At 31.6% G+C, this 72,089-nt stretch overlaps 5 protein-coding genes across 6 annotated transcripts; 3 read left to right on the top strand and 2 right to left on the bottom strand.

Annotated features, from left to right (window-relative positions):
- Nucleotides 1–21,370: 21,370 nt before the first annotated feature.
- On the top strand, nt 21,371–27,877 carry LOC106757605 (ABC transporter B family member 1). The gene is made up of 10 exons (XM_014640307.2): nt 21,371–22,252; nt 22,371–22,425; nt 22,514–22,689; nt 22,800–23,000; nt 23,098–23,357; nt 23,453–23,769; nt 23,845–24,068; nt 25,068–25,441; nt 25,554–26,268; nt 26,352–27,877. Exons 1-10 carry the CDS (start codon nt 21,815–21,817, stop codon nt 27,633–27,635), a joined length of 4,044 nt encoding a protein of 1,347 aa, XP_014495793.1. The 5' UTR covers nt 21,371–21,814; the 3' UTR covers nt 27,636–27,877.
- A 3,641-nt stretch (nt 27,878–31,518) lies between these two features.
- On the bottom strand, nt 31,519–43,195 carry LOC106757932 (histidine--tRNA ligase, chloroplastic/mitochondrial). 2 transcript variants are annotated; one of them, XM_014640787.2, is made up of 11 exons: nt 42,764–43,189; nt 42,560–42,655; nt 40,484–40,572; nt 40,201–40,330; nt 39,627–39,719; nt 38,812–38,886; nt 35,967–36,084; nt 35,304–35,446; nt 34,796–34,924; nt 31,945–32,108; nt 31,519–31,840 (listed from the first exon to the last, which is right to left on the bottom strand). In XM_014640787.2, the coding sequence occupies exons 1-11, from the start codon at nt 43,091–43,093 to the stop codon at nt 31,702–31,704; spliced, it is 1,506 nt and encodes a 501-aa protein (XP_014496273.1). In that variant the 5' UTR covers nt 43,094–43,189; the 3' UTR covers nt 31,519–31,701. The 2 variants fall into 2 exon arrangements, with proteins under 2 accessions (XP_014496273.1, XP_022634956.1); XM_022779235.1 differs by lacking the exons at nt 31,519–31,840; nt 31,945–32,108 and adding an exon at nt 32,166–32,367 and having other exon boundaries at nt 42,764–43,195.
- A 7,688-nt stretch (nt 43,196–50,883) lies between these two features.
- On the top strand, nt 50,884–52,693 carry LOC106757348 (heavy metal-associated isoprenylated plant protein 6). The gene is made up of 5 exons (XM_014639999.2): nt 50,884–50,990; nt 51,079–51,226; nt 51,341–51,582; nt 51,770–51,848; nt 52,039–52,693. Exons 1-5 carry the CDS (start codon nt 50,982–50,984, stop codon nt 52,593–52,595), a joined length of 1,035 nt encoding a protein of 344 aa, XP_014495485.1. The 5' UTR covers nt 50,884–50,981; the 3' UTR covers nt 52,596–52,693.
- Nucleotides 52,694–63,377: 10,684 nt separating this feature from the next.
- Nucleotides 63,378–63,737, top strand: LOC106756918 (auxin-responsive protein SAUR71-like). Its single transcript, XM_014639516.2, has one exon. It carries the CDS (start codon nt 63,378–63,380, stop codon nt 63,735–63,737), a length of 360 nt encoding a protein of 119 aa, XP_014495002.2.
- Nucleotides 63,738–65,300: 1,563 nt separating this feature from the next.
- Nucleotides 65,301–66,368, bottom strand: LOC106756917 (uncharacterized mitochondrial protein AtMg00810-like). Its single transcript, XM_014639515.1, has 3 exons — nt 66,218–66,368; nt 66,019–66,135; nt 65,301–65,905 (listed from the first exon to the last, which is right to left on the bottom strand). The coding sequence occupies exons 1-3, from the start codon at nt 66,366–66,368 to the stop codon at nt 65,301–65,303; spliced, it is 873 nt and encodes a 290-aa protein (XP_014495001.1).
- Between the last annotated feature and the right edge of the window lie 5,721 nt (nt 66,369–72,089).

Here is a 72,089-nt window from a genome sequence, read left to right as displayed (position 1 = left end):
GGGTATTTTTGTCTACTATAATCCGGTACACATTGTTAAAACGTACCAACTGAAACGCGTGTTAACAAACCCCTATATATATATATATATATATATATATATATATATATATATATATATATATATATATATATATTTTGGGTTTGCTAATTTACGTAAGGAGGTTTTTCAGTTGATACAATTTAGGAAAGTGTATCAGGTTTTAGGTTACAAAGATGTCTCCTGTTAAAAAAGAAAACTAACTTTAAATTCAAGAGTATTTTAATAATTTTAAAATTTAATTTAAAATAAAAAAAACAAAAAGTAGTTATTAAAAATCCTGATTGGTCAGAAGTTATTATTTTTTATTTTATTTTTAATTTTAAAAAACAACTACCTTTTATTTTATTTTTTATTTTAAAAAACAACTACCTTTTAAAAAATATAATAGTTTAGAATTTAGGGTTTATAAAACCCATAGAACCTATCTGGGTTTATAAAACCCATCTGGGTTAAAAAAACAACTACTTTTTATTTTATTTTTTATTTTAAAAAACAATTGCCTTTTAGGATTTATAGAACCGTCTATGTTTATAGAACTTGTCAGGGTTAAAAAAACAACTAACTTTTGTTTTATTTTTTATTTTAAAAAATAACTACCTTTTAAAAAATATATAATAAAAGTTAATAATTTCCTTCGTACGTGGACCAATCAGGATTTTTAATAACTATCTTTTATTTTTTTATTTGAAATTAAATTTTAAAATTATTAAAATACCCTTGGATTTAAAGTTTTTTTTTAATAGGGACATTTTTGTAACCTAAAACTTGATACACTATACTAAAATATACCAACTGAAAAACTCTCTTAGATAAATTAGCAAACCTATATATATATATATTAAAGATCAACATTTTAAAAGTAGGAATATAAACCAAAATTATTAAAAAGTTGAAAGACTACAAATAGCAATATGTTAACCCGTTTTTATATTATTATATTTCTTATGATAATAAATTTCAATTTACAACGGAAAAAGTTATATTTTTTTCTTTTAAGTTTAGTTTAGGTTTCCATATTTGGCCATCTATTTTTTTTTTGTCAAATTTATCTTCTAACCTTTTAATCCAGTTCAATTTTCTGACTTTTGATGTTTATATTTTTCTCTAAAATTTACTTTTGTCTAAAGTTAAGTTAGACAATTCTTACAAGCACTAACAACAGTTTTAATAGGTTGTGAGAAAATACGATGTGAACACATCCTCGTCCTTGTTTTTCTTTTTCTTTTCAAACACCTAACAATCGTAGGAAAGTCAGTAGTATTGACCAAATCTTACATCTGTCATTAATAATCATATTTATCATCACAGCAAAAGGTAAATGAAATAAAGTTAAAGCAAAACTTGGTAATGAAAAATAAATAATAATAATCCTTTAACAATGACTCTATGTCAAGATTCGATAGGATAAACAATGTAAGGGTAGACTATGTCTTCGATAGGATAAACTAGAGCCGTCAAAATGGGGTCATAACCTGCGGGTCAACTCGACCTGTCACGGGTTCGGGCCGGGTTGGACTTGAAAAATACAATCCACTTATATGTGGGTCAGATTTCAACCCGGCTCATTTAGACCCGGCTCATGCGAGTTGAATCTGTGGTGAGTCGGATTGACCCACCAACCCACCTACTTAATTTTATTTTTTTAATTTATTATTTTATTTATGAAACCCTAAAAAATAAAATACTTTTTTTACTCACTGTGTATACCAACAAAATAACCGCTACTCTCACAAATCACTCTCACGGTACTTGCTCTTGCTTTTATTTGACGATGTTGTCACCCTCATTTCACTGAAATTCTTTAAGGAGCAGGTAAAACACCCTTCCTTTTTTCTTCTCTTTTCTCCACATTTTTGTTTTTTCACTTCTCTTTCTTTTCTTTTTTCAAAAACCCTATAATGACAAAAATAGGGGTTTGCGAATTTGTTGTTTGTTCTGGGGGATTTGAAGACATGGAATGATTTTTTTCATGTTCTGACATGCTTGTATCAGATTTTGTTCATTTTATTTAAACAATTTGAGTATATATTATTTGAACAAGCTTTTTTTGATATCTTTGAATTTGAGAAAATATGTTATAGATTAAACTATTAATTTTTTGTTAATGTTATTGAGTACTGGTTCTCTTTATTAGGAAAATCTTTATTAGTGAATTTGGAGACAACAAGAACAAGGGTCAAGGGTTACAACAAGTGATCAACTACATTAAGGTAGGTTTGACATTCAAGATGATTCAAGAGAGTAGATTATTGTGGATTTATCTATTCAAGATTCTAATATCGTAAATGGATAAGGAACAAAAAATGATGAAGATAAGAAACTTATTTGTATGTTTTTTGTGTTTGTTTTTGGATGACATTTGGATTATATTGTACTTTTTATTATTATTTTGAATTGTCTTTAACAATTTTTTTGGGAGTGAAATTTGTTTAAATTTAAATTACAGAAAATTTGTATTTTTTCTTTATTTTAAAAAAAATATAATTAAATGACTAGTGAGTCAACCCGTGGTGGGTCGAGTCGGATTCAAGTTTTTCTGGCCCGCTAATAAATGAGCCAAGTTGGGTTGACTCACTAAGTGACAAACCCGTGGTGGGCCGGGCCAGGTTGAGTCGGATTACCCGTTTTGATAACTTTAAGATAAACAATGTAAGGGTAGTCACCATATGTTATAGTTTATTACTCTTTTCTCTATGTAGCATGTGTTATAGTTTATAACAAAAGAAATAGTAGGCAAAAAGCAATTAAAATATCTAATTAGGTCAAAAATAATTTAAAAAAGATTATTTAAATAGGACGTGAAATGGAATTTGTATAATAATTTTGAAAACAAAAAAAATGTTTTAATTTATTTTATAGTAATTTTAAACATATGAAAATGCTTAAAATACAACAAAAAAAACATTAAATATCTTCTTTTATATTATCTTTTAGACATAAATATCACTTTGATTCCGGTTTTCAAGTTTTTTTTATTTAATCAAGTTTGAATTTTAGTTAATTTTATTAAATTTGATATTTTTACTATCTGTGTTTAAATTATTAACGTGAACAATTATATGTCAGTATTTTTTTTTTGTTTTTTTTTAATTTATTAACTTTTTAAAATTTTATTTTTTTTATTTAAAAAAATGTTCACGTGATCGTCAAGTGTAAATAACATTGATATGAATTAGTATTAGTGTTTTATATTAAATTCAATTTTTATATTTATTATTTTAATTCAATTTAGTTTTAGCTTTGTTTAAAATGGAATAATTTTGTATCTCTTCATATTAAGTTCAATTTTAATTTTTACGTAAATGTTATATTCACATTTTTATTAAATATTTTTAAATTATTTTTAAATCAATTCTAACTATATTATTATAACAATTAGATTTATGTTTGATCTTTATTATCTTATTTAGATCGAATCTAAAATAGGATTAGACTTACTTAAAATGATAGAATTTGATTTTTGACAAATGTTAAAAATAGAATTAAAGTATAAAAATGAGAAGAATTTTCTTTCTAATTTTAAACTAACTTTAACTTTATTTAATAATAGAATTAGAGTTCATTTAGAAGTAATTTAAAAAACATTTAACAAAATTCAAATTTTAATAAAATTATTAATACAATATTTATATAAAAATTAAATTTAGTCTAAATTTAAAAAGAGACAAAATTGTTTTATTTAAAAAAATTGAGACTAAATTAAATTAAAATAAAAAATATAAATATTGAATTGAATATAAGAGATAATGATATATGACACACTTACACATGATACGTTTTTCTTTAAAAAGTTAAATAAATCATATATTAATACACGGCATACACTACACAATGTTAAAACATATTTACAAAAAAATAAATCAAACTGAAAGAAATTAACAAAAATTGAAATTTGATTAAAAAAAACAAGAATCAAAATAGTATGTAAGTATAATTTTGGGTTAAATATGTTTTTGTTCCTAAACTATTATGTGATTTCAGTTTTCATTCTTTTTTGAAATTTTGATTCATTTTCATGCACCGAATAAAGATGTTAGTCTTTTTTTGGCTAACGTGAGCCATAATAACATGTGGTTGCCACGTCATCATTTTTTCCACCTGAAATCCTAACACCATGAACCACTGTCAGCCACCACTCATTGACGTGAGTGACTACTTTGCAAACCACTATGATTCGTCAACCATGACGAATCATGGCCACAACCCACTTACACTAGAGACACACTCAATCTTCGCACAAACCTCACCTCCTTCATTGTTCAATAATCTCTACTGTGAGCAACCAGTATGCAAGCATCCACTTGAGTCTCGCTAGAACAACAATAAATGAAAACCCTAAATCGTGACAACAAGCATAGTCATTAAACCCTAAGGGCAAAACAAAACACCTGTAGCAAACTACTTTGTGACAACTCTACGCCACCACCATAACCATCAATCCAGTCAATCACAATGTCCACCATATAATTGTACCATTGTTCATCCACGTGCAAAAACCTAACACATAATCCAAACCTATTTGTCCACCACAATGTCATCTTAGACAATCCTTAAATCGAAACCCTTTTTGTGAATGATTATTTCATGCCTCCATCATCTTCAACATCTCACTAATTGTAAACCAAGTCACGTCACCCAAATCGAAAATCATGCAATCAGAACAAACTTGCAAATCAAATCAGAACCCACACAAAAACGAAAACCCTAAATCTCTTCTCAGATCTATAACATAATCACAAAGCGCCACCAACCATTGTCACCACAAACCACAGTCGCCAATGTTGGACCACTCCTAACCAGTCTCCTCTATAAACATGGAAACCCTAATCTTGGATGAATGAGAAAAATTGCAATGTAGTAATCCCTGGTTGGGCAATCCTCACCTCATCAAAAATTAATTTTAATTAAAACAATAAAATTAAATATGTGATAATTAGATATTATTATTTCCAACAAGTTATATGACACATTGTTAGTCACGTCACAAAAAGACCAACGTTGATGATTATAAAAGACTACATCTCATATTTTTTAAAAGAAGATGGTTGAAAATAATTCAAAATTTCGAAGTGAAACAAAAACTAAAATCACGTACAAAAACATGCTTAACCTTATAATTTATATATCTCAGCCAGTTCATCCGCTTTCATGTCACATTCGATCTTTAAAAATAATGCACCATGTGTTTAATAATGTTAATTAATTAGATATAAATAATGCACCATGTGTCTAACCAAAACACTAGTTAAAGGTAAACTGTTTTATGAATATTAGAAGTAGGTAATAAAACGTGTAATATAAAAGTGATAAAAAAAGAGACAGAAACTGTCAGATAAATCTGAAGGAAAGTTTTGCTGCAGGGAATGCTTCGGGGATTTGGTGTTTTTTGTTTGGTTGTAAACAATGCAAGTTTTCTAAATGGGCTCACATAAAATTCAGTTCTCATAATATTTTTATCGGCCTTTTTTGTTTTATTGGTGTATCCGCATTGGACTTTATTCGGCACAATCTTGTACCAGACTCAATAATAGACTACTTGTTATTTGGAAATTGATCAAATTGAAAAATGGTATATTTTTCAACAGCAGCGTTTATATGTTTATAACAGTATATAGTTTCTACACTTCTTTTTCGAAACACCTAAAATTCAGAACTTTTAATTTAACTGTAAAATTAAGCGTATATAAATACAATTTACTATTATTTTTTTTATGCTTTCGTGGAATCTCGTACTTTGCTCGATTAAATTTTGCTTTATTGGGCTTTCTTTGTTATTTTACATTCAAGAACATTGTCAAACATGCTTGCCACTTACAATGATTTGAACTCTTCACGCCTAAATAGTCTCATGTTTCTTTCAATTTTGGAACCATGTTGGAACATCTTCAGCCAAATTTGTTTCCACTAACATCTTTATTTCATCTTTACAAATTGAATATTTTTTTTTTTTGAAAAAATGATGTTGTTTGCCGACAAAAAGGTAAAAAGAGCAGAAATTGTTGGGAATATATTGTGCGTGTTGTTGATGATGTAAAAGGAAACAACATTCCTTGATTGACGACAAAAGAAAGTAAAAAAAAAGGTGTTTGAAATAGGTTTTCTTTACCACCCACCATTCTCTGACAACTTCTTGCTTCAGCTCACAGACTCTCCATTATAGAACATTCTCCCTGTCTTCACCAATCCTCCATGCAACACTAACAAATGGGCTTCACCGAAATTGCACCTCCTTCTCCAAGCCCAGATTCAAACAAGAAAAAAAAAAGTTTAAGCTGGGAATGACTCTGTTTTGTTGAGAAATGTAGGACCAGCGAATGTGATATTTAAGTTGACTAGAAGAAAAGATGTAATGGATCTTTTGACATGTGACCTATTTTATAAAATCGGCTTATTTACTATCGTCAAGACATAAGTTTGATAATTGTTAGGATACACATCAAATAAAATAAGAAAAGAGTATGAATTTATACAGACATAAAATAGTTTAATTGATAAGAGACTTTTTAAAGTAATATCAAAAACAAATATGTAAAATTTACATTTATTTACATATAATTATTAAAAAGTAAACTTTAAATCTAATTCAGTTTACAGAATCAATTTATAAAATAAGATTTACATCATTTAATTGATGCGAGATTTTGAATATAAGATTTTGATTTTGATTGTTGTTGTTCGAAAATGGATAAGTTAGGAGTTAGATGTAGTTGATTTATAAAGGTAGTAGTGAGGTGAGAAGTGGTGTAAAATGATTGTGGCACTTTTCCCCACCCACCTTGAAGATTTAGACATTCCTGTGGTTCAATAATTGAGTTGAGCACATGGCACCTTCTTTTATTTCTCCTTTTTTTTCTTTGTTTACCCAATTGGCATACATAGTCGAAGCCATGACCCTTAACTTTTCAGCTTTTCAACTCTTGGCCCCGCCAATTAATTCTCAATCCCATCCCACTTTATAACTAACTTGTTCCAATTCACATCTCTGCCTCACACCACCAAATTTCAGACACATTTCCGAATAAATACGTTTTATGCTCTCTTTTTTATGGCAGCAATTTCATACACAAAATACCCAAATGCTGCTTTTATCATTTTCTTATTTCAGAACAAGAAACAATCTATTGTTTCTGCAGTTACTGACAAAGAAAGATCAAAAACAAAACTTTCTTATCTTATCCCTTCATGCAGTAACTCCTTATCTACTCTACACCAGAAAAATGCCTAACTTCTTTCGTCTCTGACCAACCAAACATGCTATATTTTATGATTGTTTTGGGTCAAAGCACAGTTCTCCATTTTTCACTTCCTCCATCTCACATGGTTTGAATCTGTTATGGTTGATTTCAGTTGCCATCAGAAAGTGACTCCGAAACCCAAGTGTGGAGACAAGGGTTTGTGCATCATAAGGATCCTGCAAGACCGCAACCTTATCAAAAATTTCCTGGTTCTAATAAACACAAAGTACTAGAGTTGTCCATTTCATGATGATATATATGTTGAAGGCTGAATTTGATCCTGAGAGATGTGAATCTTAACCAAATCATGGGTGGCACATGTCTACTACCACATTGAAGGGCCACCTTTTGTTTTCTTCATTGAATGATGTAGATAGGTGGCTGGCTAGCTAGTAATGTTACATCTTCCTACCTTTATGTGACCATCTACACTCTTGCTTAAATGCCACAAGCCAAGCAAACTTATCAATCTCATCGTCATTTTCAAGCTACTATGCTATTCTTTATTATGAATCATGCATAAAGTCATTCTATTCAAGTGTATGATCACGACATCACTTCTAAAACAGATGGAGAATACATTATATATAGGCAACACATTCAAAAGGAACTTCAAACAACATCATATGCTTTCAAACACTATTTTTTCTAAGTTCATTTCCTCGGAGCTAAACTTTTTCACTAATAAATACTAATAATTAACTCCATAAAATATCAAAAAATAAGGACAATTTTTTCTGCCTTTATTTTATTCAACCTTTTTCAAACTTATGGCCTTCACATATTAAGGATTGTGCCTCTAAATATCTCCAATGCGTTATCCCACTCTATAAATTATAAAAATATACAATCAATAATATTTAAAGACACACATATTTAGTGGAATAAAATATTAATTAAAATGTAGAAAATACAATAAATTTAAAATTATAAAAATTATTTTAGGTAACGGAACATTATTTTATGGCTCGCACACTCACACACAATATATTATATATGCATAGATATTTGTTGTAATGTCCAAATCTAATAGTCAACTATTATTTAAACTGATATTGTTTGTGATTTTCAATTTTTAATTTTCATTTTATAATTGTCCATTGTTTTGTGGTAGAAGATCAAGATGAATGGTCTAAGGTATTGGTAAATCTTATAAAGTTGGAAAGTTGTTTTAAAGTACAAGTTTTTCGTCTCACGTTTCTCCAAACAGTCTAGAATATATTTGTACAAAATTCTAAGGTTAAAGTCAGTTTAACGTTAACACTTAAAAAATTAATAATACAATAAATATAAAATCACTTATATTTATAATTTTCAAGATAAACTTTTAATTAGTCTAATCATAACCTAATTGTGGATAATAATATTTTATTTTTAAATTAATCAATATTAAGAATAATCGATCTGTTTCATGGATGATCAGTTTTTTTCTTAATCAATCTGTCTTTTTAAATAACTCATTATATGATCTAAATTAAAGTTAACCGTTTAGTATATGACTGACTGCAAAGTCATCAGTACATCCGTTCTAACACATGATCATATCTTAGAATTCATATTCATATTCGAATTTCTTTTTAAATAAGTTTTATGTTCTAGTTTTGGAACTATATGTTAAAATTATTTCAAACAATAAGTTCAAGAACACAAGAGTTCATGAATCGGTAAGTTACATTCCTAAAACTAGTCAAAAACACAAAATTCTATCTCAACCTAACTACATCAACAAAAATTCTCATTATAAAAAGCATAACTTTTATTCGTTCCATTAATGGTAATTCATAGAAAGCATTAAAATAATCATTCGAACTTAAGAATAAACTCTCATTCGATAGAAAATAATCTCATAATTATCATTAATGATTGGATATTGCTTCAAAGAACTCCATTCATGGTTGGATATTGCTTCAAACATCTTTAATGTTGAGACCAACTTTAACAAGTTTTATTTATTTATTTCTAAAAATTAAATAAATTGAAGCAAACATATTGTTTCAGGAATGCAGACACAATGATTAACCCTTCACAATATCTGGTTCCTATAAGCGTCCTCCTGTCCTGTCGTCCGGTTCCGATAAGTATCCTCCAATGTCGAAATCCAAAGCCCGCCGGTACCTATTAAAAAGGCTCGACGCTCAAGTCAAGTCTTAGATCCACAGTTTAGATAGAGAGAGAAAACAGTAGTCTGGAGTAAATGCGCAATCAATGTTACATACCTGGTCTTACCTTTGACTTCTATTTATAGTTTTCCTGGTGGGCCTGTGATTAGCCTTCTCCTAACTACGGCCCAACCTTGGCCCAAATGTCCCTAATCCTGTTTATTCTCTTAATCTTCGTGTAGTTACTGACCTTGTATTAACCGGCCGGATAGTTACTGGTTACCTACTCTGATCACAATGCTTTCATGTCTTAATCGACCAAGGTTTAATTATGGGACCGTCTGGCCGCTTTGGTCGATCTTGGTTGAATGGGCGTCCCTGGAGGTCCTTTTTCCGATTCGATCAGATTCTTTCGACCGGTCGTCCCTGGTATCGATCTTGGTCCGTCCGTTCACGTTCGTCCGCCTCTATTGTACACATATAATTTATAAAAATCTAAGATGTGAAGAAACTTTATACAAATTATTGTATATTTTCCCCAAAGTTTCAATTAATAGATTATTTTTCATTTATTTTCGTTTTTTCCTCATACACATACTCAAAAAATAATATTTTACCAATAAAATAAGTTGTTACATTTTAATATGCTTTCATGACTTCCCTGATCCTGATCATGATTTTGTTTTTCTTTTTAATGTTAAATGTCTCCCTCTAACCATATACTATGGCCTAAGTTAAATTTGTCTTTGAAAATTTTCAATTGGTCTACATGGTTAAATAAATACAGGTGTAAAAATAGTTGATGAGAACCATTTCTGTAACATTAATTGACATATCATTAATAATATAAAGAAGAATTTTTCAACTACAATTCTAAAGGTAGTGTTGTAGAATGTGTATTTTTTTTAGGATAATTATACTAATAATAGTTAGTATCGATACATATATATAAATAGAATTTTTCTTTTGTGTTACCGTTATATTTAAATTAAATAAAGAAAATTTAATATACTAAATAAATAAAAATAATCTAAAAAATAAATAACAATTATGTATAAATTATAAAAATCATTTTTATTTAGTTTTATAATTATAATTTTATTATATTTTTAGAAATAAAAAATAAAAACATATGCACGTATGACATATGTATTTTCACTGGTGTATATACACGAACAATTAAATTTTAAACCGTTATTATATGTATTTACGATGCCAGTTTTTTTTTTTTTAATAAACATCATTCTATGTCTTTTTTATACAACTTTTGTCGTTTTATTCTCTTCACATTCTTCTTATGGTATATTTATTTTTTCTTCTTTTTTTTCCTCTTTATTCTCATTATATATTATCTTATTTACTTTCATATGGGTCATCTGTTGTAGTTTTGCTCTTTAAGCCATCTTTTATTGTTTATCTCGATCACCAGTGTATTTTTGTGTAGATATATAATGCATTTGGTTAATTGTAATGTGTTTGTTTAATTTAAAAAATTTAGGTATTAGAATCTTGAATGAGAAAAACTACTAATAGAGTATAAGAAAAAAATAATGACTCTTTTTTTTTTTGCCTAAAATAAAAATAGGATTAGACAAAAGAATACAGACAAAATTGTCAATGAGTACTAACTAGAAAAAGAATTAGTAATGATAGAGTAGAAGAAAAAATAAATAAATTCTTGCCAAAAATAAAAATGGGATTGAAATAAATAATATAAGCAAAATTATCATTGATCACCAATGACAACGATTGTAAGGATGATTATCATTTATTTAACATATGATTGATAATTGTACTTATTATTAAAATAATTTGACTTTATTATGTCCAATTTTGAATCATCTTTAAAAAGGAATTTCAAGTGATATATATAATTTTTTTAATTGATATATATTTGAATAATTTTAATATATAATTTAAAATGAAAAATAAATAAAAGGTAATTATTTATCATTTATAACTTTATACTAATTTGATGTTATTTAGAATTGAAATCTGTTCATGTTAGTAAAACCACTGTTACATTCATGAGGTAAGAAATAAAATATTTTGTATTTTGACGAAATATTTTATATTAATAATTAATTTGAATTAAGTATTTATGATATTTTTGAAGCATGTAATAACAATATTAACTATTTTATTTGAAGTGCATACAACCAAATGGACACATGAACACCAAAACCAAGTGGCAGCATGAAACAAATAGTTTTTGATGATTAAAAGGAACAACAACAAGACCACATTCACTATGCTGCCATCTTGGATCACACCCAACTCTTTTCCCTACCTTTTCTCATCTTCAAATTATTTTGTCCCTTTGCCCTCGCTTCATCAAACAATGCCACCAATTATATATATACTTTTTTATCAATCACAGAATAATACGTAGCGTAGATAATATTTAAATGTTATAAAAAAATATTATCTTAATATCATTATTCTATTTTTTAACCTTCTTCACTTTATCTCAATAACTTTTTTTTTTTCAACTCCTACTAACCACCCCTTACAAGAGAAGATTCTCCTTCCCTCAACCTTTTATTTATTTCAAATCAACTCTTTAATTAATTATATTTCCATGGATACATATACTAACTTAATCTGGGTTTTATTTGAGTCAACGTCTTAAACATCAAAACTTTATTCACGTGTTCGCTATTCAAATTAATTAATCACATAAATTTACTTTTTTCCATGTTGACAGATAACCGTGAAACTTGCATCTAGCAAAATACCTACAAATCGAAATTAATTATCATAGCATAACTATTCTTTGAAATTAGACAACCTTAAATTAGAAGGACAGACATGTGCAGCAATAAAGCAATTTAAATTTTAAACATCCCTTAAAATGAAACACCTGTACTTGCAGGCAGGAATTAAATAAGATACCTGAGGAGCCATGTGATGAGAAAAAAAAAAAACACATAAACTGATGGGTAGACCACTTTAGGAAGAATGAAATATCTTAGGTAGGATTTTTCTCAATATGAGGATACCTGTTACACAAAAAGGAAGACCTTTGTTTGATTCTTAACAATAGGAATCCACAAAAGGGTTTCTGAATTATTTGAAAAACAGATGAAAAAAACCTAATGGGAAGCAAATGATAGAGTTAGCATATGAGGGTATCATAAGAAAGCTGGAAAAATATGCAATGCTGACAAATGGAAGGAATGAGTTGGTAATAATGTTTTTGTAATCAAATTTTCTTTTATCATTCTATCTGCTTTATTGTGTTTTTGGCAGCTCTAAGGAATATGTTAGTCAGATGAAGATCTTCAGTTTAAAAATCACTCCTTTTTTCAGTGACCCTTTGGTGGATTTATATCTCTTGAGGCAGCTCAGAACAAGCTGGAATATTCCTCTGCTTCTTTCATTAATTAATTAATTAATTAATTAATTGTTTCTTGCTTGTGATAGTGAAACCAACTTAGTTGCATTACTTTCTTCTTTTTAATACCAAGATTAAATTATATATTCATTATTGGTAAAAAGTACCTCATTCACCAATGAGTTACTACCCTTTCTCTTTTTCATCAATATCTACCTTATCCAATTCGACTAGTTTATGATTTCTGACAGTTCTACTTTTCTATTGTTCGTTTTTTACAATAATATCTTTACGTTTTTTTCAAAGATTTCTTTTTATTTAATTATAAATATTTATTTAAATGTAATCTTTGAAGTCAACGCAATATTAATTATTGATCTATATTCACTTACTTTTTACCTAATTTTTAATTCATTTAGGAATATTCAATTATTATGATATAGAAATTTAAAAAAAATATATTATATGTCTTTCTTTCTAAAATGAACCTTAATCGATACTTAAAAAAAATAAAGAGAATCCATAATTTCTTTGATTTGGATGAAAAAGCCTATAATAAAAGATGAAGTATAAGTAGTACTTAAACGATGAGTTGTTTCGCTTTCAAGTAAAAAATGTAAATAAAATATTTATTTTCAAATTAATTAATAATTCTGTTAAATTTTATGTGAAAAAACTATATTTTGTAAAAAAGATAAAATTGATCATATTCATTGAAAATAATGCTCAAATTTGGATAACTTAAAATTTTCTTAGAAGGTATTTCACTTTTGTAAGAAATTTAAAGTGTTTAAAGATATTTAAATTCTCTAGTGTCTCGCATCTATATACCTTATATATTTAAAATTAATATATAGAGTAGAAATTAAATTACCCTATCCAAATTAAGGCTTTAAAATTTAAACAATTAAATGAATTAATCTAGATATTTGAAATCAATATTTAGTAAATAAAGAAAATGACAAGATGCTTAAAATCTTAGGGAAAAATAAGAAAGAAAGAAAGATTTTAAAGTTTTTATTGATATTCAGCTTTAAAATGACCACTCAAGCACTAAGTAAGTGGGCAGAGATTTCTTTAGACAAAGATGTGGACAACCTAGAAGCACTCGTCGAAAGAGAGACTCAAATGTCACCATATCTCGATTATTTCACCTTCTTAAACACACCAACGTTATATTCTAAGAACATGGTATTCTTTAGAAAAGTGTGATCATTTATATCCATACAAGTTTTAAAAATTATAAAGAGAATATTCCTAGTTGTAACATGACCTCAGTTTCCTACTTGTGTAGCTAGGGAATATATGTACATCTTTTTTACAATTATATATAATATAAAATATTACTAGTGTATATTTATTAATATCATTAATTTATATAATAAAATTAAGAACAACTAAGATATCAGCTTGTCACAAGGATGTCCATGCATGTCTGTTGGTGGAAATTTTGGCTACAAAATCCAAGTGTTGATGACAAGATTTGGCACTGATAATTGCTGGGATTTTGACATTATTTGCCATTATTAGGTATCGCTTTAATCAAAGAAAAGGTTGAAAAGGAATTTTAAAGGCAAAAGTTGCTTCTGATCTGAGAGAACATATAAATTAGTGAGTAAGTTATCAAAAAGAGGGGTTTGGAAAGTCATGCATGGTTGTTGAGAGTTTGGACAATTCTGCAGTGAGATGGGATTTTCAAACACCTCTATGCTTGTCAACTCTTGACAAAATCTTTCAATTCGAACAACAACATGAGAGAGGACAGCACAAAAAATATTACACCACAAACGAGGTTATTGTCTGCTCTCACTTCAAAATCATAAACAATCGTCTATGGTGGGAACAAATTCTTATTAAACACAAATTATCAACCCTCTGTAACCAAATTCGCATTCCTAGGCAGAGAAAAAAATATCAGAATTTGGACGATAATCAAAAGCAAATATGTATGTACATATCAGAATTTTGACTTAGTTGCCTAAGTCTAGACTCGAATTATATATTAAAATATGGCTATTATGGGATGAGTTTTACAATATCTCAGACCTTATAATTTATACGTTTTCATAATTTAAATTATAAGATATTTATGTATTTGTATCATTTAAAGAATATAATAAATTATAACTTTTATTTTAGTTATGATAAATAAAAAAGTTTAACTGACCAGTTCACTAGTTGGGAAAACCCACCTTGCCATCCATATGTTGATACTTTGTTATAAGGAATTGCCAAATTTTATCAAGAAACTTTATTGAAAGAAATGTAACCTCCAAAATACTGGTTGATAAATATGTTTTCATTGAATATAAATGTTAAATTTGTAATTTTAAGAGACTCTTTTTGGAAAGACATAGTTGTTAAACGGGTATATATTTTATTTTCCTTTTAGTTGTAACTTCAATGGAGCTGTTACTAAGAAAAAAAATATATAACATTCCTTTCAACTGGAATTTCAATGGAGTAGTTACGAAAAAAAGAATAAGGCTCTTACCATTTTCCAACAGTAAACTTATATAAATGTATTGCCTTTTTCTTAATTGAGAGAGTAGATAAAATGAAACAGAAATCACATTTATTTTAAATTAGTAGAAATAATTTTCATTTCACTATAATATTTAATTGATTAAGCAGTTTCTTATGACTATTTATTATAAATATTTATTATAACTTATGACTATTTGGTTAGTCATATATCAAACGGTCAACCGTTAATTAGACACTTTTACCAATTATTCTTGTCATCAGAATATCATGGAATTGGACACAAGTTAATTGACAGAGATTAACTCTAATACTACAAAATTTAAGATAAAGTGTGATTATTATTAATTAAGTCGTAATTAAGTTATTGTTGATCAAATGTTCATTCTGAAATCTATAAATATAGTATTGATAAGTGATTGTATTTATTATGTCATTAATATTTGAATTGTCAAAAATTGAACTGACTTTGTCATTCCAATACATTAGGCTGGCGTTCACGGGACAATGTTAGATGAACGGCTATAAATAACTTCTTTGAACTATTATCTAGATATTGAACATTGATCTTGATCTTATATTTCGAAACACTGATTCATGAAGAAAGAGAAATGAGAAGCACTCAAACACGATAGTTCTCTAATTTTAATGGTAAATATAAGTATTAAACTTATAAATTATATTTTATCTTTATTTTTTTAAAGTCAATAAATAAAAAATATCAATTAAACTCGTTAATACATACAAGTTCAGTATTCTAACGAAGTTAATACGATTAAATTAATCATATGAATTTTTATAGTATCGATTCTTGATGTCCATCATATGAGTTACCTTTCTTATAACTTTTCTATCTATTATTTTATTTGTTCCATTGTCATCGTAATTGTAAAATTAGACATTATATAGTTTATTTTTAAAATTGTTCGTTAAATCTCGGTATCAAAGCATATAACTTTTCTAAATCAAACTATATTTTTTTTTTTGAGGATTTTCACCAACTTAACATCAATATCCAATCCAATTAGAAATATTTTATCCTCAATCTTTCATTTTATTTTTAATATCACTTCATATTATTACTATTTTTCATAACTATAATTTGTCATGATAACCAATAAATGACCTCTGATTCATGACAAATACTTATAAATGATCACTTCCATCATAAAATGTTTTTGACAAAGCATTTTATCACTAGTGTAAAATGGACCAATTATGTCCCATGATTTATGTTCAACTATAAAAAGTTATATACTAAAATATGTAGTGATATTTTTATAAATAAAAACAACTATTTTACATATTACTTTTTGTGATTAAACATAAAAAGTTTCCCTTACGTTGGGATCTGACATAAGTAAGTCTTTTTAAGTCTAATTACAAAAAATATGAGGTAAACCATTTTTTAAAATATTGTGTGCAATTAGTTTCCCTCATTTCTTCTTTCATGCAGTTTCTCTCTTTTTGGACAAGAACCCTGAATCAGGTGGTGGTGCAATTATGGTTGGAGGTGATGAATAATGTAAGAATGAATAAGGTGTTAAGATGGTGATGGTGGGTCGAAGAAGAAAGGGGATCAAGAAAAAAACCTCAATTTCATTCACCTCTGTATCACTTGTCAAATAATTATGTCTAATCATATATATAAAAACAAGATACCAATTGATTATCTTAAAATTTTGAATTAAAAATATACCAATATCATATATATAAATAAATAGTTATTAAAAAGAAATAAATGGTATGTATGATGAAATATATAGAAGCATTATGGAAATGTTGATAAGTCATCCCTAAGCTGACAAAACATATAATTGCAAACACATATTATCCCTTTTCAGACATTATGTTAATTTAGTGATTGATGAGATTCAACGCACAATCAAGACTTCAACTCTGCTTTGCACTGCTCAAGAAATGGAAAAGGCTCTGCTAAAGTTGTTGCCTTCTGCTATACTAGTCTTGTTTTTCAACTTGGATGTAATTCATATACTATTCGTCAAATAAATAATACATATGACGCTTGCAATCATAATTCCTGTAATTCATGGTATTGAATAGTAGACTGCTAAGTTGAAAATTGAATAAAAAGTTGTGGAAGAAAATGGTGAGAGAAGTTGTGTATGGAAGGCATGAAATGAACATAACTTAATAATTAAGATCACATGATCTCTTTTTGATGGTTTAAATATACAGAATTTGTGCACTGCCAGCCACAAGAAAGACAATGGAATGACATAATTAGTGTCACAAAACACCACTTTTGAGAGAAGTATTTGAGTGGATACTTGAGTATTTGTTGTATTTGGGTTAACTTTAATGGTCTAATATATGGCACAAGTATGCAAAAATCAATTATGGATATCATCACCCTTACTTGGGTCATTATGAGAGAATAAAATATGATTAGTTTACTTTTTTTATGGAAGTTTGATCACCGACCCCTTTTTCTTTTCACCTAATCTTTTAACAAACAATGTGGAAATTTATTTGACTTTTTTTCCCTTTATTTTATTTCATACCTCTATCATCAAACCCTATTTTATTTCTTATGTAACGCTCAAGACAAGGAATTGATTGATCAAATTGTTCTCAAAGTGGAATTCTTCACCATACTATATTAATATGTTTTCCCCTTTCTTTTCTGTGTCTACAAATCCTACCTCTTTAGAATCTTCATCCTCTCTATTAGTGGGGCCAAATCACATAATCCTCAATTTAAACTTCCAACACCTTATATAATTTGTTTATGTGCAAGATAAAAATGATAGACTCGCGTATAAGAAAGAAAGAAAGAAGATCTCCTACACTATAAATTCTAAAAAATTTGCATGAAGATTAAATACTATACTTACATTTAATTTTAATGCATAGTGTTATCATTCTCTCTCACTTAAAGCCATTTGTACTAACTTTCATTCTTCTTTATGATTAGCATAATTCATAGTCAAAACAGAGAAGCACCTATAAAAATGTACTAACTTTCATTCTTCTTTATTTAAAAACATTGAAGTGTCTGTTTGAAAATTTTCAATCTCATGATTGAGTAAAAAATGGAATTGATTATTTGTTATGATTTACCAACTCTCTTCCATTCATGAAAGTGAGTATACCATCCAATTATTAAATTCATGAATTAAAATTAAAAGAGAAAATTGAAGTAATTTTAAAGTATTAGTTTAAAAGAGGAAGTAAATAAGTTGTAGCAGATACAGGGTTTATGCATGGAGTGCATGGCGTTGGGAAGAAGTTAAAGAGAAAAAAAAGCAAAGCAGAAACTCACTTTTTCAGCTTGCATTTTACGACTTTCCACGTTCCATTTATATACACATAAGCTGTTACATCTACATCTCTCTCTACGTATTCCTACTCACATTCATTGCCATCACATTATTTTTTCTTTTTCATGTTAAGTTTTTCTTAAACTGTTAAAACTTCTACGCCAATTAATTATACAGTCAGTTTAAAATATATAAATAAATATAAATTTCATCTTATAAATTAAGTTTTAAAATTAAATTAAATTTAAAACTATTTTTTAACATAATATCAAAATATGAGTTAGAATATATTTTAATTTAAAATTCAATTAACAGATAGATTTATTAAATAGATTTAATATTTCAATTCATACAAAAATGATATCCAAAATAATAAATTTATTAGTGTTTTATTTTATAAAATATTCAACTGTTTTATTATATCTAACATAGAAGTTCACCAACACTTAAATTTTCTCAAGTCTAGTAACATTACATATATGCATGTGAATAGATTTAATTATCCATTTAAGAGGTTAAATATAGTGTATGACTTTTTATAACAATTATTACAAAAGTGAATAAATTTAGTATATTTAATTATCCATTTATGACTTTTTAAATATCGAATCATAATGTAACACTTACAATTTGAGTGGGAACTAGTTTTCTCACTACCTTTTTTTTTTTTCAATTCTTTATATTTTAGTCTTTGATTATAAGATTTTTCTCGTACATTAACATAAACTTTAAGTGTGGGAACTTAATTTTATGAATATTTTATTACCGAATAATAGTGTATAATTTTCAATATTAATTATTAATAATATCTAAACTAAAGGCTTACCTTTTTTTTTCCTTATTGTTTATTATATTAAATTAAATTTTGTCACGATATTAAGCATCAAAGTAATTTAATCTCTGATTATTTTTTTTAAATCAACTTCATTTTATATTTTCTGTGTAGTGTAAATTGACATAGCAATGTTACTATCTATGACAACGTTATCGGTTACAACTTTTTTGGTGAATTTTAAAAGTGTTGGTAATTAACTTCCCCGATTTAAATAAATCTTAACACAAAATAAATAAGATATATTTTAAAATGAGACAGAATTGAACTATTTATTAAAATTTGTCCGAAATCGAATAAAATGAATAGTAAAAAGACAATAAAGTGTGAAATAAATGTTATTGTTTTATTTCATTACGAAATCTGAATTAAATAAGTGAGAAGCTTTTCATTAGTACAACCAAAATTAATATCATAATGCATTAACTACAGAATTGCAGATAGCATAGTAAATATGCAAACAAAAGAGAAAAGGAATTACCATTAATATTTTGTAGAAGGAACTGCAATGGTGAGATGATGCTCTTTTTCTGGTTCCACCACAAACAACACTGTACGGTAAGCGTGAAAAAGAAGAAAACAGAGAAATCAAACATACCCCTTTCTATTTTTTCCTCTTTTCTTTACAATAATACCAATATGTTCAGCCATTCTTCCTTACTGGTTTGGTTTCCTTCGGTTTCACGTCAATCTTAAAAAAAAAAATAGAAAAGAAAATCTGTTATTGTGTATATTAATATTATATTGGTATAATTATTGCCTTGCCAAAATGTCATGTCACTAATTGCAATTGGGAAAAAAAAGGAAAAGAGTCTCAAAAGCTAAAAGGAATTTAACAGTGTCAGAAGTTCAGACACGTTATTGTTTTTAAGCTAAAAAGAGGAGCTGACCCTGCTGTTGCTGTTGTTGCTGATCTTAATCAAACTCAGAGCGTGATGTAATTGTAAGATGCTGCTTTACTTTATAGTCTCTGATGGAGTAGACGTTAATTTTGCTATTTGAAGATTCAAAATGTCAAAAATAATAATAATAATAATCCTAAATTCCTAATATTTTAATTAAACTCTACTACAAGATATAGTTCCCACTTAAAAAATCATTATTTGCTGTCTTTTTCACTATACAATTCTGAAAAATTGGAGGAATCCCCAGATACGTTGAGGATTGCCTGACAAATGTGGTGCAAGTACATGGCTTTCTTCATCTTCAGTACATAAGATTCCTAAAATGTTTCATGGTTTTAATGTTACTGCAAATATTTAGGTTTGCAGCCTAAGAACAAACACGTTTCTGGGTTAACCATTTTTATTTTTTTTTTCCACATAGATTTTAAAACCGAATACCCTTTTAAAATTATTTATCTGGGTAGAAAGCATAAAAATAATTGGTGGTAGATCATGTGCATAAATGCTTTATTCTTGAAAAAAAAAAATGGCTGTTCTTTTATGTGACGTGCTTTCTTTTCTTCCTTTTTTTAGGTTTTGTGGGTTGGAGTAGAGAAAAGTGGCGCACAAAGAGGAGGAGATGTGACAAAGGTGCAAAGCAGACTCCTTGGTTCTGATTGGGACAAGTAGCTATAAATTTCTTGTGCAATTTTTTTAGTTTTTATTTTTGTAAATTATTAACTTCAAGAATAAACTGCTAATTATTTTTTTGACCAAGAAATTATTCCATTAAAAAAGGAACCACTTTTAAATTAAAAGAAGGGTAACATGAAAAGGGATAAAAGTGGAATTTGACAAACATGAACTACAGAACATAAGTCATTAAATTTGCAAAAAGATAATGGTTGAATATTGGAGTTAAACTGTAATGCAGTTTAAAATCGTTAAAAATTAATTGTGGCATCAGAAAATATAAAAGATGATAACATTTTAAATTTACAGATCTAATAAAAAGATTTAAACGGTGAGGGACTTTAACGTGTGAAAGCTATTGTTGTTATTCTAAAAGTGAAAATGTGAAAAATACGTACATGAATAATACTATAATCCTGTTCTGTATTGCATATGATAGAGTCAAAAATTGATCTCGAAGTTTAGTGAGAACAGTGTTGATTGTCGGGTGGAAATTCAAAACTCTCTCTCTCTCTATCTCTCTATCTCATTATCTCAATGAATGTCTCGAAACTTTTCTCTGTCTAGGTTCTCACCATGTGTCACTTTCGGTATTTTTTACAGGAAAACTCCACGTTAACCCACTTAACTTAACACTCACTAAACTGGACTCAACTCAAGAAGAAGATAATCTAGGAAGGAAGGAAGGAATGTGCCCATAACTCCCTGGGACGAACAACGAGAAGAATGAAGAATAAAAGGAGTGAAATTAAGAAGCTTTAGCCAGATCAAAATAGTTCCACCAATAATAATAAATAATAGAGAAAGAGAGATTACGAGAGACCAGAAGAGTTGGTTAGCAGTACTAGCATGAGTTAGGAGTGGTAGAGTGAGACAATAAAGTAGAGAGGGGAGGGTGGGAAGTGTGCATAAACAATTCTTCAAATGTCAAAAGATTCTGAGGAGATAAAAACCATAGAGCAGTGGAAATGGTCAGAAATGCAAGGCCTTGAGCTTGTTCCTGATGCTGCAACTTCACAACTACAACAACAACAAGACCAAGTTCCAAGGGAAATGGAGACTGCTCGTGAACAACCCAACAAAGATGCTGCTGCTTCTGCTGCTTCTGCTGCTTCTGCTGCGGTTACTATGAACGGTGGTTCCATTGGTGGGGAGAAGGCAGAGAGTGTTCCCTCTGTTGGGTTCGGAGAGCTTTTCAGATTCGCTGATGGGTTGGATTATGTTCTCATGGGAATTGGAACGGTTGGAGCAGTTGTGCACGGCTGTTCACTGCCTATCTTTCTTCGCTTCTTTGCGGATCTTGTCAATTCCTTTGGCTCCAATGCTAATGATGTGGACAAGATGACTCAGGAAGTGGTTAAGGTAACAATTAAACATAACAACCATCACAAACGAAACTCGGGAGTATTGTTAGAGTTGGGTGTTTTTTGTTGTTGTTGGAGTTTATGTGAATGAGTTGTTTTGTGTGATATTTTTGCAGTATGCATTTTACTTCCTGGTGGTGGGGGCTGCAATATGGGCATCATCCTGGGCAGGTGAGTGAGTTGAATTGAATTGCGTCTCTATGCTTTGTTTCTGGTTTTTGGCTTTGAATTTTCATTGATGGGTTTTGAGTTGTTGCAGAGATTTCGTGTTGGATGTGGAGTGGGGAGCGTCAATCCACCAAGATGAGAATCAAGTATCTGGAGACTGCGTTGAACCAGGACATTCAGTTCTTCGACACTGATGTGCGGACTTCCGATGTTGTTTTCGCCATCAACAGCGATGCTGTCATGGTCCAGGATGCCATTAGTGAGAAGGTGTAGTAGCAAGTTGAAGAATTCTTTACTTTGTTTGGCTTTGCTATTAGATTTGAACTAGTTTTTTTATTTTTATTTTCTTTTTTTGATGGTTGGTGGTTGATGTGCAGTTGGGGAATTTCATTCACTACATGGCTACGTTTGTTTCTGGCTTTGTTGTGGGTTTTACTGCTGTGTGGCAATTGGCTCTTGTCACTCTTGCTGTTGTACCTATGATAGCTGTGATTGGAGGCATTCACACCACCACCTTGGCCAAGCTCTCTGGCAAGAGCCAAGAAGCTCTCGCTCAAGCTGGCAACATAGTGGAACAGGTAAGACTTAAGAGTATGACAAAGTTGAGAAACTTTGTTTATTGAATTTGATTCGAATCAGCATCACATTACTTCTCTCATTGTTTTTGCATTGTAGACGGTTGCACAAATCCGAGTGGTGCTGGCCTTCGTTGGGGAGTCCAGAGCATTACAGGCCTATTCATCAGCCTTGAGGGTTGCACAGAAGCTTGGTTACAAAACTGGGTTTGCAAAGGGAATGGGATTGGGGGCCACCTACTTTGTTGTTTTCTGCTGTTATGCACTTCTGCTGTGGTATGGAGGTTATCTTGTTAGGCACCATGCCACCAATGGAGGACTTGCAATTGCAACCATGTTTGCTGTTATGATCGGTGGATTGTGAGTCCTAGTACTCCTGTGCATTTTTGTGTTATGGCCATTGAACAACCATTCATTTAGTAACATGTTTAAGGATTTGATTGTTGTACACACAGGGGTTTGGGGCAATCTGCACCAAGCATGGCTGCATTTACGAAGGCCAGAGTAGCTGCTGCAAAGATTTTCCGTATAATTGATCACAAGCCGAGTATTGATCGAAATAGCGAATCTGGCATTGAACTAGAGACTGTTACTGGACTTGTGGAACTGAAAAATGTAGACTTTTCTTACCCATCTAGGCCAGAGGTTCGGATCCTCAATGATTTCTCCTTGAATGTGCCTGCTGGCAAAACCATAGCTCTCGTGGGTAGCAGCGGCTCTGGTAAGAGCACTGTTGTCTCCCTCATTGAGAGATTCTACGACCCAACTTCAGGTAAACTTTCAAAATTAGAGTTTGACTAGTTTGTTTGGACTTTTTGAGATTGAGAAAAAAAAAAAATGTGTGCAGGACAAGTTGTATTAGATGGGCATGACATTAAAACTTTGAAGCTTAGATGGTTGAGGCAGCAGATAGGATTAGTGAGCCAAGAGCCAGCTTTGTTTGCAACCACAATACGAGAAAATATACTGTTGGGTAGGCCTGATGCAAACCAGGTTGAGATTGAAGAAGCTGCTAGGGTTGCTAATGCGCATTCCTTCATCATTAAACTTCCTGAAGGCTATGAAACCCAGGTTAGCCATCTATGTTTTATGAAAATGGCTTCAGTAATTGCGTGTGCAATGATCATTGGATTTTTGAATCTTTGGTGTGGAACTACAGAAAGCATTTGATTGTTTCCACGGTTCTCACTTATCAGTCACTTTTTATTATAAATTGTATAAAATAAAATATAAGTTCCAAAATAGAAAAAGTGGATAATAAAATGTAAATGTATTGTTACCAATAGAGTATTGTCTGGACTATTTACATTTATTTGGTCAAAAAACAGACCTCGTCTTCATTTAAAAAAATAAAAATAAGATTTGTTCAGAAGTCAAAGCCAGGAAGTGCATGTTCATGCCTTGCATCTCAAAAAGGCAAAGAGGGTAACATGCTTCTGTCAACGTGCATGTTCATTCTTAAATAAGGACGTGACAACCGACCAACCGATATAACAAAAAATGAAGACCATGAAAATTCTTCTCAATTAGACTCCACACCAGTATGTATAACTTATGGATAGGACTCTTAATAAACTAATTATCGTTGACTGAAAGATGATGAAACAGTAAGAGGTAGTATATTCACAATTTTAGTCCTGGACTTCTTCATTGAGAGTAACCTTATTCCCCACCAAGGAACAAGAGTCTTCACCTCTGTTTGGAAATAAAATGATGAGTGGAGTAGGATGAAAGTTTAACTGAATTGAATGGAAATACAATTCAATTGCTTGATTATTTTATGATAGATAGATATATAGATCCAGGTAAAGTTTTCCTTCACTTGTTCTGGAAGTGGATGAATGAAATGGTAAGAGAATAATGGAGTTGTTGTTTCCGTCCAATGGCTGGGAATTTGTGGAAGAAATATGAAGAGATATTGTATGAAATGAATTAGAATACATTTTAGTAGATTTCATTCCATTTCATCTGTCTTAAACATGCCAAACATTGTCAATCTAAACATAGGCTTTGAAAATGAAAAATTGTTAGACTGATGTCTGATGAAGTTAAAATGTATTGTGTTGGCAGGTCGGAGAAAGGGGGCTGCAACTTTCTGGAGGGCAAAAACAGAGGATAGCAATAGCAAGGGCAATGCTGAAAAACCCTGCAATTCTTCTCCTAGATGAAGCAACAAGTGCATTGGACTCAGAGTCAGAAAAACTGGTGCAAGAAGCCCTTGACCGGTTCATGATTGGCAGAACAACTCTTGTCATTGCCCATCGCCTCTCCACAATTCGCAAAGCTGATCTTGTTGCTGTTCTTCAGCAAGGAAGTGTTTCTGAAATTGGAACTCATGATGAGCTGTTCTCAAAAGGTGAAAATGGAGTCTATGCCAAGCTTATAAAGATGCAGGAGATGGCTCATGAAACTGCAATGAGTAATGCCAGAAAGAGCAGTGCAAGGTAGCTTTCACTAATATTCAGCATTGGCATTCTTTGAAAAAACTGATTGAAGTTTATTTTCGTAGTTTATGAAAGATTATTCATCATTTGGCCACTAAATTTTCATTTGCAGGCCTTCAAGTGCCAGAAACTCTGTCAGCTCACCAATAATTGCTAGGAATTCTTCTTACGGACGGTCACCATACTCGCGTAGGCTGTCTGATTTCTCTACATCTGATTTTAGTCTGTCCCTAGATGCATCACATTCAAATTACAGGCTTGAAAAGCTGGCTTTCAAGGAGCAAGCTAGTTCCTTCTGGAGACTTGCAAAAATGAACTCTCCTGAATGGCTTTATGCTTTAATTGGCTCTATAGGATCTGTTATTTGTGGATCTCTCAGTGCCTTCTTTGCTTATGTTCTTAGTGCTGTCCTCAGTGTGTACTACAATCCAGACCACAGATACATGATCCGTGAAATAGAAAAGTACTGTTACTTGTTGATTGGACTTTCATCAACCGCACTTCTCTTCAACACGCTGCAACATTTCTTCTGGGACATTGTTGGGGAAAATCTTACCAAACGTGTGAGGGAGAAAATGCTTACGGCGGTGCTCAAAAATGAAATGGCGTGGTTTGATCAGGAGGAGAATGAGAGTGCCAGGATTGCCGCAAGGCTGGCTCTTGATGCCAACAATGTCAGATCAGCCATTGGAGATCGAATTTCAGTAATTGTGCAGAACACTGCACTTATGCTAGTTGCCTGTACTGCAGGCTTTGTGTTGCAGTGGCGCCTTGCCCTTGTCCTCATAGCTGTCTTCCCTATTGTTGTTGCAGCCACTGTATTGCAGGTTTTTTTTTTTGTTCATTTCTTTGTTGACACTCTTTGTGATTCAATTCTGTGTTTTCATTTGTATTCTTGTGTGTTGTACAGAAAATGTTCATGACTGGTTTCTCTGGTGACCTGGAAGCTGCTCATGCAAAGGCTACACAACTTGCAGGAGAAGCTATAGCCAATGTAAGGACTGTTGCAGCCTTCAATTCAGAAAGAAAAATTGTGGGTCTTTTCACCTCGAATCTCCAGGCTCCACTAAAGCGTTGCTTTTGGAAGGGACAAATTTCAGGAAGTGGATATGGTGTAGCTCAGTTTGCACTTTATGCTTCCTATGCACTTGGTCTTTGGTATGCTTCTTGGCTAGTGAAGCATGGCATTTCTGACTTCTCTAAAACAATCCGAGTTTTTATGGTCCTAATGGTTTCTGCAAACGGTGCTGCTGAAACTTTAACACTGGCTCCTGACTTTATCAAAGGAGGCCGAGCCATGAGGTCAGTCTTTGAACTCCTTGACCGTAGGACTGAAATTGAACCCGATGATCAAGACGCCACTCCTTTTCCTGATCGTCTCCGTGGTGAAGTTGAACTTAAGCATGTAGATTTCTTCTATCCAACTCGCCCTGACATGCCAGTTTTTCGAGACCTCAGTCTTCGTGCAAGGGCCGGCAAAACTCTTGCTCTTGTAGGACCTAGTGGCTGTGGTAAGAGCTCAGTTATTGCACTTATACAGAGATTCTATGATCCAACATCTGGTCGGGTCATGATTGATGGCAAGGACATAAGGAAATACAATCTGAAGTCCTTAAGAAGGCACATTTCAGTGGTACCTCAGGAGCCATGCTTGTTTGCTACTACAATTTATGAAAACATTGCTTATGGGCATGAGTCAGCCAGTGAAGCTGAGATAATTGAAGCTGCAACTCTTGCCAATGCACACAAGTTCATATCTGCTTTGCCTGATGGATACAAAACATTTGTTGGGGAGAGAGGTGTTCAGCTATCTGGAGGACAAAAGCAAAGAATAGCAGTTGCTCGAGCTTTTGTGAGGAAAGCTGAGCTTATGCTTCTTGATGAGGCCACAAGTGCACTTGATGCTGAATCTGAGAGGTCGGTTCAGGATGCTCTAGACCGTGCCTCCTCTGGAAAAACAACCATCATTGTTGCACACAGGCTATCAACTATAAGGAATGCCAATCTGATTGCTGTGATTGATGATGGAAAAGTGGCTGAGCAAGGCTCCCATTCACAGTTGTTGAAAAATCACCCCGATGGGATTTATGCGCGAATGATTCAGTTGCAAAGGTTCACACACACCCAAGTCATTGGAATGGCCTCAGGTTCAAGTTCTTCAACAAGACCAAAAGATGATGAAAGAGAAGGCTAGCCATTCAAATGATATATTACCAGCTACAGGATTATTAGCCATATACCCATTATAATTATTGGCATTTTTGCTTTGACCATAGTATAGTTTGTGTATCATCCCTACCCCCTCTTTCCTTTCCAATTCAAGAATATATCTTCTTGTCTTTATGAATGTTACTAAGTAAAATGACAGAGACAAATACAGGAACGATATTGAAATGGATGAACCTATGCTCATCCTTTTTAATTTATTGAAGCCAACTTTTCCTCCAAAGAATCAACAAAAATGAATGTCAATGCTCACACCTCCTTACGTAGCAGTAGATTTAAGCAACTACCAAAAATAAAAAATAAAAAAACATTGCTATCAGGCTGAAACTGAACCTCTTTGAATCAAGATGTATTGCCTTGATGTAGTAAACAAGAGTTAGCTTTACTCAAGCACTTTTCTAGGTGCAAAATGGGATATTATTAACAATAAAAAAAAAAAAAAAGGTTTTTTTGAGGGCAACAAATGGTCCTGTTAAAATTCTATCACTTTCCAACACTGATAGCACAGCGGTGGCGGTGGCATGAATCTTGTAGCACTTTAACCTCTTTGACCATCTGAGACATATCACAATCAGGCACTGAACAAGATGCAGCATCCCTTTCATGGAAATCCTAAATATTGATTGGTTATGATCCCAATGGTGGAATGGCAAAGGCATATGAAGGGGACAAACATTATTGAGCTAAGATCACATGATGGTTGCACAAACGTGCATGGCATTGAAGTAGACAGCAGGTGAGAATCGGAGAAGGATCTAAATGTGGGATGAGTTTGTGGACAAGTGAGGCACAAAAATCAAGTACAGCACAGGAAAATGACAGAAAAGAGGAGTGTGCATGGTGCTCAAGTGCTTGCTATCCGTAATGGGGACCAAACCTTGGTCCCTTTAATTTGTTAAAACTATAAAGTAAGAAATGTGAGTGTAGCAGCATAATGGGTTGGATTCAAAATGGCTTTGTCAAGATGACATATTCCATGGTACGTTAACAACGCTCATGATAGTGAGTTGGGTAAGCATTTTACTTAACGACAAATTTTCAGACAACAACACATGCTGTGACTCATATGGTTTCATAATCATCATATTATATGTTCCATTCACCCAACAATCTTGACAACTTGTTATCACCCCAATCAAACCTTTCATTATACAATATCTACTTCTAAGATTTCCTACATCACTTGCTACTGACATTAGCCACGTTCCAAGCCTTCTTCAGGATGTTTAAGGTCCCTTACGTCCCAACTCACATTTTCAAAACTTCAATCAGATTACGTCTTCTGTAATGTATTGTTCAAATTTTCCCTTCTCTTATTTTCAATCAGTCTTCAGAAGAAGTAAAGTATATCAGTTAAAAAGTAATTCGTCTACTGATAGATATCTTTCTACTCCCACTGTGCACCAAACCTTGTAATCTGTTTAAAAGATTCCATACATTAACTGCTCAAACTCATTCACCTTGTTAGTTCATTTCAACGTGACATGTTGTTCGCCTTCAAAAGCAAAAGAACATGGCATGGCATGATTTTTTTGTATTTTCTAAAGTTTTTGTCTTTTTAAACAATTGGCATGTTTCTGCACGAATATTTATTAGCATTGAAATGCTGATAAAAAAATTAAACTAGACATGTTACAAAAAGCAACCTTAAACGTAGCTTGGATGTCTAGTTTATAATTTTTTTATATTAATGAAATTTTATTGAATTATTATTTAATTATACAATTTTAGTATTTAATAAACATTTAAATACTATATGATTGTCTACTTATTAAAAGTATGTGTCTAACATTCATCATCTGCAATTTAAAGAAACGAATGATTTAAAAATTGTTAATTTGAATTTACCATCTTTGGACGAACGTTTTTAAGTCATTGTCAACTTAGTTTAATTAATAATCAATTGAATACACAAGTTTGATTAAATATTTAAATAATAACATTCAAATAGTTCATAAACAACTGAATTCATTTACATCTCCAGTAACAATTTTCCAAGTACACGTTCAATTTGGAACTACTAAGACATCGACCATGTTGTACATGTTTAAAAACCTTTGTCCAGATTTATCACTTGCATGATCTCTTTACTCTTTGCACCACCCGTTATTTTTCTTAACCCAAATATCATTCACTTAAACTCCTTTGTTTGGGTTTAACATTAGGCTGCACCCTATCGATTTTCTTTCTGCACTCTATCAAAACTTTCGGGAAATTTTATCCAGAATAGGAATGGGTGAGTATCTTCCAAAAGAAATGGATGAGTATTTTCCAGAAAAATGTTTCTAGAATTGATTTAGTGCATTTCAAAAAATAAAATCCGAAATGACGCACGAATAAACAACCTTAATATTATACAACTCATCTCCAGCCTCTTTTTGATATTTTGAAAACGTATTTTAGAATGTAAAAAAGGGGTGTAGCGTAAGTTTTTTTAGGATGTATGAAGAAATTATCAACTTGCTGGGAAGGGCATTAAAACCAGATTCTAATGCAAATAAAATTCAGATAAACCAAATGATCACGTGTTGCAGAAGAAATAAATTATATCCGAGTTAGACAAGAAATATCATTTCAAATAGATGATTTTTCCATGTGGTCTTTTCTTACCATGAGCAACTTCATATAATTTGAGAGTAAATTTAGGTAAAATCATATACAACAAGACTATAATTACTCCAAGAACTTTGTTTATTTGATTTTATGATTGATTTTTCAGAAAAAGATTTATGAAGAAAGCTAAGGATTTTGTAGTGAACCACATAAAGTACTTAAAATCTTTCCCCGACATTTTCCGTACAAATTAATCACTTAAAATTAAGAAAAGAAGTTTAGATGACTTAACAAGCTCCTGCTAAAAAAATAACAATAGTGACCTGTTTAAAAAACTCGAGAGTGAAAACTAATTAAAAAAAAAAAAAACTATAGTTCCGCTTAGTAAAATCACCTAAAAATAAGTTGAAAAGGTAGCTAAACATATAATGTTAAAAAAATTAAGACAACAAAGCTAAAAAATTAGGCTAAATGTGTTTAGTAAAGTAAAATTCTTAATAATAAATAAGGACATGATTAATTATTGGATCAAATTTTAATATTAGATAATTGCAAGTTCACAAAAAATAATTTAAATTTTAATTAATTTAAAAAATTTATAATCAATTTTTTTATATAAATTAAATTTCAAATAGTATTTACATAAAAAAAGGGTGATGTTAAATCAATAATCCAAATCACATGAACTTCCATAGAAATGTATTAGCATACCCGAAATAGAAAGACACAACTATGTAAATTAAACAAAACAAATAGTTCCATTTGAAATTTAAAGTGAAAATTCCAGATAGATTATGGGAAAAGGTTTTTTAATATAAAATGGAACAAGAATAAAGTACTGTATTTATCATTACTATGAAACATATATATGCACATATATATATTCCTTTTCTTACAATAAAAAAACTAAATATTAATTTTATTACAATGATTAAAATAAAATATTTTTAAAATATATATTTATAAAAATTAATTATAAAATAAACATTTTTTGTAATTTTATTACATGTTATTTTTATTGAAGAAAGCTAATTGAGTTTATAAAATATTAACAAAACTTAAAAAATGAAATATATAAATAAAAGGTAAAATCGGAAAAGGATTGTATAACTAAAACAGTTGTTATACTGTTATTAAAATGAATCCTCGTTATTAATAGTTATTGGCCGATACCATAACAATAAAGTGACTCTTGTGTATTTCAGCGCCCGTTATAACCAAATCAGTCTTCTGTTTCCATTTCAACAGTCCAGAAATCGGTCATGTCCTTGCAGGTGCACACACACAGCTTAATTGGATGAATAATGTAAACAGAACAGACACTTTTGGTCATGAATAATCAATCACATATCCATATACAGATGTAGGTGAGTAATCACACACATGTAAAACAAGTATTCAAGGGCTGTGTAAATAAATAAAGGTAAATTAAATACCAATAATAAAGAGAAAATACATAAACCAGAAAAAAAAAATCTGATTTATTTGAGATCATCAAGTTTAACCTCGTACTGTTCAGCAGTAGAGAGAATTTTGACACCAACCACGCCTCTTTGCCATTCTGAATTCCCCACTAATACAAGTCGCTCCGCATTTACTCGGGCTGCTCGTTTAAAAACCCTAGAAGAGAATAAACATTATGGTTTATGTACACCATATCAGAAAACCTACAATTCAAGTATGCTTTAAAAAAAGGAACTAAAATAATGAAAAAAGAACCATACCATTTTAGTTGTTTGCTTTCCAAAACCAACTCAACACTATGCCCCTTTTCTCGGAGAATGTTAGCAACCATAGCAGCACGTCCTTGAAGATCTTCATCCAATGCGCACACGATGTCATCTACGTTCAAGTTAAGCTCCGGTAACAAACCCTTCTCTTTGAGCAACTGCCACAAAAAACAGACATAAAGCACAATTGACAAGGTTGGAGAAATACTGGTCTAAGCGAAAGTGCTCCGGAGCATAATTATCATAATAGAGATTTACGAAGTAGACATTCCTTTCTATATGAGTAACCGTTACAAGAAAAGAAAGACATCAAGCAAAATCGGCAAAGGAGAAGAAACACGAGCCTAAGCAAAAGTGCTGTGGAGCATAACTGTAATAATAGAGATTTACAAGAAACAGACCTTTCTCTTTGAGCAACTGTTATAAAAAAAAAAAAAAAACAGCATAAGAAGCAACGGACTGAATACTGTTAGTCTGAGTACACGGGTATGATGATGAGTTATACATATAGATTCATTACATTTATTATGTATGAATAGAAAATATTTTGCCTGACTAAATGCTACGGTGAACCACTCTTGTGGTTGGTTTACGGTGCACCATATTTATACACAGTAGGACTAATCTAGTCTTCGCCATGATATCATACATCTACCACACTAGTTTCCCATCTCTAATTGAAACCCTAACCTCAAAATCTGACATCAAAAGTGACCTTCTCTCATATGGAACCTTAGTAAATAACTCTTGAAATGTTTGTGTTGACTTTTAGTTTTAGTTTATGGATATGCTTTCATGTAGGGGGATGGAATTGCACTACAGTCTTCAAAATAGATTATTGGCAGCGGTGCAGTGAAATTAATAGCAGCTTCACATGATTGGGTGTTGTCGAGAATGTTGTTGACTCCAATTAGTCCCCTCTCTTCTCTTTCTTTATCTACTGTTATAAGAAGCAGATGCCAAATGTGAGTCTCAGTGACCTTTACAATATCCGAGCCTCAAGCATGCTTCACCACAGATTTCCTTCTTACTATACATGCTCAATCGGGACATTTTGGTTTTCCTAAACTTTAGAAAAAACATTGTGTTGTGTTTTCTTGGGCAAGGCTCCTTTCCATCATCTAAGAACTAAGTCATGTAACTGATTTTTCAAGGAAGCCAATCTATAAATTACACTTTGTCTTTGGTCTGGCCAAAGCATTTACAATAGGTTTGTTGAGGGTGACTCCCAGCACAAGCTCACTTACAACCCCCACGACCTCGTACTCAACAATATGCAAAAATTAGAAACAAAAACAAAAGATTCTAGACAAATTTGAGATACATTAACCCTGAACAGTCAAAGGTATGGAGGTGTACAAGGTGAGTGATGAGGCTCTGTCGAAGGAATATCAATAGCAGATGACAAAACATGGCAGAAGACCCAAATTCTGCCATACAAACAAATCATCGTGGCCTATCACGCTAACATAAAAGGTCTCCCTGCACACATTGCCTATGACAAAGATGTAAATATTGCCGTGTTATGGAACTATGATAGTGCTAGAACGGTCGAATAATGACAATGGACTACAAACAGACTTATAACTCTAGTAACGGCAATGAAGGACACCGGTCATGTGGCGGCCATTTCTCAAGCTCCTTTCTGTGGAACCAAACCCGAATTCTATGTCACTCGTCGTCACCACTACAGTAAATTCCTAATTTATTCCTTATTGATTCCCCAATAATTTCTCTATAATATTACCTGCTAATTTACTAGTTTTACTTCATTAATTGACAATTTTGAATGGCTGTAAATTAGTCATGTATTAGGCAGAGTTTCCTTGTATAACATTAAATATCTTATTAAAGGGAATTCTCTCATGATGAGAGTCATTCAGTTAAATTTGATAAGGTATCAGAGCTTCAGCTCTAAAACCCTAAGTCTCTCGTTATGCTCTAGGAGCACTTGCATCTTGTTTGCACATTCGAATCCAAATTTTTCTTGGGTTCTTCGTGTTCAAATTCTTGAAATCTTGTTTGGTAGGAATGTGCTCCTCTCTGTTATGTCTAGATAAAATTCTATTGTTTTGATTCAATGGGAAAAATGATTTCAATTCAAAACATTTGTGAAAGGGAAGGAATTAAGGGTCATGTTGATGGGACTAGTCCAACTTCCAAAGCCAACCAGGAACTTCGAACATGGGATGCTGAAGATGCACGTATCCTATCTTGGATATTAGGTTCGATTGAACCACATACGGTGGGCAATCTAGGGTCATTCTCTAAAGAAAAAGAAATATGGAAATTTTTGAAACTGATATATAATGACAACAGTGTACGTCATTTCCAATTGGAATTGGAGGTAGGAAATTTCATCCAAGGAAATTTGTCATTGAGCACTACTATTCAGGTTTCCGGATTTTGTGGACTGAATATTCTGATATTAACAATGCAAAAGTACCCAAGGGGGCACTGCCAAACAGTTCAAGAGGAGAACAAACGTGATTAGTTCCTGATTACTTAGACCAGAATTCTAAACTTGCATAGATTGGACTTTTAAATCGAAATCCAACCCCTTCTGTGGATATTTGTGTTGATATGTTGCTGTGAGACAAAACAGTACTGCTGTCAAGGCACAAAAAGACAATCTTTCTAACAAACTATTGGTATAGCTAAGCAACAACAGTATTGAATTCAATATTTTTTCACATTCTGCTTCACTGTATATACTGCCTAGTCCTAAAACTTAAGAGACGTAATTGATTAAGGCAGAAAGAAGTTACGAGAATGCACAAAAATGATTTAATATAGATAACATTGTGGCTTTCAATTTCTCTTGCTACTGAAGCTATAGACTTACTTCCACTATAACTGCATCACCAAACCCAAAACCACATGCAGCAATATCATCAGCACCAAAAGTTGAGAATAAATGATCATATCGACCACCGCCACAAATTGCTCGCAGCTTTCCTTCTCGGTCAAAACCCTACTGAAACATTTTAATCAGTTGAAAGAAAGCAATACAACACCAAATATATACAATTGAAACATGTTAAAACAAATGGAAAGCAAACTTGGACACACTAAAATATAGCCAGTAAAACTTTGATATATTCTCTCTCTGTAAGCCTTAGTAGTTTAGTTACCTATAAAGTGCATGCTCTTTCTTTTTCCTTGATCGTGTAAAAGAATTAATCAAGAAAAACCTTTATACGCTTGTCATAGAATAAGTTCAACTAGAGAAGTATATAATTATGCAACACAGGCAATCCACAAGCCAGATTTTAGTCAAAATCGGCCCTAACTGGTTATTTTAATTGACATAAACTATAACATCTACTTGGTATTAACCATGAAATTCTAACCTCAAATACAATACCAGTGTAGTAAGCAAGACCTCGAACAACTGACGCATCAAATTGAAGCCATTTTGAGAAACCAATTTTTTCAGCAAGAGAGAATAGCTGTTTCAGATCAGCAATTGCTTCCCCACTGCTCCCAAGTCTCTCTGAATACAACCAAATTTATACTTTTTGTAAGTTGTATGACTTGATTTTACAAACTAATAGATAGTACATCCAGCCTTCAAGTATGTAGAAGTAAATATTACAACAAAAACAGGAGTAGTATATTTTTCTTTATTTACAAGAAAAAGAAACAAAGTAAAGATGTTGACCAAGAAAAAGAATGAACTTTTCATCATTTACAAGCCATAACATAAGGAAATGATACATCTGGCACAGAGCTACAACAGACTTGAATAATGTGAGAGAATAAAGAAATACATTATTGATATTAATCATACTAATTACAGTCTCAGCTCCTCTATTTTGTAACAATCACATTCTCTTAAAAAATAAAATAAAATCTTCTGGAATGAAAGGGAATATTCTAAGGATATTTTATTCAAATTACTATTTGGGTAGCTTTATCCTAATAATCCTCTATTTAAAACAAACAGGCTATTTTATAATGCTTCTAGTATTCCCTACAAGATATAAGATTTCAGGAGAGTGTAGAGGGTTAACCTTCTAACTCTTCCAATGACTTCACCGAAAGGACTTGCAATAGCTTCTGGACAGCCTCTTGTGATAGACCAACAGCTTTCAACTCTTTCTTTATTTCGTCAACTGGAATTTTCTCAATCTGTACAAAATTAACAATTCTTTTATTAAAAAAACTTGCTTTGATATTATGATCAAACCTTTATCAACAATAGAGAAGAGACAAAGACAAGAATATAAAATTTCAACCATACATAGACATGAACTAAAAATGGGAAAAAATTGTATTGGTCCATAACAAATAGAAAGGAGAATACCCACAAAATACGACACTCTACAACAAACAAAATTATGATCGACAGGTCCACACATAAAGGTTCTTTTTGTGACAGTAAAGGTTTGTAATATTGCTTATTATTTGCTTTGTTGGCCGAGGTGAATGTTATAAATATAAATACATATTACCGACATCTACTAAAGATAATTTCTTGCAAATCTTACCTTAAAATGACCATGATTAGTTGGTTAATACAGCTCCTTAGAAAATATTTCATTATGTTATTGTTCAATAAATATGAAAAGTCACCTACACAAGTGTCAATCAATAGGGGATTCAAAAGGTTTGCCTGGTCTGGCTGCCTGTCATTTTAGGGGCCACAATCTCAAGATATGGATGTTTCTCCAAATTCCTTGGCCAATTTCTATTTTACTTCATCATAGTTTTTTATGATTATAGTGTTCTTCTCTGTGCATAATGTCTTTATGAGCTCGATCATTTTTTACTTGACTAATCAAGACTTGGTTGACATTAGAAAATGCTTTTCAACCTAGAATTTTGGAGCCAATTAAAATTAATACTGGGAATACGCTGATTTTAATTAGGCATCTTTCAACTCTTAATCTATAATGCTGATTAATAGATTGTAATTCTCAAGGGATTAATTAATCAATTCCTTTAGGTTCATATGCTAAAAGGATTAAGATTTGAAGTTGATGATATAGTTGGAACTTACTATCAATAAATAGCTATAACGGTCGGCATGAGGGGTAGGTTAGTGAAACTCAACCCTGACATCTCAATATCTATAACATTCGTTCAATCTGCTTGCCAACTATTCAACTACTTACCCCAAGTTTGATTTCTTTTGCTTTACTATTCTTTCTACATTGCAATAGAATACATGCATTTACAATTACAACCTTAATTTAATAAACAACCATCCTTTTACTTGAGTATTACACTAATCCTTTGGGATTCAAAAATTCAACCTAGAATTTTGGACCCAATTAAAATTAATACTAGGAATACGCCAATTTTAATTAGGCATCTGTTAACTCTTAATCTATAATGCTGCTTAATTGATTGTAGTTCTCAAGGTATTAATTAACCAATTCCTTTAGATTCACCAACTAAAGGGATTAAGATTTGAAGTTGTTGATATAATTGGAACTTACTATCAAAAAAATAGCTATAATGGTCTGCACGAGAGTAGTTTAGTGAAACTCAACCCTGACATCTCAATATCTAAAACATTCAGTCAAATCTGCTTACCAACTATTTAACGACTTACCCCAAGTTTGATTTCTTTTGCTTTACTATTTTTTCTACATTGCAATAGAATACATGCATTTACATTTACAACCTTTACTTAATAAACAAACATCCTTTTACTTGAGTATTACACTAGCCCTTTGGGATTCAAAATTTGGAATCGAAATATCCAACTTCCTACTTGTGGACTTGGAATACTTGTAAAAGTCTTAACATCAGTCAAGGATGTCTAATGACCACAGACAACAACGATACACCAAAGAAGGTGTGGAGGCACTAACAAAGGATTTGCATGAGCTGCAGCCTAGTCATATATCTTCTTGTAAATTGGGCAGACTATATTCTTGTATTATGTTAATTAGGGTTATTTGCATATTCTTGAAGTTATTTGTAATTATTCTTGTACTCCTAGCATGAATATTTCCTTCACAGTGTAATTCACACAGACTTAATCACGTGCCTCTTGTAAAAGTCTTAACATCAATCAAGGATGTCTAATGACCACAAACAACAACGATACACCAAAGAAGATGTGGAGGCACTAACAAAGGATTTGCATGAGCTGCAGCCTAGTCATATATCTTCTTGTAAATTGGGCAGATTATATTCTTGTATTATGTTAATTAGGGTTTTTTGCATATTCTTGAAGTTATTTGTAATTATTCTCGTACACCTAGCATGAATATGTAATTCACAGACTTAATCACATGCCTCTTGTAAAAGTATTAACATCAGTCAAGGATGTCTAATGACCACAAACAACAACGATACACCAAAGGTGCGGAAGCACTAACAAAGGATTTGCATCAGCTGCAGCCTAGTCATATATCTTCTTGTAAATTGGGCAGATTATAGTCTTGTATTGTGTTAATTAGGGTCATTTGCATATTCTTGTAGTTATTTGTAATTATTCTTGTACACCTAGCATGAATATTTCCATAATTGTTTAATCCACACAGACTTAATCACATGTCTCTTGTTTCTCTTTCATTTAAGAAATATAGCATAAGTATATTCTGTACGAAGACTGAATTTTGTATATATTTTTAGCATTATGTTGGGTGATGTGAAATGTCATTTATCCAATAAACATGAACTAGCCATAGTTGATAGAAATTTAATGTCATTTGATCTTAGCTTCAGCCTTTTGGTTCTATTTATACATGTTCTTGGTCATTAACAAGCCACACAAACTAATCGAACTTATCATTATCCCTTATCATATTTTTTTTCATGGACAAATAAGGATCAAGAATGCTACAGCAGCATCAACAATTAGAAAAATAAACTAAAAGAGCAACATTACGTATCACTCACTTTATCAATAATGACGCAGACCTTGCCAAATAAATGCTCTGGTACTGAATAACAATTTAATACTTCCTGTAGAACCTGTACAGTGAGGAGATATCCAACAGAGTAAGACCATGATAAACCAAAGCAATACAAAGAATCATACTAATTAATATGTTAGAACTTTGTATGCAGACTCCGATTACCTACAAAGTTGAAACAAACTACATGCATCGACCCAATGAAGATGTACTTGACAAAATATTATCGATTAATTGTCACAATAAATGAAGATAGAACAATCATGCAAAATAAGCATGTGACCAAAAAGAGTCATAACAAACAAGGCAAGGTCTTAGATTGTAATATTGTGCAAAAATACAGGACATATCTATATCTATCATACTCCTCGGAACTACTAAACCAAAATATGTCAATTTTAACCAAGATTTAACAGCACACTACGTTAGAAATGATCCCCCCAACCTACTTTTCTTGCCCATAGTAACATCCCTTACACCAACATTTGAATGACTTTTCAACCACAAATGCGAAGCATATAGCTAAAAGAATTTGATAAATTCAATCTATCATACATCTTGACCAGTTAAATAGAAATAAATACAAAACCCAAAGAAGTGAGATATGTTCTGTGTTTACATGAGTATTATTTATTATTGCGTATTAAAGTACAGCAGAATCACTTATAAATAAGTAAGCATAAATCAAATCACTAAAATTGTGATAATTGCATCACAAATTTCTAGTAAAAGCTATTTAAATATTCACCATGTGTTATATAGGCTATCTCACACATACAATGAAAACGAAATCTCCACCTTTCGACTGGAAACCTTAAATCCAACATCTGATTCTGTAATTCCTATTCGCTTAAACAAAGTGACAATAGAAGATAAAAGCTCTGCTTCGGCCTACAACATCAAAAGAAGCATGGTAAAAAAATAGATATAATAGATTATAGTCCAATACACTTAACAATATTAAAATTACCATCATCCAAGATTTTAAAATAAGGTACATTATGCAAACCAATCATAAAAACTTACCCAAAAGAATGCCAGAAACAAAATACAAAACAAAAAACAACACATCTTATTAATTAATAACAAAGAACGTTCATAAATTTTCATTACTTTCTGACTCGACTACAAATAGAAAGCACAGGTTTCTGTATTGTTATAAGAGAAGGGAGGATGAATAAAATAGAGTAATCAATCACTACTCAAAGGATATCTTACCATAACAGCCTAAGTGCTACACAAACATAAGTATAATGGCACAACTACTAATTGATGACACCTTAGTGCCTAGCTTTCTGGATCAATCACGAAACATTTGACCAGAAAGAGGACAATCCATAACAAAAAAGTGTGTATATCAGACAGCACATACCATAACCCCAGGAACACCAATAATATCCATGTTCCACTGGTAGTGCTCACGACGACGGCCTCTTGTCATTCTCTCGTACCGCCAACATTGTCCAACAGTGAACCACTTAATTGGTAATGGTACCGACTTCCTAGAAATTAAAGAACAAACATGAAAAAGAGAAGTTGGCCTTCACATACAAGATATTCAAGTTACGTATATTCAAGCTTAATTTACTGTAATAGATTAACATAAAAACTGCAAATATGGGAAAACTTAAAATATGCATAAGAATTAACCTTACCCTTTCTGTATCACCAGTCTTGCCAAAGAAGGAGTAAGTTCAGGCCTCAATGCAACACGGCGATTTCCCCGATCTTCAAAACAATAAAGCTGCAAATTCAAATGTACATATTTTAATATTTTGTTAAAATTCCTTAATGTATTTGCTTTATCCACTCTTTATATAAAAAATATTTTTCATCAAAATATGTTTTATTAAAATGCTAATATTTTAAGCACACCACCAGCATTTTGTATGTGTGACACAAAAACTGTATCACACACTCAACCATGCATACATATCTAGCTCTAACGTACCTAGCTACAGTTGTGCTATTAGGAAAATTAAAAGCACAGCCACTATATACCTTACATCCATACCATGGCTCTATTCTAGCAATCCTAATGGAATAAAGTCAATGAATAGAATTATGCCAACAAGCTCACTGCACGTAGCATATTGTCTGATTTTCACTGTATCAACTGTCTATGTGTAGTGTGCAGAATAATAGAGAAGAAGCCTCAACTGCCGAAACAGGGAACACCAAGATCATTTTAAGAAAATTATAACAGGAAACAACCAAGATCACTTTAAAAGAAATATAACTTATTTACATTGGCATTTAGAATGTAAGACCCGTATTTCGGATCTGAAAAAATGAAAGTTACTCAAAGTACCTTTAGCTTGTAGGTATATCATGAATCATTGTTTAACTTTGTTATACACTAAAACAGCATGCACTTAATCAAACATAAATGAATTTCTTCTCGATACGATTTATGAAACAGTAAATGATCAGTTAACTCAATGCTGATAATAAGTATTTGCAGTTTTAATGCTTATCTACAGGACTACAACTAAAACAAGACAAGGAGGAAGAATGTCTATCAGAGACGCGTGACAATAAACATAGAATGACATATTACCACCTTAGGCATTATCACCGTAGAAAATACAAAACCAAGTAACTCATCAGAGCTAAACAGAGAAACACGGAGTTGATCATTGTCCCAAGTATAATGCAACTATGAAGAGCAGAAAACTTTCAGATAAAGTAATTCACACCAGTTACAAGGCACAGATTACATCATCAGAGAATGTCTTACTCAAGTCAGATATTGATACACTCCCAATATTTCGAAATACATATTGGAAGAGAATTTTTTATTTGAATTCTTTTTTTGAGATACTTCTAGCATAAATTTGAAATCCTTAGGTTTCCGTATTTGAAAAGTATCCAAAAAGCATGACTTAAAGATTCTTGAGTTGAGCAGCTATAATTTTCCAATTTTTTTTCATTTGATTTTTTAACCTTTTTTTCTAGGACATAAATCAGATATGTTCAAATAATATCTAAAAGGATTGACCTAAAGATTCTTGAACAGCTATATTCTTCCTCATGATATGAGAGGAATTGAAGTACATATCCATTCATTCTTTCGAGAGAAACAAAAACGGATCCAAAATGGACAGAACATTTGGTTTATGAGCATTACCGTCAATTTAATGCCTGCAAAGGATTAAAGATATTACTGAATAAAAAGGAGGGACAGGGTAGTGGGACATCATGGGTGGAGATATATTACACTAGACGTCTCTCTTAATGGTGTTAAGCTTCTCGAATTGGCAGAGTTCTCTCCCGATGTTCCATACTTAAAAGCTATATGATGGTAACGGAGGATGGGAAAATGATAATTAGCATTAGACAGGAATTTAACAATGATGCTTGTAAATTGTCTGTTATTGTATGGAAAAGCAAAACTTGTTTTGAGTTATACCAAAGTTGTTTTTGTTGATAGTTACTCGGGACTGGTTATAATATATACAGAAACTATTTTTATTTTTTTTGTTATGATCACAAATGTCTTCTTGTAAATTGTGATAATTGCAGTTGTGAGTTAATAAGAACGAATCAATTTCTCTTCCTTTATCAATATTTTGCATCTACATAAATATTATATATATTTTGCTACAGTTGGAACCTTAAATTTCCAGAAAAAACTGTCTAGTACCAATATCCATGTCTTGTTGTTGGACTAGTTATTCAAGCGCCATTGATACACACTCAACATGTCATTGATAATGCGGAAGAGATACCTGGTCCTTAATCTCTTCTCCTGCTTTCCTAGTGAACAATGCCTCCGACTCAAGCACCGGATAATCAACCTCTTCGAATCCATACAATCGCGAAACCTGATCCTCGCAGTGAAAGACAAAATTGTAAAAAAAAATAATAATCGAGGGGAAGCAGTCATATGCACGAAACGGAAATTAGTAATTCGAATCCAAAACCACGGACACCTCTTTGAAATGGTTGAAGAGCCAGTTCCGCAAGCGCATGTCTTCGGGCGGGAAGTCGCGCGTCCCCTTGGGAGGATTCACGTCGATTTTCTGAACATCGGCCCCGACGGAGGGGCCGGGAGTTAACGCTCCAGACCTGCCGCCGGTCGGAGAATCAGTTTCCGCCGGTCTAGAAAGCGAAGAGCGGAGTCTAATGCTGGAGAAGTGCGCATTGAACGGGAGAGGTGAAGAAGAGAGTTGGAAGCTGAGTGAACGGAAAATAGGGTTAACGTAGGAATTGAAGCGTGGTTGCAGGGTGAGGAACGAACACGAGAATGACGTTGGAGGCATGGCAGTGAAGCTTAGCTTAGCTTTTCTTTTTCTTTTTTGTTTTTTGTGTCAGGTGTTCCTCACGGTTGTACTGTGTGGAGATAGCTTGAATGCAAGATAGATGGACAGAAACGGGTCGGATGAAATATTATTGTGCCCTTCATGTTAGGCCTCAAACTGTTGGCCCAAGTTTCAAACTATCTACGGACAATAAAGGCCAAAAAATAAAATAACTGTCTATGTAACTTTTAGTTAAAGATTTCTATCGAATTTATATTTTTTTACTCTTTTATGTTTACTGTCTTTATATATTTATATATAATATAAAATAACATCCTTAAATTTCATCTTATAGTAATTAATTATATATTTGATCTTTTTAATCAATATTTTTTTTGCAGTATACAAATGTATCTTTTTTATGTGTAGACCTGACTTTCAAACGTTTTACTAGATAAAATAAAAAAGTTTTTGATAAATTTAACTTTTGGAAAAGGATTTTACAATTTCTATAATATTCAAATACATTGAATTTAAATGTGTAACACTTTTGTTTTTAACATGTGAAATGTTATAATGGGTTGAGCCAGAATAAGATAGCATCAGGTTGGATTCATGTAAGGTCGAGTTAAGTCAAACCATACTAGAATTAAGTTAGGTTGATTTGAGGTGAAATAAGTTAACTTGAGCCAAAGTTGAAATGAGTTGGCATGGGCTTAAATTGAATCAGGTTAATAGATGCTTTAATTGAGTTAGGTTAGCTCGAAGTCAACTCAAACCGGATCATATCATATTCATGTTGGTCTAACCCAAGTTGAGATGAATTGGTGAATCCCACATTCAAACTAGTTAAGGCAAGTTTACATTAATCTAAGTTGGAGCCAATTTATGTTCAACCAAATTTGGTCAGGCCAAGGTCAATCCTAGTCCGATTAAGATCATGTTTGACCCAACCCAATTAATACAAAATCAAGTTGGGTTGAGTTGAGTTTGTCCAAGTCCCAATTGATTTGGATCCCTTGAGATAGTTGAGTTACGACAATTCAATGGGGTCTATGTCAAGCAAAGTTGGTATAGGCCTAATCAAATCGATGTGGGTGGATCTACGTTCAGTTGAATTAGACGATTAAGGTGGATTGTAGTTGGGAGTTACTCCCTGCACCTATACAGAGTTCGTCCCCCACCTCCCCATCTCTTTTTTATCCTTTTATAATATGTAAATAAATGTCAATATATGTTAAACTTTTAAACGAAAGTCAGACCAAACAGATGTGGGAATCCGTTCGCGGATATTGATATACGTTTCAGAAAATTCTTTGTTTAAAAGAATTAGATGCTTTCTTTCTTTTGCTTTTTCCAACAACAGGAAAGCTGCAGACATGTGCATGGGAAATCCAAAGATCCACCCATCTTTCTTTTTTATTTTTCACATATCAAAAAGTTGAATTAAAGGACACTGTAATGTTATTTTCATGAACAAAATTCACAGTTCTATTTTTTCTTTTAATAAATGCAGTGTCATGTTACTTCTTCTTCATACAAATACCTAATCTCAACTAACCTTAAAAACATCAACTGCAATTCTAATTTCATATTATCATGAACATGGAGAATGAGAGAAAACGAGAGTTAAGGGATGGAAATAAACGAGAAGTGAAAATTCGGAGTGGAAAAAACGGATTTGGAAATATTAGAATTGGGAGAGTAGGGGTGAGAGGAGCCGGAAGAGAGAGTAAAAATGAGGTATAAGTAAATAAATATAAAATTAAAAAGGATACTTTTGTAATTAAAATTTTTTTAATAAAATTTGGGGAGGTGCAGCACCAAATTGGAGAGGTGGAGGAAACAACACCCATTGTAGTTCAATCAAGATTTGGCTAAACATAGCTAGGGGTTGATCCCTGTACCTCCACATTTTTGGCTTTCTACCTCCCCATTTTTTTTAATTTTTGTTATATTACAAATATAACATTTTTTGTACTCTCTAATTTACTTTTTTAACCCTCTCTTATTTACCTAACCCTAGATTTACTTTCCCATTTGACTCCCTTCCTCACGTAACACAGAACTCCCACTCCCATTTTCAATTTCACTGAGGCTAACACAACACCCCCACCCGTTTCCCTTTACTCGTTTTCATTTTTTTTAAACTCTGACTCCCAACTCCAGTCCTCTGTTCATCTGTGCATTTCGTGGTGGTGCGGCCTGGGTGTGCGGCGGCGGCGGTGCTTCGTTTCTGCCGGTTGGTCTTCGAGAGATTAGTTTTTCGTCTCTTCTTCCGATTGATAGAGAAGTTTTGTTCGTTTCGGTTTCTTCTTGGCGCATATATGTTGTTGTGTCTGCCAGAGCTTATTTTTTCGTTTCGTTTCTTGAGTGTTGTCATTTCTGTTTGTTTTTTTTAATATATGTAATACAACGTTTCAGTGTTGCGTGTTCTGTTTTTCTATGTGTGCATGTTCTGTTTATCTCTGTGTTTCAGTGGTAGGAGGAAGAAGACGCCGGGCATCTGAAACGAATGTGGATATCCCTCGACGGATATCAACATCCGTTCAGGCCAACGATACTCACAGTAAAAGAAAAGAGAGCACAGAAGAATTGGAAGAAACAACGATGAAACCAAACGAGAGAGTAGAAGGTGAGAAAATAAAAATTAGGTTTTTTAAGTGGAATTAAAATTAACCTATAAAATAAAGGTTAAATATATCTTTTGGTCCTCATATTTGTTCGTGAATCTCAACTCAGTCCTCGTTTTTTTTTTTCGGTCTCAATTAAGTCCATAAATTTGTAAAATTGAGTCAATTAGGCCCTTTCCGTTAAGTTCTTACTAAAGCCATCTAACTACGATGACGTGGTGATGCTGATGTGCATTGTTTGATTATGTAAAAATTTTATTTAAATTAAAGGATTATGACATGACAATGTCTGTGTTCTTCATCTCTATTACTGGATTTGGAAGTGAGAAATGGGATGATCTTGGTTGAAAGGTGAAACAGATGATGGTTCATAAGTAGTAGTCATAATAGTGGAAACCAAAATCTCAATAAAAAAAATGAGAAGCAAACATTCTCAATCATGACCATGGCATTCTGTCCTAAATTCTCAAGCCAAGAAGTCTCGGTTCCAGAAAATGCATACTGACCATCATTCTTATTCTTATTGTGTACCAAATCACCCTCGAGATATGTATCCTACAGATTTAAAGTTTTCATTTTTAAATCCTCTCGAAGAAGTTCCCAAAGAAGCTTCTGTTGCCACAGCCAACAGATCTGGATCTCGATACCTTACGCTCCATAGAAGAAGTGGCATGAGCAGTGGGACTGTTACTGCTGTTATTGGTGTCCTGTTGAACAACAATGTCAGTCCTGAGAGAAGAAGGAGAGAAAGTGTTTTCCTTGGGCTTGACAGAAGTAGATCCTGGTGCGGAATTAATGGTAGAGATCCTGGGCGGAGTTAATGCTAGAGATCCTGGGCGGGTGGTTGACGTTGATGTTGGTGTTGGTGCCCCTGAAGCTCTTGGAGTTGAGTTTCTTGGATGATTTGGAAGAGAGGTAAAGAAAGGACCAGAAGCCGTGTCTCTTCCTGGGACTGAAATCTTGGTTGTGGTCAGCGTCGAGGAAGGAGTGGTTTGTTCGGGATGTGGCGGTGGACTTGCTGCGCTTGAGAAGGAGGTGGGAGGTGAGCAGTGGAAAAAGATGAAAAAAGGGCAATGGTGAATAGGGCATGAATCTGCTCTCCAATCCCTAATTTGAATGTGAATGGTTTTTATTTTTCTTTTCTTTTATTTTATCTAATTTCATGTCATCAATTAAAATTTATTTCCACGTAATAAATTTATTTCTACGTAAAAAATTTTACTTCCACATAATAATATCACACATATCAGTATCATTACATCAACAACAATAAACAGCGTCAATGAGAACTTAACGGAAAGGGCCTAATTGACTCAATTTTACAAGTTTATGGACTCAATTGAGACCGAAAAAAAAAAACGAGGACTGAGTTGAGATTCATGAACAAATATGAGGACCAAAAGATATATTTAACCTAAAATAAATTTTACTTAAGGATATAATAGGAATATAGATAAAAAATAAAAATATAAATAATAAAAGAAGGGATAAAAGTGGAATGAGGAGGTGGAGGCCCAAAATGTAGAGGTACAGGGATCAACGCCCAACATAGCCCTGATCAATATCATGTCAAATTGAGCTTGACCCGAAACAATTTGGGTCTTAGTAAGTCCAAGTAGGGTATGACATGTTTAGTTGAATTGGACAAGAATCATGTTGAGTCATGTTTGGTTCAATCAAACTTGACCCAATTCTTAGTTGAGTTAGTCTAGATAACAGACAAAAGATTATATTTGACCAAGTCTAATTAAATCAAAACATAAAAAAATAACTGTCAAACTAAGTTAAATTTATTTCACATAAAATTGGATATTAGGACTCAAATCAAACTAAGTCAATCTCAATCCGAATAAATTCAAATTAAGAAAATCACAAAATAAATTTAAAAATATGAAAAATTTCACTTTTTTTAAAGTATGATTTTAAAAAATTTAATTTTAAATAATTCAATTACTTTAATGAAATTTTATAACTTTAATTTTCTTTTAATTACATTATTTAAACAACTAACTTTCCTAAGAAAACAAAAGTTAAATTCATGAAATAAATGATCTCTTCAACTGTCACATCACATCTAACGGTATAAAAAGATAAACTCTTATCAATTAAAAAAATATAATTCATTTTAGGCCATATGATAACAAATAAACATTTTTGCATAATTAATTAATTGTGTAGTTTATTTTAAAAGAACTCGAGTGACTGTATTTATATTCTTCTTAGAGAGGAAGAAGAAGCTTTTTTTTTTTTTTCTAGTGAATTTAAAAGATTTTCTGAGAAGAAAGTAGTCAGTGTAATAGTGTGAATTTGTAATGTTCAAATTATCGTTCTTGCATGTGAACATTACCTCTACGAGGCTAATGAGTGGAAGATTCATTTGAAAAACAAGCACATACTTTATTTTCATGTCCATCACAAATGTATATAATTGAGGCTTTTGCGATGATAATCTGAGAAGTTGACACTCCGCGTTTTGTGTTTGGAATGAAACTTCTTAGTATTTGATGGATCATTTTCCATTCTTCTTCAACCCACCCATCGGGCACAAGGGAAAAAGAGGTAGGAAAATTTAAAATAGATTTTTGACCCTTGAAAAAATGAAAAAGAAGTAAAAAATCATTAGAAAAATAGTAATGAGTATTTCGTTTCAATTTTTAAATTCGAATAATCATGTATTTGTGAGTTGTACACGACATACAATATCTTGTATGAATAATTATATACGACATTAATGATAACGAAATGCTAACAAGCTCATACAAGGCCATGTGTTTCTGTCATTCTCACTCCTACTGTTAAATTTATCAACATGAATGAAGATTCTGGCAATAAATTAATTTGAAAATAGTTATTTTCAAAAGTTTTATTTTTAAAAATAGGCTGAATTAAATATCGATAGTACTCGTTCGAAAAAGAAATATAATAGTCGAAAGATTTGTATATGAAATGATAACGACAAATCATCTCTTCCATATATTCTCTCCATGGAATCATTTTTCACCTGTTATCCAAATGTCATATTCATTTACCATATTCGCAGACACTTTAAGATGGGTTGTTGCTTATTAGGCTCAGTGCTGGCAAAAATGTGTGCACATATCTAATAAATATTTATTTCTTTTAAAGCCAAAAAAGTACATTTTTTAAGAAAATATAGCAATAATATTTCAAATTAAGAAATCAGTGCCAGAAACAATGGACTTAAATATAAAATATCTAACTTATATTATATATATGAATATGGACTTGCGTTTGACCTTATCTTTTTTCGGCTGATAAGAATGAGAAAGACTTTAAAAATGTTAACACTTTATTATTTTGTCAGTAAATAATTAATGATATTCTGAAAAAGAAACTTTATGCACTTGCCAATCATGTAAAAAAGTCTCATGAAAACAACATATATTTTGTTATGAAATATGACTTATAATCAGAGACGAGGTAGTATGTTTGAATTGGAATTAATAAAAAAAATTATATTAATTTAGTAGCGTGAAATTAATTCTGTTTAAGGAATTATTCTGAAGAAAATATTAACCTAACATATTTTACACCTAACGTGGTTATTTCTTTTATTAAAATATATATAGTAATTTAGTCAGAAACTATTATGCGAAACCAGTATGTTAGTTTTACCATAATTATTAAACTAAAATATTATACAAAAGATGATTTCTTAATGCTAGACGTCTTTTGTATTGATTTGAGGGAGATAATTTGAATAAATTTGAGTAGATATAGAGAATTTTTTTAGTAGATTTGTACATAATGAATTTAGAACTAAAATTTGTAAAAATTAATATAGAATTTGATTTATATGACAGATAAAAAAGTTATTTAATTGATAAAAATTAAAGATTACCAATGTCACTGTTTATGAAAGTAATATAAAATGATAAATATTAATATTATATTTAATTTATAAAAATATTTATAAAAAATAAAAAATTAACGTTAATAATAATAATATATTATATAATTATTGTTGTTATTATTTATTATTATCAATATTCATACTAAGAATTCACTTAAATCAAATATATAAGAATCCATTTAAATCAAATATATTATATTAAGGATAACATTGAAACTATAAACAATTCCTCGTAAATCTGCGGTGAGAATGAAAGATTGAAATTTTGCATATCCGGCAAATCTACTGTAAATCAATTTTTCCAGCAAGAGTGGATAACCATTAAACTCATTTACCTTTTCTTCAAGGGATTGAACTCCGTTACTATTTTATAAAAAATAATATCAAAGAAATATTGTTCAATATATCCTGTTCAGAGCAATAATTCAATATATCAAAAAGCATAAAAAATATTTAAATTTCTTTCCTTTAGTGTAATAAATAAGGAATTTGACTATATCTTCCTATAATGGTCTTATTCGTATGAAAAAATTTGTCGTGTTTCATATTTTGAAAAATATTAATACGTTCAAAATATTATGAAGGTATTTCGAGAATTAGAGGCCATGTGTGCCTGAATATTCTCAGAACAATGATATTTACACAATACAAGACTGCAAACCCGGAATAAATTAAGGTGGAGAAGAGAAAGACGTGGGAAAAATAACAGATTTATCATACTTTTTACATTTATTAATTAATATATTTCCTTTTTCACCATGTACATAAAAATGAAGCATAGTTTGGGTAATGTGGAAAGAGACGGAACTGGGAAAAGTGTGGTCCTTTCTTGGGGGAAAAGCCCACGGGCCTGACCTTTATTAATTGGGTGCTCTGTTCCACACACATCACCGTGTACCTCTCTGTTTTCAAAATCTGTGTTCTGTGTCAAACCCAACGGTTATTTTTCATATTCATTGGTTTCTTTCTACGGCTTGGCTTCTCAAAGCTTACACGCTTTTTCTTGCCAGGGTAAATCAGTCACTTTCCCATCAAGTCAGCGTCCGGTCAAATTTTCAATTTTCTCCAAAACTGCACGCGCCAACACCGGAATTTAAATAAGGTTTTCTCTCCACGTGGCACATTTTCATATCCTTCAAAACACCAACAAATAATAAATAATAAATTATAAATAAATACACATAAAAACGAGAAATGGATATATCATTCCATTGTCATGTTAATATCATGGTTCGCATACATACATACATACGACATCATGCAACCCCATACATAAGTGTGACTCATTCTCACTCTCTTGACTCTTCTTTTCTCTTTATAAGCACAAGAGCATTCCTTCTATATTTTTTCCTCAAAGGCACATTCCACTCGACAACATAACTCTGTTCCGTAAAACACAAACATGGGAGAGGTAGGTTCTATTTTCTTCCTCCTAATTTCTCGAATCTCGTTCACTGCTTCAGTTGTCGCTGATTGTATTTTTTTTTGGTGCGTGGCAGAAAAAAGAGAAGGCGAAGAATGAGGCCGGTAAGACGCCTGACTCGGGAGGAAAGCAGAACGACGTACTCGCCCCTGTCGTTTTGAGACTCGAAATGCATTGCGAGGGATGCGTCAAAAAGATCAAACGCGTCGTTCGCAATTTCGACGGTATTACCCCCATTATTCAGATCTTGATCGAGCGTTTTCCCTTTTCCGTTTATCCATTGAATTAACTGATAATGAGATTAAAACACTAACATTCACAGTCTGTTGCGGATGCAGGTGTGGAAGACGTTAAGGCCGATCTATTAGGTAACAAGTTAACGGTTATTGGGAAGGTCGACTCTGCCGTAGTGCGAGATAAACTAGCGGACAAGACTAGGAAGAAGGTAGAAATTATTTCTCCTCAACCGAAGAAAGATTCCGGCGCCGCCAGTAAACCACCGGAGAAAAAGGTGGAAGAGAAAAAAACAGAAGAGAAGAAACCGGCAGATAAGAAAACCGAAGAAAAAACTCCGAAACAGGTGCGTTGTTTCAATTTTTTTTTACTGGCCGTCAGCAACACGGTTAGCGAAGCGTTGACGAAAACGAAAGTTAATTTCTTTGCAATTGAATCATCATTTTACTATTCTACCGTTTGGTTTTGAGATTATTTCATTAATTAGCGTGAGTTGTTCAGTTGTAATATTCATTGTTTTGCTATTTGTCCAGAGCACGGTGGTGTTGAAGATCCGATTGCACTGTGACGGTTGCATTCAGAAAATTCGAAAGATTATTCTCAGGATCAAAGGTTAGGCGTGCGAATATTTTGACCGACATTTATAATTCTTAACGAAATTATTTTGAATTATATTAGGTATTGTATATTAGGATGATGAAACCGGATCCCACAATATAAAATTATAACGTACGTGGTGTGTTTATTTTTTAATACCCGACATTATGAACAGTTAATAAATAAGGTGATTTGTTTCGTGCAGGGGTTGAATCGGTTAAAATAGAGGGAGGGAAAGACTTGGTGACGGTAAATGGCACAGTGGAGGTGAAGGAATTGGTAGCGTATCTGAACGAGAAGCTGAAGCGGAACGTTGAGGTGGTCCCGCTGAAGAAAGAGGGTGAAAACAAACAGAATAAGAAGGAAGAGAATAAGAAGGAAGAGAAGGGGAAGGAGAAGAAAGAAGGTGGCGGTGGTGGTAAGAAAGATGGTGGAGAAAAAGAAGAGGGTGTACCGAAGGTTGAGGTAAACAAAATGGAGCACTACGGGTACGTTTACCCACCTCCTCCTATGTACTGGTACGACGGATATGCACCGGGTCAAAGTAGTACTAGTGGTGGTGGTGGTGGTGGTTACACGGTGGGGGTTCATTCAGGGTATGATGGTAATTACGGGAATTACCATGACCAATACCATAATGGGTATGGGAACCAAGGGTACATGGTACAGCAACCACCCCCACCCCCGTTCTACTTGAACCCTTATCATCCTCCACCGCAGATGTTCAGTGATGAGAACCCCAATGCTTGTTTCGTGATGTGAGCCGTTGTTTCTCAGTATTTTATGATGTATATACTATAAAACTACGTGCAGGCTGTAAATAATACAATTTTATATACAAATTCAAAATGAGGTTTATGCTATCTTTTGTATAAGATTACATCATCATGATGAATAGTCTGATGTAGTGATTTGGTACGGCCGGCTGACTGGAGAATCCGGTCAGATAATTGTTTAAAAGTTTGAGTTCTAGATAAGCTGAGTAGTTCTTGTTTGTTCTGCTTTTTTAAAATTTTATTATGCGAACTAATGTACAAATCAATTCCAGCAACTTTTGAAGATATCGATGATACATTTTAGATTTTGTCAAAGCTGGTATTTCTGGTAGTTTTGATGAGTGTATGGTTTGGCTCCTTATGTTTGTGTCTAGGTGGAAATACGTCATTGTATATGTGTTGGAGGGAATCTTTATTTGTTGGATTGTTACCTAATTTTGCGGTTAGTTCTTAATTTTGTCAAATTATGATAACGAAGTCTAAGATGGAATCTTAATCGTGTGTCTCGTTCTTCTACTACATTTCTATCCTTTCGTCAATTAATGCCTTTATGTCACTACTTTTTCATTAACTCGGTTAACAACGTTGTGAGTCGACTATCCGTGTTTTACGTTCATTTCATCCCCATTCGCAACTAATGGTGATGTCACGTTCTAAATGGATAATTTCGACCACCATAATTTCATAGGCATTTGAAAGAGATACATATGTTTTATTTAGAAATTTCATTTCTTATTTTGATTTATACAATATTTTAAATGTAAAAATATTACTGTGAACAAAATTTATTTGAGATAATGTACATAGATATCGTGCAATATGTTTCTAAAATTATTAAATGTTGAAAGATGAAAATTACAAAAATGGTAAGACTAAGATCACAATTTGCCTGCACTACCCCCTTTTTCCGTTACGAAGAGAAATAAATGTATTAAAATATAACTAATTTAAGAAAAACGTATAAGATATGAAACGGAATATTTAGTTGTTAGATAAGATAGAAATAAAATATTCTTTAAATCATGTAATTAAATCAATTTAATAGAAATTATTTATGGTGTGTTCACTTGGGATGATGGGGGAAAGTGATTCAGTAGATTTGAAGGTAATTTTTTGTTATTGTTTATTTTGACTGAATTTGGAGGTAAACGAGAGTGGATTTTGGAGTAAAGTGTGTGAGAATTTGTGTAAGATTTAGTTTATATGACAGATTAAAAAAATTTACTTTTAAAAATTCCACCACCAAATTCACTCAAATAAACAAAAAAAAAATTATTCTTAAATCTCTTCAAATCCACTCAATCATTCTCACCTAATCACCCCAAGTGAACACACCCTTAGAGACATATATATAAATAAAAATAGATAGAAAGATAATCTGTCATTTCATTTTATTTTTTCTGTAGACATACATAGTATTAATTATTTTCCGCTTCACTCTCCCCAGAGTTGAAAAATCTCTTTTAAATGATTTTTTAAGATTTTAATAGGGTTGAATAATTTATACATTTTATTCAAATAGGTGAATTACGACACAACATCAACATTACATTAGTTTTTCATTTTTTGTCACATAAATGAAGGAGTTTGTCAGAATCCATAAATTCAGCAGTTAGTGGGATATAGGTGGCACTGTAATGTGTCTTAATTTCAGAAAGTAAAGAGTAGGTGACAGCAGCTGAATGGACCGATGGTTTTTGGAGGTGGTATTTAAAGTGAGATCCGGTGGCAATTTTTTCTGCATGCACTCTTTTTCTTCTAATTCCTTAAACTCATTTTCTCCTCCTTATCTCTAAACTTTTCTATCTTCTCTCTACAAATTCTTACCCTTTCTTTCCTCTGATCACCAATCAGCCTCTAATTAGGCATTTTTGGCATCGAGAGCTTTAGTTTGCACCGGACAAGTTGTTGTTCTAAGTCTGGTGAGTTAAATCTCTTTGTCATCCTTAAGGTTTCGATACATGCAACATTGTTTCGGCTTGCATGTGGTTACCCAAGTCTTTGCTTGATTTTGTTTTCGTTTCCTAACGATAGGGTGGATCTTGCTTCACCAATCTAAACGTGTAGGACTCTTAGAATTTGGTTTCCATCTCTGTACCACTGTGAGAGCTTCGTGTTTCTGGATTTAGAGGTAAGGGAAATAATTTAGTTATGTTTATCTATTTTGAATCGGTGGATGCTTGAGTGATATTAGGTTGATGAATTGGTTGATATTGTGATGTTGCATGTTTGAATGATGGTGTTTGATGAATTGGTTGATCTGATGATATTGCATGTTTGTTTAAATGAATTAATGTTTGGTAAGTTGTCAAGAACTGGGTAGAAATAGGGTCATTCTTAACTCTGCTAAATTCTGCAGAAGTCTGTAAATTGTGACCGATAGTCATTTAGGACCGTTCGGTTTTCCTTTAGTACGTACGGTCTTAACTGAATTCTCTTTCATTGGAGATTTCAGTTGATGACCGATCGATCTTCTATTAGTTAATGTTGAGCGTTTGATTCAGTAAGGTTATATTGATTTTCTTACGAGTTAGTTAGTCAAGATATTCAAAATAAGTTAAGTTAGTTTCACTGTCGATTTTATCATGTATGAAAAGAGTGGTAGGCATATTATTAATAATACTTCTTTAAATGAGTGTTCGGTCTTGTATTGACACTCGATCTCTTGAAGAGCGTTCAGTCTGTGCTAACGCTCGGTCTTTTGAAGAGAACTTCATCCTGGAAAATGATAATTCTTTCCATTCGGTGCTTTTGAATATGATGATTGTTTTATGATATTGGTTAACTTTACTGAAATGTATTTTGGATGAGGAAGTATGTTGATCGTATATTTCAAGTTGGTATGGAAGAGAATTCCAAGGAGGAATGTCTCAGTGAATGGTTGGTGGTGATGTGGTAATAGTATGAATATGGTCAGCTTTGTAGTGGACGTTCATCCTGATATTCCAATGGTCACCGAGTCTCAAGTAGAGAATGGTGGCGCATGTAGTGGGAATAGTAGGAGGCCTAGTCGCGTTAGCTTGTGGTGTTCCAGCTAACGGACTAAACTCATGTGTAGTTTGCGTTTTTCCAACTACGATGAGGGATGAAGGGCTAACCCCGTGTGACGGCTTGCAGTGTTCCAGCGGTTGGTATTCACGTGATGTTCCAGTTTACCTTTCCACGGGTGCAAGAACGACCGTAGCTACATGATTCATACAGTCCGGACAGTCAGTGTGGAATGATTGGGAACTATATTATTATAAGTTTGTACGTTCGGTCATTTCCTAGAATACTTGTATTACAATTGTGTGAATGAATATGTTTGTTTTACTCATTAACTTTTCTGTTAAGTGATATGTTTGACTGAATTAATTAAATTACATAAGCCTACACTTATTTCCCGTCTTGTCTTTCATTGTCCTTTCGGTCGTTCTCTTCACTGCAATGATCATTCTATGAATGTGAGAAGATTCATTGGAGGAAGCCCTGCAGACCAAGCAACCTGAAGATAGTTTAGGACCGTCCGGTCCATAAGCTAGGTTTTCATGTTCTGTTGAGAAGATCATTCGGTCTAATTTGTGTTTTGTATAACTGTTCGGTATAAGTTAGCACCTATAACCATTCAATTTAAATTCGTAAAACTGTATCAGACACTCCTTTCTTGTACAGTTTAAATTTCTGGAATATTTTATATATATTTCTATTCTGTATTTATGACTCATCTCATTGTTCTATCATATTATTATTGATAACTCTCGGATATATGAAAAGTTTCTTGCACGAAAAATATTACATTGTTGTTGAGTAAGATTAACAATTGATTTGTGATTTATGTGAAAACAAAGTCCACCAAGCAAATTCCTTTTCTGTGCATCTATCTAACTCATTATAACTTAGTATTACATTTTTCAAAATAATAATTCCTTTCAATTTTTTCATGATCTATTAACCACCCAAAACACGCACTTTGACATTATGTTACTTTAACCTTGTAAAGCAGTCACCACCACCAACCATCGACGTACTACGTTAGAAAGAATCACAGTGACTGTATCAACCATTATTTCAAACCTGGATATATTTGAGTGCCAAGATTAGGTTTTTGTCCATTTCTCTTATCACAGCGTAAACATATTCTCTTTGGAAAAAGTGGTGGTTAGTGTGAAGGTTCCACGAAGTTGCATCTTGTCACCACCACCGTACCACCGTGCCACCATGGCGTTTCTCCCCAACAGTACAACACGTAAGCTTTCATCTCTCACTTCACCTTTCAAGTTTTCAAATTAAAATAAATTAAACTACAATTCACAACGTCCAATTCCACCGACGGTGACTCATGCCAACGAAGAACCAGTGAATCAGTTGGGTGGCAAAATGATCTAAGAGATTAAGACTATAGCAGTTGATTAATTATGTTTGTGATCGTAATTAAGCCACATAGGAGTCTCTGCTGGATACTGTTCGACATCACCTAATCCATTAGTTCAATATAATTGCACATAAAACATTTATATATGCTGAAGAAAAGACCTCATGTGCAATTGCCATTTCAGGTATCAAATCTCTCATCCACCTTATTTCAATTAATTTATATAGATTTCAGTTATTAAGCATGGATATTTATTTATAGTTTTAAATCTATTTTCCTCTTAATTATTTCTAATAATATCTTTTCGTAGAAAATAGGTGACTTAAACAATATTATTTAATATCTCTAATAATATATATAAAAACACAAGCTATAAAGGATTCTAAAGTCCATGTTTTTTTTTTCATCCACAAATGTTAGTTTAGTTTTGCTAATGGAAAGTTGAAATCACAACTTCTTACCTCTTTCAAATACTTCAAATCAATCTTATATCTATCAAAGGTTAGTGGAAAGAGTTGAACCACAATCATTCTCATCGTCCATTTCAACTTTTACCATCAGATCAATTTTATAGCTTCCTATGATATTTCTTCCTTCAATCAAAAGACACTTTAAAATTGTATATGATTTTTGTTATATTCTTATAGTAGAGTAGTGTTGTGAATTTTGAATTAAATTCATGTTTTAAAAAGTAAAAATTTGTTTAAAGTAAAAAAACATGAGAGAGTGATTATATTTGTATAAATTTTCATTACCATACAACAATCATGATTTTTCTCTAATATTTTAGATTTTCACGTTATATTATGTATCTTTGTATTTATTTATTTTTCACTTTATTAGGAGAATTTTTGGAGTAAAAAGTGTAAATTGACTGCGTGTTTCCTAAAAGCAAGTTATATTTTTAAAATCACAGAAAAATAAATGAACGTTTTTAAATCTTTTGTAATCAGCTTTGTCGGTCCTAGATATGTTTCCAAACACACTATAGGAAATTAAATTTCAAAGATAATGTAATTATGATCAGTTTCTTTTAGGAAAAAGAAAATAAAACGTAGTAAAGTACTTTTCTTATGTTGTGCAGACGTACGAAGACACGAATATTAAGCATATTCCTTTCAACGATATTATATTTTAATGCCTTGTCGTGTGTTCTTGTTAATATTTTAACTTATCCATCCAAAAGAATAATAACAACCTTTCCTTTGCCGTTTTATATAATAATGTATGAGAAATTCTAATAACATTACAGTGGTTAACATGTTTAAAGTATAAAATATTTTGTACATGCAAATTTCTTATACACTTCATGATTTTTTATTTTTATTTTTTCTGAATTTTTAGGTGAAATGGCTCACTATTTGTTTCATTGATCTGAACTCGAAACATTTAAAAAAAGAAAGGATGGTGGATTAGGTGATGAAGACACATCATAGACATTCATTGTACAGAATAGGAGGCAAGTTGTTCCTGAAAAGGTGACACGTGGACTTGTACAACGTGTCCGGTTTTGAGGACAAACTAGTTTACGACTGTGAAAGGGGATTTTGGCAACAACGTTTTGGTGAAATGAGAATGAAGAGGAAGGTGAGTCACGAGTGAGGTCCCATTTATGACTCAGTCTTGATTGTGACAGCAAGGACTACGTCGGTTATGATCATTTTAATAATTTCAAATGTTAACACAGACATATACATCATGGATCATGTGTGTCATTCCTATGATTTTAAAAGGGTTTGGAATGTTCTGGATGAAGCTGAAGTTTTTAGTTAATTTATTATTTAATTATTTATCTTAATTTGAGTTAAGCCTGGTCATCATGGGACGAGATTTGGATTTGGTGGGTCCATTCCAAGTCATCGACACGTGGCGCAGTGTTGGAGTTTGAACCTGCAGGCTTCAAAATTGGTTTTGTTGACTATTTGCACCTTGACAATAGTGGCGAATAAGATATGATACAGTTGAAAGCCCAATGCAAGTTGGGAGATGGTGATATTCTTTATTTTCAGCTCATTTCTTTCCCTACTTCTATAATTTCAGCTTGTATCCCAATAAATTTGTGGGTTTTGGATATATAATTTAATGTATTTTAAATTGTATATAAATTCAATTCCATAATCTGAAATATATTATATTTTGAATTGTATAATTTATAATACAATTTTTATATTATTTTGAATTATAATTTTTACCATACAAAATTATATATTTTAACATATAAAATAAATATATTTGAATTTATATATTTCAAAATACAAAATTTACATTTGAGATTGTATAATAAAAAATATAAAAGTTTATAGAGTTGAAATAATTTTTTTATAAAATACATAAATAAACTCCCTTATTTTACTTTTTGGTCAATATTCAAGGAAGCAACCACACATAATGTGTTAAGCTAAATCCATGTCTATAAGTTTTCAATGAGGTTTATATATTTTTAACAAAAAAAAAATCCATGTTTTTATGTTTTTGAGTGAAGATTTCAAATCACAATAAGTTTAATAAATACTAAATCTAAAAGTTGTATTAAATACAATTGAATTTTAAAATATTGTAGGGCGAAAATGCATTTTATCCTAATTTGGATTAGCATATGAGCTATAAAATTTGAAGTCAAGTTTAAGGTGGTTTATAAGTAGAAATTAACCAGTTCAACCGAGTCAATTATCAGAAATTTAAGTTTAATTTGTAAAACAAAATAGGTGGATGAAGTTTGAGTCATTTAATTAAACAATTCTAAAAGAACTTGGGTTTCACTTATTTAAAACAAAAGGTAAAGTATGAGGTTTACTTGTTTATATATATATATATATATATTTTTTTTTTTTTTAAATTCTATTACTAGATAATAAATTTCAAATAGAAATGAATAGTGCTAATTAAACATCTGTGGATGAATATTGTGAATTATATATGGATACAAGGATCATATTATATCAGAAATAATTTTTTAGAATGTTATTATTCATTTATATTATTTGTTTTCTTTTAATTAGCAATTCCACAGATTAAAAAAAAACTAGCTTTTTATAGCTTCCAACAATACATTTCAACGAAGAGGTTTTTAAAACTTGGCGTCTCAACATACGTGTAATAGTTTTTTAATATTATTCAAGTGAGTATTAAATATTTTCTTCCTTCTAACACCATTCCAACAATCATGAAATATCTCGAGCAATCCTTATATTAGAAAAAGTGCAAATTATATATCATAACTAAAGTGAATGATCACAATATAACACCATCTGTCTAACATATTTTTTAAATTTCAATCACTTTATATTTTTTAACCTAATCTCATTATGATCCCAAACAGGCTTTAGTGATAACAAAAATGGTACTAACTTATATAAGTTTTTTTTTTTTTTCTTTTTCTTTCTGGAGTATCATTCTAAAGGATAGAATATGATTTTTTTTATTCAAATTCATTATATAACTTCCTATTTAAACTAAGCTCACGACTACTACTTGATGAAACATAGAGCTTGTATTTTGAATTTTGAATAATGAAATCTATTCCATTACAGCTCTGGCCTTTCCCATAATCTTGCAAAAACCTATAAAAAATGTAACATTTATGTGGCTGTAATATAAATACAAGATAGGAAAGTACTATTTTTGAAGAATTTTTTCCTTACACTATTTACAATTATTATTTTATTCTTCAATTTCTTTTTCTATATTTATCTAATAAATATTTTTTTAATACTAGATGTACTATTTTATAATCTATTTTTAGGAGTGTAGGAGTATTTTAAGTATTAAGAAAATAAACTATAAAAAATTGTAAAGTGTATAAAAATTTATGAAGTTAGAAAATAATATTAAACATTGTTTCAAAAATTACTTTACAATCAATAAATGATAAAAATAAAAGTAAAAAAGATAATTTTTTCATTTGCTTCAACTTGCAGAGTTTGCTCCAACTTCCAACCACCAGTACAGTAGGTTTGACATCCCTGCAACTCTGCAATTGAATTCAACAAAATCAATAGCATGATCTGTAATCAAATATATGCAACTATGTTGGTGGTTTGGACAGACTCTCCTATTTCCATAATCATAACACTCCTTCTCTTCTTATTCCTCTTACGATTTGCTATTTTTTTCCTCTTTCTGCTACTGCTCTTCTTTCTCTGCGCCGACCTTGTTCACCTCATATTCCACTGATTCTCATTCAAAATGGTGAGTTCCATCTTCTTAATTATTATTTTGGTTCTTCCATAAAGCTACACTGCTTAGCTTAGGGCACCTGTACGTACCGTCTTGTACCACATACCATCAAAATACTTTTGCCCCCATTATGTACGGCCACATATGTACCTGAGATCGTGTTTGGCCACGTGCCCTGTCCACTTCTATTTATACACACCCATACAATTTTCACGTCTCTCACCTTCTCGATGCGGGACTCTGAAATAACTTAATTCGTTACCTCTTCCTTTGCAATTATTATTTTTCCTGTTCTGTGTTCGGGTGGGGGATATTGGTGGTAGGTTAAGGTTACTATCACGCAGGTGTTAGTTAAGAAACAAAATTAATTATCACGCACGTTCCATCACTTCTTTTATGAAAGGTTATTTTTACTTGTCTCTCTGTTTTGTCTCCTTGAATTTGGGGTAAAATTAACTCCGGGAGTTAGGTTTTGAGTTTAATGCATACCATCTTTCTGGATAGAGAGATCGGATTCCTGTTTTGGTGTCTATTACTTTAGAAACTGTTTCTGATCAGAGAGTTTTTTTAACACAATTACAGGAATTTCTAGTAGTTAAGCAGCAGGAGGCACACTTCCCATTACTCGTGATGATGATGATGATGGAGGACTTCATGGGTCTTCTTTTAATGGACAGTAAGGGTTGAAGTTTTCTGTGGAAATAAACAATGTCTGGCCTTTCCTAAACACGATTTGGTGCAAGTTAAAAGTGTTTTTTGGAACTTCTTTAGAAATACTTTTAACTTTGTATCCAAACTGATTAAATATTAGATTTTCCAAGAATTCTTTATTCTGCTTCCAAATGTTCTTTATAACTAAGCTCAGGGTATGATGGATATCTGGATTTTCGTGTGTTGATAAAGTCAGCTTGAGATGAATCATACAGTGGTATATGTATTGAAACAAACACTATTCACAACATAATTTGAATAGAGTTTTCTCTTTTCTGCTGATTTAATTCTTCAAAGCTTTTATGCCAGGTAAATAAAAAAGAGGATTACTTTGTAATATAATCCAAATGCTACTAGTTTGTCTGCATATGTTTGTAACAATGAATTTTCCGAAGAATTTACTACACTGTGAAATTCTCCTTGGACTGCTTACCCAAAGAGCCATATGCAACTAGGTAGAACATACCTGTGATACATGTGCGTGTTGCCATATGCAAAGGATGATATCTCATATCATCGATGCAAAAGAAAGTATATATATGTTATGTGAGTAAAAAAGATGAAATGGTGTCCATAAGACACACATTAACTTATAGGTAGCGATAATTTTCTACTTACTCTTTCCTATAGTCAAGGACATTCTAGTCCAAGGTAAAGAATAAAAGTAAAGAGTAATGCAAGGCAAGAAACACGTTTTTCTCTACCCCCATATTAATAATTGCTCTCTTCATTTAAGCATGCAATGAAAATGTGCTTGCTCACGTTCTTGGTCAATGCTGAGTTTCAACTCTTTATCGTACGAGAATAAATCACAGGCATTCAAGTTGCAGTTTCCTGCATATGGTAGTAGTTGTACTTAAAAACAACGAGTTCTACGATATCTAGAACTACTTTTGAAATTCAAAATCAATTCTTTATAATAAATACGTTATGATGTTTGTTTTGACTCATCCCATTGGCGGTATCCACGAAAAGCTATATATACTCTTGTTTCCACTTAAAATCGAAGTTTTTGACGTGATTTTTGAACCTTGATTACGTGTGGCGTCCAAATATATGCAGTATCTATGAACAATATTTCTGTAGTGATAATGGTTCTTGTGAGAGATATAAAGCTGAAATGGATGAATTTTTGTGTTGAAAGTTTTAAAGATCCTTCATGTGTGAAGTGAGAGGCCCCCTAAAGCCTTACTGAATGAAGGGAAGTTGAAATAGTATTGTACCTTTTGCCCAGTGTTCCTTGCGTATGTTTTATTTTCTTGTTTGCGTGTAGTGAGTTGAAAGAAGATGCATCTAAGGATGGGGCTAACTTGGTATCCAAAATGAGGGGAGCAGTGACATTAATTAACCTCCAACGAAAGCTCACATGTCATTGTCCCCACCCCAATGCAATTATGAACTCCAATTCCATTGTCACCTGACACTTATCTTTTGGCCACACATGCGACTATATATATTCCTGCGTTGCATGTAAGAACTTCCAAAAAAAACTTGTTCTGGTTGGTTATTACTATTTGTTCCTCTCTGGGCATGGGTAAAACATGTACAACTTGTTCTTGGGGACTGTGGATGGGAGGGGTTGGAGTACTGGTGCATGTGATGAGGAAACTACAATCCTCTTTCTCACGTTCAAAAGGGGTGAAGCATGGCCATTTTGTGGTGATTGCAACTCAAGGGTGGAAGCCTGAGAGATTCTTCATTGAATTGGGGTATTTAGATCACCCTGACTTTGTCAAGTTGTTAGAGCAAGCTGAAGAAGAGTTTGGGTTCTCTCAGGTAGGAGCACTTGCAATTCCTTGCCAACCTGATGAACTCAAGAGAATCATTGGAAGGGAAAATAATAGGAACAAGGGCATTACCTGTTGGGTTAAAGGGATTACAGTTGCATGAGATCACTTCCCTTGTAATTTTTCTCTTCCTGTCCTTCTCACTTTCTCTGTAATAATGTTGTCGCCATATATATATATATATATATATATATATATATATATATATATATGAAATGCAGTTTGAAGTTTGCTAAATGAAAACACATTCTCATGCACAAAACTCAAACAAATACTGTATTTCATTGAGTTAAATTCTAGTTATGTTTAAAGTAACTTTGACTCAAAAACATTCTTAATTATAATCGGATTACTTTTGTTTTTATCTTCTGTTTCACTTTTAATTTATAAAACGGACAGTTTCTCTTTAATTTCTTTTCTGCTGTTAAATTTATGGTTATTTTATCTTTTCAGATTTGGAATCCAATGTGAAATCGATATTTAATAAAAAAAATTATAACAGTATGTCTGAAAATACGTTAAAAAATGGAATTGATTTAAGTATTTATATTTTACAATATTTTTATAAAAAATATATTTATAAATTTTATAATTTTGTAGACTTTTAAATTAAAATATTATTGATATAATTCTTTTTTATTGAATTTATTCTACTTTTACGAGTTTACATAAATATAAATATCTATAAAAAAAATATGAGAAACATGATTAAAAGTCTTAACTAAAAGTAATATCAAAATAAAATGTATAAATAGATATAAACTTATCTAGAAACGAATTTTATAAGTTGAATTGAAGTAAAGTTTACTCCTTAAAAAACATTTTCGATGCTTATGTTTGTCAGGTAGAAGACCTAAGAAACATTAGTCAGATTTATGTTTGTCAGGTAGAAGAAGGCCATATTACCATCTGGTTATCTTATAATTAGTGTTGTCTCGTTTTGGGAATGGACATTTTTTTTTTCAATAAAGCTAGACATTTTGATCATGGAGTACCTACTGAATCACATGTATATTTCACAAAAGAGTTCTTATGTGATATACAAGTTAGGACATTAATCTTGAAAAAAAAAAAAAACTTGGGCAGATTGGCATGGTTATTGCCAGGATCGGATCTTCTTGAAATTATGAAGATGCTGCCATCTCTCCAAAAACTTTTAAAATTCTGTGAGAATAATGTATAAGAACGAAATTAGATAAATTTTTAAATTTTTTATAAAAAACGTTATTCAATGTTAATAAAAAATAAAATTAAATATTAAAAATAAAAAAAAAAATTGCTAAGATTTTTTGTCTCTATTGATTTACTTATTTTTTTTATGTTTACTTTTTATTCTTATGTTTTCTTTTTGTTTCTAAATAAAAAAGAAGAAGATAAACATAAACTCTGTTATCACTTTGTAAGGATTGTAATAAATGAGTTTTATTGATGTTGAAAGAGTAACTAGCGTACCATATATAGAATGTACATAACCATACCTAAGGAAAAAATATATCAATTATTTAAGACAGAATCAATTATGTAGAAACTAAATAAGGTAAACTATAATCAAATATATTATTTCCTATCATCCCCCTCAAGCAAAGTGTGGGGTTTGGTCCAACGTGAAGCTTGGCTCTGAAGAACTAGAACAATGGTCGAGACAGACTTTTAGTGAATATGTCTGCTAGCTGGAGATCAGAAAAAATGAATTGAGTGATGAGTTTGTGAGATAGAACAAGTTCTCGAACAAAGTGATAATCAATATCAATATGTTTAGCGCGTTTGTGAGCCACCGGATTTTGGGAGAGGAATAAGCACTCTTGTTGTCACAAAGAAGAGTTGGCGCTTGATGGGAAATATGCAGATCATGTAGAAGATGAGTAAGCCATATTAGTTCAGCTGCTGCATTAGCCATGGCTCTATATTCTGATTCACAACTTGATCGAGGTACGGATGGTTGTTTCTTAGCACTCCATGAGACGAGATTACCGCCTAAGAAGATGGAATAACCATAGGTAGATCGTCTAGTCTCAATACATCGAGCCCAATCAACATCCGAGTATCCAAGAACATTAAGGGAAGCTCCACGGGTGAAGGATGGGCCATAGGACATGGTGCCCTTGACATATTGAAGGATGCGTTTAACTGCTTGAAAGTGATCAGTTGTTGAAGCTTGAAGAAATTGACTAACCAAATTTACCGCGTAGGACAAGTCAGGACGAGTTATAGTGAGATACTGGAGTGCACCAACGAGAGAGCGATATTGAGTGGGATCAGAGGATGGATCTCCTGTGGTTGTCAGTTGAATATGAGTTGGAGAGGTGTGGCTGTCGGTTTTGCATCCAACATCTGGGCCCGAGATAAAATGTCTTGAGCGTATTTGGTCTGGCTAAGAAAGACACCATCGGTAGTGTAGTGAACCTCAAGACCAAGAAAGTAATTTAGATGGCCTAAATCCTTGATAGCAAACTCAGTTTTGAACCTTGCCAAAAGTTTTTGAAGTAAAGAATTATTATTCCCTGTCAAAATTATGTCATCAACATAAACAAGTATATATAGAGTGGCAGCAGTGTTGTGGTAAACAAATAAAGATGGATCTGCCTTTTCTTCCGAGGAACCCAAGACTGAGGAAAAACGAGCTGAATTGTTGAAACCATGCAAGAGGGGCCTGTTTGAGACCATAAAGACCTTTCCGAAGTCGACAAACATGATTTGGATATCGAGGATCAACGAACCCAGGAGGTTGTTCCATATAGACAGGATGTGTCAGGTGTCCATTCAAGAATGTGAGCATAATTAAGGAAAGAATATATCAATTATTTAAGACATAATCAATTATGCAGAAACTAAATAAGGTAAACTATAATCAAATATATTATTTCCTATCACACTTTTTAGGTTTTATTCCATTACGAAGAAGGAAAAGTAATTGTTTTTTTTTTCAACTTTATACTAAAATATTAGTTTGATATTTTCATTTTCTCATGAGTCTTTTACATAATAAATTTTTATAAACATAAAATAAAAAAATAATTACCATGTGTTTCATAATTTGATTTAAATTATGGCTTGATTTTGATAGTTTATTTTTTAGTTTTGAATATGTTTTTTAATAAGTATACTTATGAAAAATTAAAAAAAAAGTTTATTTTTTAAAAGTATAATAAAAAGAAAACTATTTATGAAGATGAAAAAAATACACAAATTCAAATTTTTATTTATTATTAAGGATGATGCTAATGATCTAAATATTTTTCTAATAATAATAATAATAATTAAACATATAAATTTTGAGTATGTTATATTACTTTTGAAAATTATTGTTCAATATCCGCTAATCGATATTTTTTCTCCTAAATGAATCCTTATATCATTTTTAAATCTAGCCTTAACTTTGACTAACTTCTACTTTTGATTATATCTATGACTTGATTTAAAATAGAGATTAAACTAATATGAATTCTTTATAGACGCTACAGATAGCTATTTCTTATTAGAGCTTCCAAACTTGCCTGTATTTCCCCTGTTTTATAAGAAGGGTTGTAAATTTTGTGAATACTTAAGGCCTTGTGAATATATAGTAGTGAGAAGGAGAAAGCAAAATTGATGGCATATGAAGGTATGCTATATATCTTGTTTTCTGATACAAATTCATTTGTTCCCTTTTGAATCTAGAGATCTTTTTCTTCCTACAAAATAGTATTGTTTTTGTTCATTTAGTTTAGTACTGCATATATCCTAAGTGTTGAAATGGGAAGCTTTGCAACCTTTCTTTCTTAATGGTTGAAAATATTGACACATCTTATTATAAATCTCTCACTTAAGCTTTGTCGGTGACTATATTTTGTTTGTTGAAGCGTCCAAATTAGAGAGATGGTTTCCTCTAACATTGGGTTCCCATCCACCATGAAAGCTTAATAAAAATACCTTCATTCCCAAATATGTTCTCCAGCTTGCACGATGCAAACTTGTTTGGAGAGACAAAGCTGAAGCTACAAAAGATTCATCGTGTTTGAGTTAAAGAGTATAGTTTTACGAAAAAAGGCCATCGAACTTAGAGTGAAAATTGGCGACTAAAGAGTTATATATGCGGGTGTGAGGTGGACCCCAAAGTTTCAACCGTGAAACTTGGAAAGATGTTTCAATCAAACACTTCTTGGCAAGTCTGGTAAAAGTGTAATCAGTTAATACATATAGATGCATCCAACCTATTTCAATATTCAATACTCATATTCATATCTCAAATACTTAGTTCAAGAAAGTACAATCTTATTATATGGAAATTTCAAGAGTGTGTTTATTTGAAGGAGTGGATTTGAGGAAGAGAGACTTGATAAATTTAAGGAGATTTGAGAGTAAATTGTGTATTGTTTTATTGAAGGAAATTTGAAGTAATTAAAAGTAGATTTGAAAGTAAAGTTCGTGGAAGTTTGGATAGAATTTAATCAATGTGATAAATAAAAAAATGTTTTAATTGATAAAAATTGAAGATTATCAAAATATCATTAGTCGAAAAAGTAATATAAAATTATATTTATTTAAAAAAATATTATAAGTAGAAAAAAATGAAAAACAATTAAAAATAAATAAAAATGTATATTTTATTTACCAACAAAAAAATATGTTGATAAATTTTGTCAATAAACACTTGATTCATCTTCTTCTTCCTATCTCCTTCTACTTTATTTTTTTCGCTGCGAAATTTGCCACTAACATAGGATTATCAACTTCCAAACAACCACCATAACAATCAGTTTATTTCCAATGGAACAATCACACAAAGGAAGAAGAAACCCCATGCTAACAATGTTCAAAGCTTTATTCTTGATAAGTAAGAAGAAAGATGACGTTAGTGTAGGTTGAAGCATGGTGAGGAGTAGTGATAACGTGACTCTAGGTTAGAGTGGTGATGGAGGTTGTAATGGTGGCAAGGGATCTTTGAGAAGAAACATCTTTGAACGTGAGTCTTAGATGAAAAAGCTCTTTGCAGGTGTATATATGTTGATTTTAAATACGATATTTTGATAAAAACTTTGTAGATCTTTTTACCAACTGATTATTTCATTAATAATTCATATTTCATTTATCGATAAGTGAAATATACATTATTAACAGATTTATTGACAAAATCGTCAATAATAAATTTATCGATAATTAAAATGTTAAAACTAGTCAATAAAATTAATCAATAATTTAAAATTAGCGATGAATTTATTTTCGTAGATAAAATTTTTCATTGATTTTGTAATAAAATACACAAATATAATGAGACAAACGTTGATCAATATACTTTTTGCATCGTCCTCCGTTCTATTCTATTTGCACCCTCTTTAGACCAAAAATAATAAGTTTTTTCATTGTCCCTAACTTAGGGTTATCAGCATTCGTTGTTGTGGCTTTAGAAATCTTGTTGAAGATTTTCAGCCCAACACATTGATACAAGAAGTCTGGCTTTGGTGTCCAGCTTCTACATGTTATTGTAATTCATCTTGCATGGCTTCATCAGTAGCTTTGGTTCCAGATCCTCTTACCCGCTCATCACCACTTCAACTACATCTTCAAACCCCAACATTGCTACCATCTTTATCTTTCAATCATATTATATTTTTAACTTTAGAAAGTTCTACTTTGAAATTTACTTCAAACCTATGTTATTTACGCACCAGCTTACCAAAGGCAGGTCGAGCACCCACATGCATGGAGCCCCACACTGCATACATTAACACCAAAACGGAACATCAACATTTTCTTTTGTTCCATTCTTGTTCAATACTATTTCATTTTATGTGTTCAATTCTTTAATTAATTATATTGTTGCTGAAGATAAGTGAGATTTGTATAAAATATATATTGAAGTATATGACGTATGGAAAAGAAGGTTATGCTTAATGAATCAACGTCAAAATAATTAAGTATATTTACAAATGAACATATAATGGAGACAAAAACCTGATTTTGGTAATGGTTATGGATTGAGTGTGACATAATAATTAATATATCTCATAAGAGTAACATGTTGCCTATGTTAGCAAAATAAGATTTTGGCGAATAAACTTATTCACTCCTCTCATATTCACAAATTCTTCTTTTATACTATCTGTTGTTTGATCAAATTGGATATTTATAAATTTTAAAATAAACTTGTGATTAATATGTCAAAATTAGAATATGTTTTAAAGAGATGAAACACATAAAAGCTGAACTCAATGATTGTATAGGCCATGTGAATGAGATGAAACACAAAAAAAGTTGAATTTGGAAGCGTGTTTGAAGAGAGAAACCTAGTTTGTCTTATTGCATCTGAACTTTCAATCATGCAGACTCTGCTATAACCCATGTGAATGCGAATTTGATCATGCAAGCTTTTAAGTTTTTCTGCGTGCCAGTGCAGATTCCAGTCTCTATCCCCAGGGTATGGAGCAGGGAAGAACATGGGAACAGTTACAGGTGATTTCGACCTAAACTACTCTACCTTCTAATTAAAGAATGGGACAACCGACATCCTTTTTTTCCATTAGATAGCTACCCTCTCCAAGGAGACACACAATGCATGATTCTGTGTTTTACATTTACAAACTACACCATATCATACTTTTAATCAATCATAATTAACAATGTTAACAAAACACAATCATAGTTTCTAATACCTTCATCTTATAATGCCTCTGTCATTGATATATACCTACTTTACACATCGTACTTCAATTCATATGGCTTATCTATGTGTTAAACAATTGATTAAAAATGTTACAAATTATAAATGATAAATATTTACATTCATTTAATACATATTACAAAAATAAAATAATTATAAAAACTCAATAGTATCATACAATCATTTAAGGAACAATAGTACCTTCTCTGTGTTATGGATGGTAGAAACTAGCTTCCTATATCATTGACTTTCCCTTAAAACTATAAATTACTGTTAATATGTAATAAATGGTTTCAATACGTTGTGTAACCTCTTAGCATCTACTAGGTCTTGGATTGAAAAGGTCTGATAACTAGATTATTATATGATAAAATATATTCATGTATTTTTTTCATTAGTGAAATTGTGTGTCACGTAAGTTATAATAGTATTTGTTCTTCAAATAGGATCTTGTAATTTAGTAGAAATGGATGTTTGAATTTTATATTCCAATGAGAGTTTGCTGATATAGTGATTTTTATCGTAATATATAGGTCCAAGTTCATTAATACTTTAATTGAACCACATTACTTCTTGTATCATTGTTTCTTATCTTCTATTGTTTATTACCATTTTTTTGTTATCGATTTTCTTTGCATAATAAACGTTCTGCGGTGAATTTAATTGACCTAATTCTTAACCTATATTTTAATCCTATTTATAATTCTAAAAGGTTGAATCTAAAACATAACCGGTAAATCAGTAAAGAAATATGTGTAGAAAAAAATATATTGAATTTTGTTTCAATAGATGAAAAAGAATGGAAGAATAATCATATGAAATTGTTATCTTATAATTATTTTTAAAATTTGAACCAAATGAAATTGTCATCAGAAATACCTATAATAACGAAAACAAGATTATTCTATGAAATAAAAAATTTAACGGAGATTGAGACTCTACCTTTTGAATACATTTGAAGTGAGTATTTTGACTAAGATTTTTATATTATTTTAACACTCAAAATTTCATGTTAATTTCATGTTAATATAAGAAAAGAAAATATCTCTTTTACTATATAACTCTTTGGTCAATTTTGGACAGTCAATCGTATATGTCACAAATATAATCACGTACTATTTCTGTGAAATTGTTATCAACAGATCGAACGGTCAATTTATAGAAACATTATTACATTGATAAATTTAAGACAAAGTATGATTACCAATTAAATCATAATTATGTGTCATTATACAAAATCTGTTTGAAGCCTATAAACAGGTGATGATATTTAATATGCATAAATAATTTAAGTTACTGAATATTTACTGACTTTGACATCTAAATACTTCTTGTATAATCTTCAAACATAACAGACAAGTGAAAAATACGAACAGATTTAAACCGCTAATAACTACACCCAAAACACCTCTAAAAAAAGGTTATCCTAAATTTATAAATAGTTAATATTTTTTACTTTTCATAATTCAATTTAATGAGAAGGCATATACACATGCATGCACGTTAAGATGTTATTACATTAATTAATTTTATCCATTTTTAATTTAGAAAATAAACTATGTGTCTTATTTTTATATTTTCATATCATCAGATGCTTTAAAACTTTAAGGATTGAGTTTGAGATTATAAACAGGAACAAGAGGATGCGACTGAATGGGTTTGGATCTTGAGATAGTGAATAAAAAATTATGACTAAAGTTTTGAGAGGAAGACATCCAACCACTATATTGAAAACCACCAAACAGATAAGATATAAATAAATAAATAAATAATGAAGAATGAGTTTTTGTTGTTTTTTCATATATATGTTTATTAGAA

Source organism: Vigna radiata, chromosome 3, assembly GCF_000741045.1.
Source record: "Vigna radiata var. radiata cultivar VC1973A chromosome 3, Vradiata_ver6, whole genome shotgun sequence".
NCBI classification, from domain to species: domain Eukaryota; kingdom Viridiplantae; phylum Streptophyta; class Magnoliopsida; order Fabales; family Fabaceae; genus Vigna; species Vigna radiata.
The sequence above is the reverse complement of the archived record's forward strand: the minus strand, read 5'-3'. Positions and strand labels throughout refer to the sequence as shown.

Excerpts from the sequence above, each read along its gene's own strand:
- LOC106757605 (XM_014640307.2), top strand. The coding sequence starts at position 21,815 with ATGTCAAAAGATTCTGAGGAGATAAAAACCATAGAGCAGTGGAAATGG. Across the intron at positions 22,426-22,513 it reads ATGGGCATCATCCTGGGCAG|AGATTTCGTGTTGGATGTGG; the intron begins GTGAGTGAGTTG and ends GAGTTGTTGCAG. Across the intron at positions 24,069-25,067 it reads CTGAAGGCTATGAAACCCAG|GTCGGAGAAAGGGGGCTGCA; the intron begins GTTAGCCATCTA and ends TTGTGTTGGCAG.
- LOC106757348 (XM_014639999.2), top strand. Across the intron at positions 51,227-51,340 it reads CGTCGTTCGCAATTTCGACG|GTGTGGAAGACGTTAAGGCC; the intron begins GTATTACCCCCA and ends TTGCGGATGCAG. Across the intron at positions 51,583-51,769 it reads AAGAAAAAACTCCGAAACAG|AGCACGGTGGTGTTGAAGAT; the intron begins GTGCGTTGTTTC and ends CTATTTGTCCAG.
- LOC106756918 (XM_014639516.2), top strand. The coding sequence starts at position 63,378 with ATGGGTAAAACATGTACAACTTGTTCTTGGGGACTGTGGATGGGAGGG.
- LOC106756917 (XM_014639515.1), bottom strand. The coding sequence starts at position 66,368 with ATGGAACAACCTCCTGGGTTCGTTGATCCTCGATATCCAAATCATGTT. Across the intron at positions 66,136-66,217 it reads TGGGTTCCTCGGAAGAAAAG|GGAATAATAATTCTTTACTT; the intron begins GCAGATCCATCT and ends TAATTTTGACAG. Across the intron at positions 65,906-66,018 it reads GGTTCACTACACTACCGATG|GAGATCCATCCTCTGATCCC; the intron begins GTGTCTTTCTTA and ends TGACAACCACAG.
- LOC106757932 (XM_014640787.2), bottom strand. The coding sequence starts at position 43,093 with ATGCCTCCAACGTCATTCTCGTGTTCGTTCCTCACCCTGCAACCACGC. Across the intron at positions 40,331-40,483 it reads AGACTGGTGATACAGAAAGG|GAAGTCGGTACCATTACCAA; the intron begins GTAAGGTTAATT and ends TTTAATTTCTAG. Across the intron at positions 31,841-31,944 it reads GAAAGCAAACAACTAAAATG|GGTTTTTAAACGAGCAGCCC; the intron begins GTATGGTTCTTT and ends ATTCTCTTCTAG.